We start from the raw sequence: 72089 nt of genomic DNA on the forward strand, positions 1-72089 counted from the left end.
CACAGCTTTAACCTCTGACTACAGGGGGTTGCAATTTAAAAGACATCTGGTAACGGACGATTTTGCAAGGTAGACAATTTAAAGACATCTGGTAACTGATGATTTTTCAAAGCCAGAAGTCCATTACATACATTCAAATGAGCTTGGAAAAAAAAAAAAAAAAAAGCACAGGCACATCTGGTGTCATGAACGAGAGCTCGGAAAAATCCCCCTTCTCTGTTTGCAGTGTTGCTGGTTTTGCCAGCAGTGAAAAGCAGCACAGAGCTGAGGTTGGAGGGGCAGGATGGGCAGGTGCCCTCCTGGGCTGAGCACTCTGGAGCTGCACTTTGGATCCAGCAGGTCCACGGCTTGGTCCTCAACCCATCCTTCCTCTCAGAGCCAGGTCAGCAGTCTTGGCCACCTTTCCTCATCCTGAATATCACCTTTCTTCTCCCACCCATGGAATTATTTACCTCTTTCCCATAGAAGAAAAATGTTCAGATTCAACCCCGAGTCAAAAGATCCTCGTTTGGCCCCGGATGTGTTGAAAGCGTGGGTCACACACCAGAGCTGGAGCACAGAAAACCTGGCTGTGTAAGTACCAGGGAATTCTGCCAAAAAGACCAGGGATTTTGTCTGTAGTCAGCCCTTGGAGAATGCTTTCTTTGACTAAAAAATAAAAAAAAAAATAAAAACTATATAGAAAAACTCCATCTCTTGCAAGCTTATGAAAGCATGGCCATGTGCCACGGAGGCTAATGGGCTCCCCAGCAATGTCCCCCATCATAATTCAAATGGCAGGGGCAGACTCTAAGAAGTTCCTCACCCTCTCTTCCCTCTCTCTCTTTTTTTTTTGTTTTTGTTTTTGGTTTTTTTTGTTTTGTTTTGTTTGTTTTAAATAAAGCCATTAGACCCTTGAAAAAGCAGCCATTCCAAATTGTGGAAAGAGTTTTCCAAACAGCAGCTGCTGAGGGTGCTGAGCAGCCCCCCACAGAACCCGAAGGAGGGTTTTCCGCAGAGTTTTCCATGTTCTCCCCTGCACAGAAGAAAAGACTGAGAGGGAAAAACTCTCTGCCTTTGGAAAGGGAAAAAGTTCTGGTCCAGTCTCAACTGAACAAGGTGTGAGCTCCATCTTCCTCCCCAAAGGGGATAAACTGAAAATGCCAATCCCCTCAAACTTGACCAGAAGTTTTTCACATCCCACCAGGCCCATGCTGGCAGACATTCCCCCAGCACCATTCAGAGAGCTGCTCTGAGCACTCTGGAGTGCAAAAGTGACATCGGTCTTTGCTTCTTCACAGGGACAAACCTTTCAGGCTGAAAATCCCCTTTCCCTCTCACAGTCCATTGCATCACCTGACCAAAAACTTCACCCACATCAAGGCACTGTGAGTTGTCCCCTGAACAGGCTTTGCCAGGAGAATGACCTGAAGCCCCATCACCAGGGTCTATTTTTCCTCTGTTGTGTTTAATGGGAATTCTCTGGCTCGAGCGAGGGGAGGCTCAGCCCTGAGTTTCTCATCCATCACTGTTCTCCAGGGTTCATCCTATCTGCAGATTTTCCTGAAGCCAGGCTGGCTTCATTCCAACGAGTGAGAACGAGCTCCCTGCACTTCCATCGCCCCCCTTATCACTCCCTGCCTTAAACAAGTTTGACCTTTCGTTTGGTTTGAACTTTGGGCAGCACTAAAACACTTGTTCTGGCAGATGAGGTCAGTCCCTCGGCTTTCTGCTGTGTGTAATGGGGCAGTTCATGCTGCCCTGGTTTTAAATCATGGCATATTCCCAGCTGTGAGGACAGGGAAAGAAACAAAGCTCACCAGAGGTTGTCCCCTGACATCAGGCTGGGCCAGGCTTGTGAGCACAGTTTCAGCTTCCAGCTGCTGCCTCATGGTTACTTCTGGTTGCACACTTCGCAAGGAAAAAGAAACCTCCTAAATAGTATAGAAAAAGGTCCTATCTCTGTGCTCCTCTCCTCTCCATCAGCCCCTCCTGACTTCCTGAAGCTATCCATGCAAAATCCCTGAAAATGCCTCCTGCAAAGGATTGTTGTGTCACCGCTGACCTTGGGCAGAGGTTTTTAATAACCAACAATGACAAACAAAACCTCGGGAGTAAAACGTTTCCATGGCATTTAAAATTGACTTGGAAGGGAAGATATTTTGTCCAAACACATAAATATTCCTCAAGCTGTCACAGGCCAGAATCTGTAACATCACGCTGCATGTCAGATTGGAAAGGAAGAAAAACCCAACTGGAAATGGATTACAAAGAGCAAGTTGAAAGAAATGCAAAAAAACCAACCACACGGGGAAAACCACACTGGAGCAAGCCCAAATCTTTTCATCACCGTAGAAGCATTTTATGTTAACGTGAAGAGGAATTTATTCTTTTATTAATGCAGGATTTTTTTTTTCTCTCTGCCATCTCTGCAGGACTCAACACAGACAAATAAAAGCCCTGTCAGTGACTTCATTGCTCTCAGTTTTATAGAAAGGGGTTGGACACACACTAATGGGCACTTCTTTGTGGCAAACAGGAGTTAATAATGGGCATTTTTTTTTCCTTGCTTGCAGAAGAATGCCGGTGAATTTAACAGATTTTATAATGTTTGCTTATTTGCAGTTACGGTTGTAAAAATTACAAGAGGAAATCTTAGCTGTAACAGGGAAATTTATAGAAAAAACCCAAACACTGAGAAAGATTTTCTTCAGAGGGTGGTCCTCACAAGCCTCCCCTGTGTTGGTCATGGCTGTGATCCCTCGGATTGTTGGGACATACCCAGAGGGAAAGACCCTGTATATCATCACTTTAGTGTGGCCACCACTTAAGTAGGTGGGTCGATGCATCCTCTGTCTTAGTCTCCAGATTGATTTTCAGGTGTGGTAAATTCCAGTCAAAGCGCACGGAAATCTGGAATATGCTCATCACAGCATTCCGCTTCAGCAGTACAACCCTGGGGCTAATTTCCTAATGACGGATTTCCTCTATTGCCCCAAAGCTCTGCAGCTGCCATATTCCTTTACTTCCTGCCGGCTCTAGTGAAGAATCTGCCGGGTTACTTACCCAAAACACCATTTTTTTCAGGGAAATATGGCTGAACCTCAGGTCTGAGGGGTCTGATGGTCAGGGTGCACCGGCGGGGTCACAGCAGTGCTCTCTGCTCAGGGTATCCCAAAGCACTTCCAGGAAGGAGACAGCCCTGCCACGCTGACTGCATGGGATACAAAGGGAGGGAGGGAGGGAGGCAGGAGAGCAAGAACGTCACTTTTCAGAGCTCATCATTCAACACTCACACACAGAAAATCCCCTGGAGCCCTGCAAGGGCCTGAACATCCGCCAGCAGGGAGAGGAGAAAACAAACAATACTTTTTAAATTTAATTAAAAAAAAAAAAAAAAGCTCACAAATATGAGCGCCCATAAATTATACATAGCAACATTCTGTCCTTCCCAACCCGCTCACGTTTGAAAAGTTAAATAAAGCAAGTTATCTTGTAAAATATTAATTGAAGTAAGCAGTATATTGGGTCCCATGAATCACTTTGAGTTCAATATTTGCAGTGTCGCCATGGTGAGGAGCTGCACCTAACGACAGTGCTTTAGTTATAAAGACCAGTGAGCTCAGCCATTGCTACTGGCCTCCCAGACTATAAACCTGTCAGCTGGACTAGGACAGCTCAGAGAACACAAAATGAGCCTTCAAAATCAGCATCACTGTTTGAGGTTAATCCATGGCCCGTGCCAGCTGTAAAAGTGAAGGTTAAGAACACTGAAATATCTACAACAGGAAAGAATTGACCGCTGAACACACATGAACTGAGATAAAATCGAAGTGAAGATGAGGCCTTTCACAGAAACCCGAGCCAGTGAATTAATGGGATAGAATATGAAGTGTGAAAGCTTTTATGAGCACAAGAACAAGGGAAAAAAAGTCATTTGGAAGCTCACTACTGTGCCCTCTCCAAAGATTTTATACAGCCCAGTTTCAAGGCTCCAGGTCACTGGGGAAAGTCTCCCCAGATTATATTTCTTGGGAGGGGCTCTGCAGAATGTGCTCCTACAGCCCCACAGATCCAGTGGCTGCTTACAAGTATCCAGTGCCCTATGAAATCTGTATCCCATGCCTAACAAAAATGTAATAATAGCTGTAATTCTAGTAAATTTGGATCCAAGTACAAGGTGGGTGTAGGTTTCCAAACGGGAGTGGACATGGGGAGCTGACCCACTCACACACAGCCTCTGCCACCCGGTAGCCAAAGCGTTTTGTACAAAGTGCCTCATGTGGCCACTCAGACACTGAGTGTTGTATATTAAATCAGTCACAAAAAGAACAAATCGGAACTGTCGAGCACAACATCTGCCAAGGCTGTTGTTTTATCGGGTTGGCTCCCCAGGGCTGCTTCTGGGGAGATGTTTTTGGTCCCTTCCCATGCTCTGTGGTGAGATGGAGCCATTCCCTGGCACTCTGCGTCTGCCCAGACGAACCACGAGGCAAAGCAAACCTGATCCCTCCTCCTCCCCTGCTCCCAGCCCGGTGATTATCTCAGATCATCGGTGTTTTGGATGACCGAATAAACAGGATTATGCTCTCCCAGTGCCTGTTAAATCACAACTGTATGGCGATCCTATTAGTGGATGGCAACGGTGTGGGTATAGCCAAGCAGGAGATTAGCTTGTACTTGCTCTGTGGAGCTGAAAACAGCACCGGGAAATTTTTAATCTCCATGAAGGGGACACTAGAGCTCACAGAAAGAAAATCAAATTCATCTTTATTATCCTTTCCAGCCTAGCTGGAAAAAAAAAAAAAAAAAAAAAAGAAATTTCCCAATTGACAAAGTCATAGCCTCCTTTCCGTGATGTAGCAGCGAATTTGGGATGCCAATGAAAAAAAAACATCTTACATGCACAGCCTTTTTTCATCCCAACTGATCCCAGGATGCTTTACAAGTGCTGCATGCAAATGGCACGTGGGATTAGCAGCACTTTGCAGTGGTCTGCCTCTGTTCCCACTGAGGTTAGAGGGAATAGAAGTGGGACTTGCTGTTGAGTAAAATGTGAACCAGGCTGGAAAGCAGCCAGGACACTGAGATCAAGACTTGCATTCATTTGGAAGCTGCTGGCACAATGGCCCTATTGATCAGGACTTTGGGTTTAGGTCTTGTCCAAAACAATGCAGCAACCTACAGCGGGGCATGAAATGATGCTATTTTAAACCTGTTGGTAATTCATCATTATTTATTTTTCAAGCCCTCAAAGACAAAAATATTGAAAGAACAAGCAACAGGGGAAATACCCATATCTAAATTAAAATCTCCTTACATAAACTATCCAGATTTTAACACGGCAGCATGCAGGCAAAGCCAGCCAGCTCCCAACCCTCTCATATACATGCACACAGAAAAATAAACTCCTTCCAAAGAAACTTTGAAGAGCATAATTAAGCATGAAAGTTACCATATATTAAATTATACATCTAGTAAAAAAGAGTCATTAGCCCAACAAATGGGCTGTTAATGATTTCAGGTTTGCCTAAGGCCACGAGCTAATAAACTAGTGATTAACCAGCATTTCTGGGCTGCTGCTGCTGAAAGCTGCAGCCTGGTGTCACAGCACTCGCCCAGGGCTTGAGAACTGCAGAAAAACCAAAACCAAATTAAAAACCGCACTGGATCTGGGCCATGGAAACTGCCAAAGTTTCAGAGGCTGCTCTGAGGCACCGTGAGCTCCATCCCTCATCCGGATTCCTCACTTCCACCATCCACTGGGATGGCAAAACTTGGGACTTCCCGAGCCCAAGTGGCACCAAGGGAAATTCTCCACGATGTGTCCCAGCACAGCCCAGGGCCAGGAGAGCCTCCCTGTCACTGCCAGTGGAACACCTCCCTGCTGCTCCTCACCTTGTCCACCTCTCTCCTCTGAGGCCACACTGGGGTGACCCTGGCAGTCAATTGTATGGAAAGCAACCCCACAAGAGTGTGTTGGGCAGCTTCCTGCAGACTTAGCAACTGGTAATAAAATAAAAAAAACAAAAAAACCCCCAGTCCATTTGGTCAGCCAGCTCTCCTCAAAGCACCTGTACTGACTTTCCTCCTCACAGTTTGAAGAGCTGAGGATGTGGGAACCAAAACCTGCACAAAATTGTCCTTTCCAAGGCTGGGACCAGCAGGAGCAGGGAGGAGGGTGCCCACTCACTGGTGGCACAAGACCTGACAGAGGTGTTACTTGCACTGGGCAATTGCTTTGAAATGAAGACCTCCATGCAAGCAAGGGGACATTTGTCAACAAAATCTCAGACAAATAAAACACTTTTTCACCAACACACAGTGCACCGGGTAACATTGCAAGCCCAAAGAGCAAAATAAATGAAACACTTTTCAAAGGATGGAATTACTCAGCAGTTTGAAGCAGAGAAAGGAAGCACTATCCATAAATTGAAGAAAGAAGTTGTTCATCCCTCAACCACCATCCTCAGCAGGCTCAAAGCCCGTGGCAAAACTCCCACTGGCTGCAGTTACCAACAGAGCAAGGCCCATGTACGGACTTTGGATATAAGTATTTCTGAAACTATTTACCAAATATTGCAAGAAATTCACAAACATCTTCTCATTTTCTACTTTTCTTTCAGCGACACATACAGCACAACCTCAGACATGCTGAACTGTTTTTTGAAATCTACATGGCCGTGTCATGTAAGTCATATAAATTTGACCTGATTTTTCATATACAGGCTGCATTTTTTTTTCTTACTATCCCTACAAAAAGAATATAGATGGATTTCAGCAGCAGTTGCGTCGACTTCAGATTAAATATAGCAGTTATTGACTTTCCCTGAAATTCAGACACTTCTGAAAATAAGCTTTTTGGCACCCACTAAGGAACACACTGAACATCTCCTTCAGTTACAAGCCCTCCAAATAAAAAATACTTATGAAATTACATTTATCTCTAAGAATTTGATCTGAGATCTTATTAAACTGTCCTTGTAAATATTCAGGGCTGGTCCAGCTCTTGCTGAAGACAGAAGATTTTCAGTGCAATCTGCATGAGCATCCCAGTGTACAAGTGCACAAGGTAGTAATTAAATTTAAAAAAATTAATCATTCCTTTTAACAGCCTCACCTTTCCTTGCAGGGTTGTACAACTGAGGTCATTTACAGAGCACCTCCACAAGATCTGAGCTCTAAACTTCCCCAGCACACAAAGCCCTGCCCTTCGGCCATAGTCCTTAATATTTAAAATGACCTTTCCAAATTTGTTTTGTTTTTAATAGATTAAAAAGTCCTTCCCACTGAAGTGGATAGATTTTCCAGTGAGCTCCAGCACTTAACCCTGCAGCATTTTGCTATTTCAAGATTAGGGCACGGGTTTCAAAATTCGTCCTGAACAACAAATATCTGCATGAAGTTATGATGACGTTGTACTGAGACTCAGAGTCATCCTGGAATAGAAAACAATCCAAGCAACAATATTTGGCTCTGGATAGAAAATTTCCCAGAAGTTCAGGAGTAATTGCCTCCTTTCTGTTGAAGTTGCAAGTAATTCTGTCTGGGCTCCTGTGCATGGTTCCTGAGGCCAACATGCTGTACAGTGTGTCAAAATTAAATATACCATCGTGAATCATTTATATTATACCTTTCCCAATTATTTTAGTTCTAAAGATGGAGGGTCCTAGTCCTGAAACAGTTTTACCTTCTGTACAAACAGACTTCATGAGTTCCCCAGCATTCACCTTCGCAAGGAGCTACAACAGATTCTCATTATTTGTTATTGAAACCAGTTTGGTTTGCTATGAAAAAAAAAGTCCAGCTGGAGTGTTTTATTACCACAGCTGACCACAAGATGGAAATCCTTTTCCATAAGATGTCTCCTCATTAGGAAAAGTACTAATGAGGAAAAAAAAAAAAAAAAAAACAACAAAAAAACAGCCTCTTTCCAGGAAAATGTTTTAGAGGAAGCAAAGGAGGATCCTCATCCCATCAGCAGTCTGTTTTGGAGGCTTCACCAATTTTAACTTGATTAAACCCAAGGCTTTTCGTGGGAAGTTTTCCCTTTCCCAGGAAGGGCAGTTCCACTCAGAAATCACTCTGAAGGAAACCCCTCTGGAAACTGCACCAGCAGCTCAGACACACCAGGCACAGGAAAGCACCAGGGGAGTGTTCACTGTCACATTTGGAAATGCGAAGGATAAAGTAAACTCTTCCCTCATACCATTACAGGTTATTTTTAGAGTTAAAAAGCCCTCTGAGGAACGGCTCCAGCCACCTAAAGCCTGGGATGGCAGAACTCAGGGAGCTCAGAGGGGCTTTTTATCCAGCCTGCTGCACTGCTCCCTGCACAGCCAAAACCACTGGCCTGGGATCGAAACGCTAAATGTCGTTTATTTTTGCGATTGCTTATTTACAAAAATGCGCAGAGGCTTGCGCTGGGATGGCACCGGGCACAAACAGAACTGAAAGGCCATTCCTGTCCCCAGGGGCAGGGGAAGGGTTAGGGAAGATGGCAGAGGGGGGAGATGTGCCCATTTCCCACCTCCGAAGGACCTTGTGCAGCTCCGGAGGGCGGCGATGCTGCCGGGACCCTCCCGTGCATCCAGCCAGGCTCACCCCAACTCCTTCGGAACAAACTTCCAGCAGCCAAGAGATGAAAGAGGAGCTCCCATGATTTTCATTATCTGATCGTGTTTTCCACTCTAAATCTAATTGAGGTAGCAAGCGGGGAGCTGCACTTGGAGACAGACAAGACATTTGCATCTGTTTTGCTGATTACAGGAGTTGCACATTTTACTCTAAACATCAGCGGGTTGCAACTGCTATCCAAATGATACGGAAATTGCTACTTTATACTGAAATGTCCCTTAAGCAACAAAGCAAAAGAGTAGCACAGAGCTTTGGGTTTTATCTTTTCTTTTCACTTTAAGTGTTTTATTAAAACTCTTTGATGGCTCAGGAACAACACCTGTATCTTTGAACATTTTATTTGTACCAAGCTGCAGAATATTTGAAGCCTTTTGTGCAACTATTATGACAACAATTTTCAACTAAAATGTCATACTTTATCTGAGACACCGAATTAACTTTATTTCCACAAGACTTCTTCCTCAGAAAAACATACATACCCAGGCTATATAGATAACAATTCAAGGTAATGAAGTATCACCAATTTATGATTATTTTCAGATTCAGATGAATCTTATCAGCTGGATGCCTTCATGGAGCCTGTCTTGTTCCCACATATCCAAGAAATATTTTTCATATGGTCAAACTCACTCAAGATTGAATCCTATTTTTTTCTAGGAGTATTTAATAGAGTTACTGCATATAAGAACAAGACCACAGCGGGGATTTTTCCCACTGAAGCTCTCATAAGTAAAACCAGTTGCATTCCAGCAGTTTTGAGGATTGATCTTTTAATCCCTGCCCAGCTCGGCACCTTTTTATGCAATCCTGAAACAGCAGCCTTTCAGTGAATTTTAATGACAAACTTCACTGTGGGCAAAAGAGGTAAGGGACATATAAAGACACATAATTAGACTCCCCCAAATCAATTTCTTTTACAGAACACTGATTAAAAACCTTGTACACGTTTTGAAAATCAGTGCAAGTTATTGATATGGCAGAGAAACATGAGCAAACATGTTTCACTGGCTTCTGATGTACCTTAGGGGGACCTACCCAAAAATGATTTCAAGGGGAATATCATCCCTGTCCTCTCTCAGCAGGGCTATCCTGAATCTGAAGAGAAAAGTAAAAGTACATTACAAACAAAATTATTTTTTAAAAAGCCAATGCAGACACATTGACAGAATTAATTTGTAAAGCAGTCTGTCTAAAAAGACTGACTCACACTTCAATTCTAATGTCAAAGATTTGAGGCTTTGGGGTGCTGAAACGTGGGAAATTCCCAACTCTCGATCAAATCAGATACATTGCTATTCTTGACATTAATTGTTTTAGAAAGTAAAACACTGAACTCAGTCTGTGGGATTTGTGTTCCATAAGCATCTAGCACAGATCTGGTGAGTAACTTTCAGCTCTTCATGAGCAGGTTCAGAAGAGAGAGGCAAACAGAATGAGCAAACACAGCAACTCCTTTTTTCAGGAACAAGTTTCAGTGCATCACCCCCAACAGACAGCCCTGCCCGATTCCAAAAGTGCCTACACCATCCAGGGGCACAAATCCTGCTCTTAACCACACGCCCCTGCAATCTCACTACCTTTAGTGATTGTTTTGTTGTTTTTTTTTATTCTCACAACTGTAAAAACAACAGCATTATTTCAAAACATTCACGCTGCATTCATCACCAAACCCACCACAACATATCCACACAGGAGCTCTGATAACCGCACACTTTTGGTTTTCTGAGTGCCATTATGAACGGTTATGAATATTTATGCCCATTTCCATGATGTGCCCCCTGGTTTGCACAGGGCACAGGTTGTTTCGGCAGCTGAAACATTTCATTAGCGTCTGACAGCTGCTGAAAAGAGCTCGTTGGGAACAAATAGGTGGTGCCGGGCATTGTGGAGCCGGCAGGTGATCACGGCATCGTTGGGAGCTGCACCTTCCTTGGCAGCTGCACGGCCAAGGAGGGCTCTTCACGCGCTGCTCAGCCCCGCCTGCTGCAGGGGAGATTTAATTATCACCACCACATAATAGAAGAGCTGACAGGAGCAGACAGTGGGCAAGCACGGGGCACGGCTGGCAGTAATTACACTCCAAACCGGGGCACAGGCTCGGGCTGGAGCAGCAGGCTCCCAGTAGCATCCCCGCACACAGCATCTGTTCAAAAACTCAGAAACAGGGCAGCAGAACGTGACTGGCAGAGGATGCTTGGGGTGCATGTGCTCAGGGAGGAGGAAACCGGGATTTTCACAAGAAAAATCTGGGAGCAGAGAGAAGATACCCGGCACACGGGGCATGGATAGATACCGAGAGGGGCCAAGGAGGAAAATATTCCTTGGCCTTCAAGCTACCAACATCTTCGGCTCCGTGGATTTGATTCTCAGGGAGGGAGAGCCAACAAATTGTAATTGCGCTCATTACAACTGCAATCACAAGAGGAAGAGGGGGATGAACCTCGTGCCCTGGGTGGGCAAGGTCCATGATTTTCCACCCCAAGTGGGCAGCCATGGGAAGGTGAACAAAGTTCTACTCACGTTTAGCCCCTCCAGGTGGAGCAAGTTGCACACAGGGCAAGAGAAAGACGCTGCTGGATTTTTGTTCAAGTCGTGGCATATTGCTTTGTCAAAAAACAAAACAAAAGCATGTGTTGGGATGGTCAAGTGTAACAGGATAGAGGTACAGCACAAGACAGCCCTTCTGAGGTGCTGGAAATGCTGCTCTTCATAGGCCACTAATGAACACAATGATTCCACTCAAGGCAAGTACATAAGTTGTTTCAAAAACAATTATGTAAAAGTAGGAAATGTCAACATGCACATTACTTCCTTTCAAACCATTTTCTTGGCAACCAACCCATTCTACCTCAATCTTTCTTCCAAAGGAGAATTAATGTTCATCTTCATCCGCTTAACATTTGTGGAAGCTCTGAAATGACTTTACCTACGCAGCATCACCTTCCTTGTCTTGCTGTCGCTTTCACCGCACCTGTATTGGTTTTTTACTTCTAACTCTGTGTGAATAATTACCATTGGAAACACACTTATATACCAGTTTTCAGGAAAAAAAAAAAAAAAAAAAAAGGCCACACTCAACAGCAACGTAAATTTGGGTTGTAAATTGCCACACAGCACAATCACATTATAAACAACGCTGCCCATGTCCAGCTCCACTGCCTTTGATGCCCAGCCAGAATTAGATCTTTTCAACATTTTCTTGTAACGGATAAATTACAAAGCAAACCGAGCGTGCTCCAGTGAGGGGGCCTTGATGGGAACACCTTGAGTGTCCAGGTGCCAGGGTTTCTTTGTTAGATGTTGAAAAAACCCTTCAAATATTGCAGCCTCTGGAGACATATAAAGACTCAGAATCTGTGGTTTTAGTAAAAAACATCATTCCTGGATGAAGTCCACCTGAGGAGAGAATCACACCTTTTGATTTTGCCTGGGCTCACAAGGAGGGATGGCACAAGAGGTGACTGTGGGTGTGAATTGTGTGTTGGGAGGTATTTTCAGTGTCACATCACCAGCTGGGAGGAAGGAGATGCCCCTGGGGGTAATCCCTGGGTGAATCCTGAGGTCAGGCCACGGAGCAGCTGCTGGCCCTGCCTTTGGAAGAACATTTCCAGGTGCTGAGGGAGCCAGGAAAGGGCAAGGCATCCCCAGGCGAGGAGCTGTGGGAAGGGAGCTGGACCCTGTGGGAGCAGCAGGACCTGTGGAGGCTCTGCTCCACCTCCTCACAGCCCCTCAGCTTCTCCTGGGCACGAGGGAATCTGGCCTTGCTCTCCCAGCAGAGTTTTTCCCATGTTCTCTGTACATGCTTACTATTATAAGCCCAATCATGGTGAATGTTTGTGCAAATCATCAGCTCTGAATCTTCTTGGTACTTTATACATCTTCGCTACTATTCTTGATTTCACTTGTGTTTTTGGAACTATTACCCCACTTTCCTGGAAGCAGATGCACAATTCACAAGCCAGGAAGCCAATGAGAACAGCAAACACTTATGCCTAAAATCATCAGTGAAGGACTGGACCCTGTTATCCAGTCCCAGGGCTCACAAAATGCTCACTGCTGCATGTTTGTGCAATGTATTTTTTAAAGCAGGCACTGTTTGAAATATGCACAATTAATATTAACAAAGATCCGCCGTTCTCAGTGCGGGTGGCTGGAACAAGTGCTGCCTTCTGTCTGCTGTGCAGTGACCTTTCGATGTATTTTTAGGCACTGTCCTATAAGTAATGTGTCTTGCACAAATTACTTCTGCCCAGATATGAAGCAACATTAACCAGGGGGAGGGAGAGGGCAACACGGCGGGGAATTTGTGTTTTCTAAAATTGGGAAAACCAGAAAGGCACCAGGTTTTATAAGAGGATTTTTAAACTGGATTTTACAGGGTCATGGGCTGTGGATAAAGGCATTCACAGTGGCCTGAAGTGTAGTGTGATCCTCCCGTTTTTGAGTAAAGAACACTGCAGCAATCAGTTCCTTGCAAGATAAACAGAATTAATAAATTCAATTATATATTTAATTAGAAGTGCTTGTGTCTCCCAGGGAGGGCAAAGATTAATTTAGGTAACTACTCAAAATTTTCAATCTTCATAACTTTCAGCTAAAAACTGAAATTAGAAGAAATCTGTGTGGGAAAAGCTACTGTTGGAAGTGACTGCTCTCTCAGCCACAGGAAAAATCAAAGTGCACTATGTTCTGTGTGAGCACAGTAATGTAGGAATATATATCAATAATGGAAAGGTCTAGGAAATTACATGAAAGATTAGGACAATGTAAGGTCGAAGAAAACAAAATAAGCTGTATTTAGCTGCCAGCTAAAAAAAAAATTGGTTTGTCCGTGTGGTTACCTCAAAGAGAAGAAACGAATGTACCTGTTCCTACCCACTAACAATTAGAAAAATCAGGTTCAAAGATTAATCCCCAGTATCTGAAGGAAGAAACATGATCTAAGTTGGCTTTTTAATTATCTACCCAAGATTTCTGGAAGAAAAAAAGTGGGGGGAAAATAAAACTCAATATAGAACTGCCTCTGATGCAGAGAAAAAACCCAGGGTGTGATTGCATAAAGGATCACTTACTTTAGGTGACACTGTCAGACAATTTTCTTCCCTGGGACATCACCATTAGGTTTCCCATGAAGCTCATTTCTTTAAAACTCACCCACAAAGACCCCATGGCAACAAAATGACTTGGTTTAACTGACACCAAACTAGGAAGAAAAAAAAAAAAGATCCCATTAAATCAGATTGAGAGGTGCAATCTGTAGCAGTCTTTCATTTAAGGCTTGGATAATAAATTCCTCTGGTGTAATGGTGCCACCAGCAGATAATAGTTAGAACTGGGTTTAGTTGTAAAACCTACACGGATACAAATTTCTCTGTGGAGGTTATTTAAGCTTCCAGGAACATATCCTTTTATATTTTAAAAACAATATTTTGCTAAGAACATGGAGCTAAAAATTTGCTTTAAATGTGATCTATCAGTAGATAAAACTTTGGATTCATAATCCTCAGTGCAAGTTCCTCTATGATTTATAAAGATGGAGTGTTTGGGACAGCGTGGGGCTTTTTCCCACAGTAAAAACTGGTGATTTTTCTTGCCCAAACAACTGACAAACATCGGAGCAGTAACAGCAACATTAAACTGTGAGAACTGGATGACTGGAACTCCGCAGTTTTTGTCTGTATGAACACTGACCTGATAAACACGGAATATCTGAGTGGAGGAACTCTTTTTGTCCACAGAGGCCCAGGATTCATCGCTTCTGTTGCAGAGGGAGGATTGAGAGGACTTGTTCCTCCAACCACTGCAGAGTTGACTTTCCCAACATTATTGTCACCTTTTTACCTACAGCACCTTCATTATGTTTAAAATTATCACTTCTCATTCATATTTACTTAGAGGGTTTAGGAATTTGGAATATAATTACAATGAGAAAAGTCCCTGCCATGCAGGTGTGGATTTCCTTGCAGCCAGGGAACTGGGAGTTAAAATACGGTGGCAGCAACGTCCTCAAACTAAACTCAACTGCTCTAGGAGTTATCCCAGACTGAAATATAAAGAGGGCAATATGAGAAGCACATCAGTTCTCAGCAAGATCATTTAACACAAGCCTTCCAGCGGCTGACTTACAGATTTGGGGTACGAGGCTGTTTGTAGGAGACACACAAATTCTGCAATCCTTTACAGCCACAGCCCCTCCCTGTGTTGCTCTCAGATTTAATGGAGCTGATCTGGAGCACTCCTGGCTGCCCTGCAGGGCCCCCAGTGCTCAAACCCACAGCTGAAAGTCACTGTCCCCCGTTGTGCGCTCACACTATTGCACCTGCATATTTTATTTCTCACACAAAAGGTCAAAAGCTTGCCAGCAGGCTGCCTGCCTCCTCAGACACATAATGCGTGCAGAAAAATAACTCCAAGGAGCTGCTTGCTGTAATTTCCTGCAATTTAAGACTATTTATTTTTAAAACTTTTGCTGCCAACCTTCCCATCTGACTGTCACCCTCTTGCTGAATTTCACCATCAGAACGTAGTAATTTATTAGAGATCAAATCCAACCGGTTATTTGACTGTCTAGGTTTTAAATGCTACTCAGGCTTCTTAGGCTTTTTTAGCTCTGAATCCTTCGGGCTCTCTATAATTAATGTTCCTTCAGCAGAGGCAGTGAGGGGCTGGCTGTGCACAGCCCCTGTTAACCCTTTGCTGAGACCACCACAACCCCAAACGATCCACTCCATTTTTTCTACTTCTGGCATTTGGGAATTCATCTTTCCCAGGAGTGGGATGAGTAGAGCCACCCTCTGCCCACATGATCAGAAACTGGTCTGCGCTTGCAAATGTTAATTAACAGATTTGGGGGGGGGGGGTCACGCCCACACAATATGGCATTTGGGGAGGGACTGGAACTTCCACAAAGCTTTTGTGGCAGCTGAAGGGATTTGAGATGAGAGGAGGGGGATGATCAAGTGAAAGGCCTGGTATCTGCAGTGTCAGGTGTGTGTACAGTGGCTGCGGTGGTGGGGCAGCACAAAAGGTGGGTGTGAGAGCCAGCAATTAAATAATAAGCCAGCAATTAAAAAATAAGCCAGAAATGGAGCCACTTTCTGTGGAAAGGGACCTGGGGGCCAAAAGGCTCAATATGAGTGAGTAGGGAGCTGCTGTGGCAGAGAGCCAACAGGATGCTGGGCTGCTCCAACAAGGGCATCACCAGCAGAGATAAAATCATCATCCCACTCAATCCAGCACTTGTCAGGCCTCACCTGGAATACTGGGGTCACTTTTGGTCCCTGCTATGCAAAAAAAAAAAGATGTGGAAAGGCTGGAGATAGGCCAGAGAAGGATGACAAAGATGATTAAAGAACTGGGAAGACTTCCTGTGAGGAAAAGTTGAGAGATCTGGGGTTGTTCAGCCTTGAGAGAAGGCGGCTTAGGGAGACCTCCTCACCCCGTTCCAGGCTACAAAGAAGATGGAAATTCCCTTTTCACAGGGAATATCTTTTACAGAAAAATCTCCCCAGGGTCTCCCCAGTGCTGGAGACTTTTAAGATTCAGCTGGACTGGATGCTGGGCCATCCTCTCAAGGCTGTGATTTTGCCTAGAAAGGTTCAGTCATTTCATCCCTGAGGCCCTTTCCAACCTGGTATTCTATGGCTCTATGAAAAATATTTATGAGTAAATATTGAATTTATTCCTACATTGAAAGATAATCTCCTGTGCTCTTTAGGTCAATATTAGCATAGCCCAGAGAGGTCAAATAGCAGATATTTGGCAACAAGTAAAAACCACTGCACAGAGAAAGGAGGTTGACAGTGAACACATTTTCATTTAAATTTTAGCATCTTGTTACCATACATTTTTTCCTCCAGCTATGTGACCTACAGCCATGAATGGCAAAAAAATAAAGCCAAGAATAGGAAAACAACAATATTAATCAATATTAATCTACTCTCATATATATATATTTTTTTCCTAGTGAGTATTTCATAGTTAGGAGAGCTGAATTTGACCCCAAAACGTTCCAACAATCTCTCACAAAACAAATTCACAGAAAAATTACCGTATTTGATATTTACTTATTAGAAATTACAACTGCCATTGGAATTCTGAAGGGGCTGCCCCAAGACAGCCTTGTCCTTTTCTGGGTGGGCTATTTAAGGCAGTATCCTTGACTGAACTTCCAGCATTTTAGCTAATTTGACCATGTTTGTCTTCCACCCAAAGCACTCCCAGCAAAAATAGCTGCCAGAGCTCCTGTGCAGTAGTTGAGTCAAGAACGCTGGTTTTTGCAGTTCTCTTCTGCTGTATTTTAAGAAGATTTTTTTTTTCCCAAGTCCCTTATCAAATAGCTTTTAGTAGTGACAGATATGTTTGGTGTAAGCCTGTTGGTTTCCCACGAGCAAGAGCTTCGGGGGGACTTTCAAGAGCATATTTGAATTATAGACACTGATTGAATCATGTGTAAATACCAAGATCTCTGGGAGGCACAAAATACTGCTTTCTGTTTAGATGAATAAATGGAAAAAGGCATAAACCAAATGACCATAGCATCAGATTATGGTTGTTACTGAACTAACGTAAAAACGTAAAATTCTCTTCTGAGCCACGCGTTTGTTATTGCAAAGGAATTTCCACCAAAGAAAGCAATTTTACAGACTGCGTGCATATTCTGCTGGGCTAAGTGGAGTCTGAAGCCTATAAACAATTTGCACTAATCTAATTATAAATGTACTAATCTGTGTTGGCACAAGACCAGGCTACTACCTACTTATTTCATAATAGTAAAGACAAGTTTAAATTAATACTTGCATGAGAGGTATATGAGGCAAAACCATTATGCCTCTGACAGCACAGCTTTCATCAGTGAGGAAAATCCCAGCAATTTCCCTGAATGAAAAAGAAACCTGACTGGATAAATTGTAACAGGAGAGCAAAGCTTTGTAGTTATCCCTACGCTGGGGTGTAGTTTGGAGACGGCTCTTCCCTGTCACACTTGCTTGGAGTTGATACAGAAAAATCCAGGAAGGAGGAAATACCAGCAGATTAAAACCCACTAAAGCAGCTTCCAGAAAATGTTCTTCTGCCCCTGCCTTGGTGATGGGTGTGGGTCCAAAGGAACATGCCTGAGCATGCAAACCAGCCCCAGAGAGCATCAGAGAGGAACCAGCCTTTGTTCAGAGCAAAGGCCGGGTTACCCCTGCACTTCTTCATTCTGTCAGCTCCTGTAACCACAGAAAACAGACACAGGGCACACAGAGCCCGAGAGGGGAATGAAAAGGCTGCTCATGACCAGGCTCCTGCAATGCTGGGCGCTCACTCACCTTCCCCACCAGCGGTTGGGTAATCGCGATCCTTTGTGGAGCTTTGACACAAAACAAACGCGGCAACTTCTCGCAAAAACAAACATTTTGCTTCCCATCCCTTGGGCCTCCCTGGTAAAAGAAAAATTCCCCTATGGGCAAAGAAACAGCCTAGTAAAGTAGGAAGTGTTTTGTGTTACACACAACATTCAAACAGTTTGAGGTAAAAAAAAAAAAGCACAATCTGATTGTTGTATTTGAGGTAGTTCCTGCCTTTTCAATTCCTCCTCACTGAGCAGAACCTCTATTGAATATTTCTTATTCTTCATGTAATAAAGTCCTAAGTGCTAAGGACTGACCGATTGACTGATGGATAATGGTGTTATTTCCCTAGTTTCATTCAGCAATGCAACCACAAAGCTTTTGGATTTCTGGGCCTTGTGAAGGGGTGGGAAAAAAGCCTAATTTTGTGGCAGGGCTGCTGCTTGTGTCCTGTTACTGCTCCCTCTCCAACAGAAAAGGTTTTGGTATTAAATTGTGATGAAGTCACTGGACAAACTCAAGAAAAATTAATCAATCACTGTAAGAAAAAGATGCACTTTCAAGTTAAATATTATGAATTATGTGTACTCATTCATGCTGCTTATTGGTATTTGTTGTGAAGTAACAACAGCTTGTGTATTCATCAAAGGGTTTAACACTAAATGGTAATTTTATGTTAAAATCACAATTACTTCCCTGTTTCAGAATGCAACTATTTCCTATTCACCTGCCAACAGGACAAAGCATAGTTGGATTGAGGGGGGAAAAAAAAAATGCAAACAGCTTTCTTCATTTATGTCGCATGAAGGAACTTCTTTGATTTAAGGCATAGGATGAAGTTCACTGCCAAGTATAGATTTACCAACAGTCACTGCCTGATGCTCTGCGAGAGGAGCTGCATCCTCAGGGTGCAATTACAGCAATTATCTGGATGGATCTTCTCATCAGCGACCTTTGACTCATCCCCTATGAACTGTCAGTCTTCATCACCAGATGGGGAAAGCAGTTTTATTGTTTCCAGCCATCAGCTGCTCCTGAGAGGGAGGAACCCCCCGAAGCACAACCCGGCTGCCCAAACTGCAGAGGGGCAGCCCTGGCAGGAGCTGCAGCTCCCTCCTGGCAGGATGGCACAGCAGCGCCCTGCACACTCCTGGAGCATCCCTCGCAGGCATTGCGAGGAAAACAGAAAAAAATCACTTTGTATCCAAAGTACGGGCGCATCGCCTAAGGTTAAAAGGTGGGGTTTGTCGGTTGTGCATCACTTTTTGGAAGTTTGTCCCAAAAGAAGACACAGCTGTCTCACTTTGCATTTAACTAGAATGAATTCACTATCTATCCGAATTTCCTATAAACTTACACCTCTGCAAAGATGGAGCGCAGTCTTACCTTAACACTATTATGACATTTATTATCCCACAAATTTTACTGAAGCAAAACTGCAAGAGTTATGTCAGAGGGCATGGCCTGGAGGGAACAGCTCATGTAAAATTAAACTATTTCAATTCACAGTCAGTAAAGCTAAATGATGAAAGGATAAACAACTCCCTTCAAGCAGCAGGAGATTTAAAATGGGATTGGCAAATACCAACTATAAACAGCTTTACAACTTTCACTTTGCAGTGGAACAGCTGATCAGTTCCCATAACAGAACAAAAAATCACCTTTGCCATAAAGGGACTTCAGCTAAGTTCTCTCCGCTTACAGCTCTTCCAGAAAAAGGATGTCAGTTCCAGGCTTAATTATAATCACCATTAGCTGCTACCATTTAATTAGTTGGTAATAAAAGCTAGTCTCTTTCCTATCAAAGCAATCAGCAGTGTCACTCCTTTGCATTCCGCCCATTAGCTGAAATGTTGTTATGTGGACAGGGCAGGGATAAAACCAATAATAGTTCAATCTGCGGGGGGAAAAAAAACAAAAACCAAACCAACAAACAAAAAACAAACAAACAAACAAAAAAACAACCCCAAAAGCTAAAAATAAAATAATTTAGAGAGGCAACTCAAACAGTCAGCTACCAAAGGAGATAGAAACTCAATTCTTCATTGTCGAGTGCCAATTCAAAGTGAAAACAGATTGAACCAAAACTGTCCAAAAATGCTTTCCCATTTTGTAATGCTCACACCCCTAACGCCAGACAGAGCCCAGCTGTTTCTGCGACTGACTTCAAACAATAGCTGGGCTGTTTAAAAGTTTAAAAGCTGTTTAAAACAGGGAATGATGTTTGCCTGAAGACATACTGTATTCATGCAAATTGCTTTCAAATGCACATCCAGTTTCCTAAGCAAAACAAAACCGAGATATTAAAAACTGAGTGGAAGTTACTTCTAGAGCCATACAAAACCTGTCAGCCACAATCCAGTCACCCATTAGGGGCTGCACGGAGTGCACTTGCATTCAGGGAGAAACACAGCAAAAGGGGCCTCTGTTTGAACCAAAGGAAAATGTTTTTAACTCCACTCTTCCTACTTTAGAAAGGCCTTAGGGCTATGGGGTCTGTGTCGCCTTTTTGGACCTTCCAATTACCACCAGATGAAACTCTGTGTTTGCTCCTTCGTGCCCGTGGCTGTTAGTCATGCTGCCACAGTGCCTTCCTATCAGCTTAAGCACTGACCTTTAAGAAGTTACAAATGTTATTTCAGCTTTAATATTCTGATTTTAATGTCTCTGGAAGTGATTAACTGCACTAGCTTTATGTCTTTAGGTGCTTGCCTATTTGCTCACCACCTTCTGCTAATGTAACTTAATCATCACACGCTGCAGCACCCCAGGTTTCTATTTCTGGTTCAGTGAGATTGAAGTAGCAATAAGCAGAGCACACTGTACCATCAGTGGGTTTCATTGCTCCTGGAAGCAAGAGGATTAAACCAGAGATTCATTTTGTTCTGTCGTCTTTCTCATCGGTACAATGGAGACAACACAGCTATGGCTGAGAGACAGAGAGGCTTCCTCACAACAACAATTACACTCCCATCTGTTAATTTTTTTGTCAGTTATCTTTGCGGTATAGTTGTGAGGTTGTTAAATAACCAAATTGGTGTAACTAACAAAAAAGTAATCATGGCAAAGATCTCCAGGAATGTGCCGACAGACAGCAGACATGTTTCCCTGATCCAGACTCAGCAGTCAGCAAAAAGAAAAAGATTTGAAAGACAGGAAAGAGACTAGTTTGGATACAAAGGACAGGATGGCAGGAACGTTAAGATGACAATTCAAGAAAATTTCTTGGAACAGTCACAAAAATGGAAATCAGCTGGAAATCCACCATTTCCTTGTACGCTGTACAAGAATAATACTTAGACAGTGAGTAAAGACCATCTCATGGTAAAATGTTACATCACACCATGAGAAGTCCCAGTCCTTGTGGTGATGCTGACTCTGCACCATTTCCACATTGTTGTGTCAACACTTAACTTGGAGAAGGTATAAAAGAAATCTACTGGATTTGACAAGCTCCTCCTTTATCAAAGGGCCAGGTCACTTCTTATGGCCTGTGTGCCCACTTCACCTCACCTTAAAGGACTTTTAAAAATTTCCCTAACAAATGTGTTGCTTGTTAAAAGCCCTAACATCTATTTAAGTAAAGATTTCTTAGATAAGCTGCTTAAATTATCAACAAACAATAACTTGCTTGATATGTTAAAAAGACTTATCAGCAACAGAAAATACATTAACGTGCCCTAGTGCAGGCTCCCTGCACCTGCCTGGCACAGGTGCCACTGGCCTCACCTTCCATGGAGCCAACTCAGCCAAAGGGAAAACAAACACAGCAAAGGCACAGCAGGGCAGAAGATGTGTCACAGTCCATGGACGTGGAGGGACCAGCTGAGCCTCTGCCATCCCCACCGGGAGAAAATTCCCATTCCAGGCCCGAGGCAGCCCCATCCCACCCCACCCCATCCCAGCTGGGCTTCAGCAGAAGGCAAGGCAGCAGTGCGCTCCCCATCGTCTCTCCTGGCTGGGGTGACGACACTCTGCAGTGACATTAGGACTTAGGAACCTGCTAAGGGAAAGAGCGAGCTCTCTTTACATCGCCTGGACACGGCCAAAGCGATGGAGGGACGGGCCGAGGGAAACTGAGGCAGCGATTCCAGCACCTCGGAGCGGCTTCCCTGGAGCTCCCGGGCGGCGGCCCCGTGCTGCCACCTGCGGGCAGCGCCGGGAATGACCGATCCCGCCACCGGGAATGACCGATCCCGGCACCGGGAGTGACCGATCCAGGATCCAACACCGGGAATGACCGATCCCGACACCGGGAATGACCGATCCCGGATCCAACACCGGGAATGACCGATCCCGGCACCGGGAGTGACCGATCCCGGATCCAACACCGGGAATGACCGATCCCGGCACCGGGAGTGACCGATCCCGGCACCGGGAGTGACCGATCCCGGATCCAACACCGGGAATGACCGATCCCGGCACCGGGAGTGACCGATCCCGGATCCAACACCGGGAATGACCGATCCCGGCACCGGGAATGACCGATCCCGGATCCAACACCGGGAATGACCGATCCTGGATCCAACACCGGGAATGACCGATCCCGGCACCGGGAGTGACCGATCCTGGATCCAACACCGGGAGTGACCGATCCTGGATCCAACACCGGGAATGACCGATCCCGGATCCAACACCTGGAGTGACCGATCCCGGCACCAGGAATGACCATGGTCAGGAATGACCCCTCCCGGACCAGCAGTGCCCCTGAACCCCTGCAGGAGTTCCTGCAGGAACACCAGAGCCAACTTCCAGTCTCGGCTCCTTCTTCTCATCCCCTTGGCAGAGTCCAGGATTCTTTTGAGGTCAATTCGTCCAGATTTCAGGATGCAATTCATTCTAATTGACACATCACTTCCACAACGTCACGTCACATTTTAGCAACATTGAAGCGACTCTTGTGTCAAGTCTGTTTTATTACGCAGTCTAAATAGTAAAAAATGTATCCAAAGCCCTGGTTTTACTCCTTCCCTGCTTTTTTATCTGCTGGGTCTCTGCAAAACTGTATTTCCTCGCACATTAACTATTTAAAGCATAGACAATTTCAGCTTGCAGAGGAAACTCAGAATGCAAGTTTCCTCTTCTTACCCAAATAACTGAATTATCTCAGAACACTGTTACATAATGCTACAGAACACACCAGTATTATCTGGTTTAGACATGAATAATTCCTGTGTATTTAACAACTCCTCCACAATTAGTAAATTAAAATATTTTAAATTTGGCATCTGTTCAGAATATGTATTGCTTTAAAAGATATTAATACATATCTGCTGGTCTAAAATATGTGAGTAATATGATGAAATTAAATTACTTTCATAAAATATGAATCAGAATAGTGATGCAAATATTTGCATTTGCATAGTTATGCAAATTCTTAATCATGAAGAACAATCACTGCTGCTAAAAAGCATAAGGCCACTAGGAATGGCTCCTGAGGAGGTCAAAGCACTCTTTCTTGATTCCCAAAATGACACATTTATAGCTTCTAACTACTGAAATAATAATTTGAAAGTTCAGAGATAAAAATATCTTTTATTACTACATTCACATTCCACTCTATGTAGTCTGATTTTTAGAAGTCAGCATGGAATGAGTCAGCTTTGTTATTAACAATTCAAATGAACAATATATATTCAGCAAATTGATCAAGGAATTTAAACAACTTCTAAAATTAATTTTGACAGAGCAATCTGCTGCTTAGAATTTATAACACAAATGGAAACAGCACAACAAGAATAAAGTTAACAATATTATTTAAGCAATTATCATGAACAAAAGTATTAAGTCCTGTCACCGGTAAGAACAAATGAACTTACTGAAATTTTACCAGCGTGAAAACAGACACAGAGTCATCAATATGACACTTTTATAAACACTGAAGTGACAGCTCTGGAATGGGTGGACAAAACCAAGGAGGAATCTCAATGAATTCAAGGCCTCTGACTTCTCAGGGTTTGCTACAAAACTGAAGGAGGTTTCTGGGACTAAAGTGGTAATTCCTGTTCTTGTGCTTGACTGAGATGACTGATGAAGGTCTTGGTGAGGCCTTTGGTGTGCTCTCTATAAACGGGATTATTTTCTATAAGACTGCAATTATCTCCTGCTAATACCAACATCCTCCCTCACCTGCTCACCGTGAGCAGGGAGGTGCTGGGGACACTGTGTGATGGTTAAAGCTCCTGGCACTGCTGTGAATTAAAGAAGTTATCCTAGAACAGGCATGTAGACATGCTACCAAGTACAGGATAAGGATGCTATGTTAATAAACTAACTGGCCAAAATGTAAAGCTTCATTTTTAACAGGTCATTCAAAGCAAAAAAAAGTTAAAAGCTGCAGTTGCCTGCAGCTCACCTGGGGTGCACAGCACAGGAATTCTCTGTCCCTGACTACATCAGCAGAACCGGCAACCGCAGCCTGCCCAGTGTGCAAACCCAAACCATCTCATACTGGTCAAATTCCACACCATTAAACACAAACGTTAATCTTGAAATTGGGATGAGGTTTTGGCATTTCAATTAAATTTAGTGGTTACATGACCTAATATTATTAATATTTGTTAGTTATGCTGGTGCTTATTTATAATCAAATGTAACATTAGAATAGCAACATTAAAGATGAATATTTTAAAAGTATTTAAGATTTTATAAGGAGGCTTCCAAGTGTTGATTATAAATGACAAAAGTAAATGTGAATAGTGCATAAATGACAATTGTGACCACTGTAATGAATCATAAAAATTAATAGTTCTTATCGTAATGACTCTAGTAATTATTAAGAGTTAAACCCAGTCGTTCTTATAACCTAAGGAAAGTTAGAGAATTGTATTTGACAGTAAATTTTTTTTTTCTGATTTTTAAGTATACTATAAATACGAACTTTCCTAAATAACACAGTTGTCCTTTATTGAAGAGCTAATTAAAATCAAAGTCGTGGGTGTGGTTTGGATCTGGTGCTAAAATGGAAGATCACAAACTTACATGGCAACACTTGCAAGGCTGGTTAAAGGAGGGATAAAGAAAACAGATCCCACCTGCATTCAAAAAAGAGTCAGCTTAAGGTCACAGAAGGTTTTACATTCCCAGATTATGGGCTCCTCCACGCTTCTCTGCCACCCTGTTCCTGCTTCATTCTTGTCATGCAGTTCTGTCTGTCCAGCTAACTGAGCTGAGAAAAACTTAGACAAAAGAACAGTTTCTAATTACCAGTAGTATGAGGCATAAAACCCGGTGCTTTTCCACAAAATTGTATCATGCATCTTCTTGCATCATAAATTCGATTACAAACCAAAGTCTTTGCAGGAAGGAGATTTAGTAAATGTACCTGGTACAAAAAAATCATTGCCTTTTGTGTGCTCGCCTCAGCAAAGTATAAACACTGAAATTCAGGCAGCTCTCAGTGATGCTGAGGGATAAATTTGCCCAGATCAGTCTGCAATTCTGTGAGTAAAGCTGGGAAAAAACAAATGCAAGGTGGAACAACCCATCCATTCTTCCACACATGACTGAAATCAGCTGCTTTTCCCCATGCTGTTATTACATGTATGTAATAAACCAGGTGAAAGCTGCCTCTAACTCTCACACTTTGCAACGGTATTTAGGCTACACAGCAGAAACTGCAGCAAGAAGAAACATGAGCATAGAAGGGCTTCAACAGCTTCCAACCAGCATCTTTTCTACCCTTCTAACTGGAGGCATCTCCACACTTTGAACTGCTCAGTTACAGCTACTGAGAACAAGGAATTCCAGTCTCCTTGTGGACTATTTGTCCATCATGTTGAGGATCCATTTAATGAGTTGCTTCTGTTCTGTGCTCCTGAGGAGTTGCTGTTTCTGTCCCATCTAAAACAGGAACAATCTCACTGGCACAATATTCATTTTTTAAAATAGAGTCACCTTGGAATGATTTCAGGGCAACTTAAAAAAAAAAAAAAATGGGGATGATTAACTAGACAGACAAGTAAATATTTCAATAAATTTAACAAGTATGCAATTTCATTTAGTGGAGAAAATGCTGCCAATATGTAACTACAGCACATCTTTTATCTTGCACTTTACTTGGGGAATGAATATATATCTTCTGTTGAATATTACATTACAGGCCATGTTTCTGAGTTTGGTATTCTCATCAGGGGAAAACTAAGCATTTTTTAACTGGAAATTTAATTATCATATGCATCCTTTTTCTTTTTTAATTATTAGCAACAGCAAATCACTTACAGCCCAAGTCTCACAAGTCATCATCTGCAAAGCCACACTGAGAATCCCACAGGCCCCTTCACGTTGTGCAAGAAGTGGACAGTGATATATAAATCTTGCAAATGTCAGTTTTGGGGGAAAACCTTCTGGAACAGCACAGAAATTTCTAGGTTTTGTGAGAGTCAATTAATGAACTGAATATTTGCATGAACAACATCTGAAGATACATTATCAGAGCTCTAAAAAATCAAGCTTTCAGATGAAGGTATTTACAAGATACCAAAAAGAAATTGTTTGCATGTAGGAAAACATTAATAAAAAGCAAAATCTAATTACTGCAAGAACATAAACACTGCAGCTGTAACACTTCTCTCTAACCATACCATTACAGCCTCACCAGTGAAAACAGAAGTGTCAATGCTAATGTAAACTCAGCTGCTGATATATATTCATTAGATTCAGAAAAGCTCCAGCATTTCTTCTCCTCCTCACCACGTCAAGTTTTCTCTCAGTGCAGATACAATCTGATACAGCAGAAGGTGAGCTTTAGGGACACCAAGGCCTAAGGTGTATCTCCATTCTTGTCTCTCACTCCACAAAAATCATCTGAAAGCTTTGCCATAAAGGGAGTTTAGGAACTCGACTGCAGGAGCAGGGAACAGCCCAGGATGGCACCTGTGCAGTGACCCAGCTCACATGACAAGGATTTCTGACACACAGTAAAGCCTATTCTGAAGTATTCTTCCATTATTAGCTTCACTGTGAAACAGCAATTAAGCAGCAGGGAAGATTCACTGCCTTAGCCTTTTAGTCTTGATTCTAATTTACATGATTAAATTCTAACTTAGTCACTGATTACCTTCTGGCTTAGCACGCTTTGGGTTCTCATGGATTTTATTTTTGCCTTTGCTTCTTTTTCTGGGTGTAGCAGTTTTTGCCCTCACCAATCCACAATTTTCAGCATGCTTACACATATTACTCTGTTAGCATAATGAAGAACAAAAATATCAATCAAATATTAATCTATGTAAGCAACTTAACACACAAAAAGCAAATATGGTTCTGACAGACCAATTCCGCAACACTGAGTGGAAGACTGACTTAGTTAACGACCTCCATAAAACTTCAGAAGAATTTCCAGAATATATATTAAAATTCTGCTTTAACAGAACATTGCCATTTGGTGGGTATAAAATAAAATTTATCATTTCCTGATTCCTGGATAAGCAATAAAGTTTTACATATAAAATCTGTATGTGGGGAAAGGGTCACATTTACTTTAAAGTGTGCACAGTTAACCCAAAATGAGAATATGTTCTCGTTGCATGTGGTTTTGAAGTGAACAATAATTTCTTACTTTCCTTGCAGAACTGGTCCTACCTACCCTAAAAGTACTCTTTAAAATCAATTTTTCAGTTCAGACTGAATTTATTCTGCATCACCACTGAAAATCACATTTCAGGCTGAAATACTACATTTTGATCTTTATCACAACATCCCTGAAAGTGATTGCAGTTACTTTATACTTCTAAGCAGTCCGTGCACAAAAGATTTACCAAGAAGATAGACTCATCCTCCCAGCATTTCAATTTCACTGTTTATTTGTGAAGGATTTACCCTGGAAATAAGCACCACTACACTATTTTAGTTGGACTGCAGTCACAAAAGCTTTTATTTTCTTCAGGTAAATATAACCCCAAAGCCAACTGTGCCTTACAACACCACCACCAGGGTAAGCAGCATTTTCCCAGGGAACTGAAATACCTGGCTACATGTGCAGCTGCACTGAGCACATCTGAATTTCTTCTCATTCCTGTGAGTCTTCCCGTGCTGAAGGAAAGCGTAGCGCTCGTGGAAAGCCACCTCACAGTCCCTGCACTTCACTGCCTCTTCCATGAAGGAATGCAGATTCTTCAGGTGGACACCTGGACAGATATTCAAAACAACTCGTTTTAACGGCAAGGTTTTTATTTTCACTGTTTTGAACAAGAGCTGGGATGTCTATAGCCCCGAGTAACGCAAATCTGGTAGAGGAAAACACAAAAGAACCTTCAGTGCTCTCTGCAGTTGGGGTAAAATGGACAAATTAGTTTAAGATTAAACAAAAGCTGCAGCAAGATGTTGTAACTTCCCAAAAAAAATCAGGCAGTTTTAAGCATGAATCTTACTGATTTCAGTGGAAATCGTTTGACAAATCAAATACCTCGAAAAAATCCAGTTTTAATACAGCACTTTCATGTATTTCTGGAAACTTAAAATTCTATCTAGGTTTTGTTGTCACTGGTCAGCTCTACTGCTGCCAACACTTCTTCTGAAAAAACAAAAGGTCACAGTGCCAGAGGTATCAAGAAAATAATAATATTAATAAAAAAACCTAAATATTTGCTGCTTTGCATTATTAGCAAATTAAAACACCAACCACAAGATGTCAGCACATCTCCTTGCAGGAGGAACTTACCTGTAGAACTACAAATGCATTTTATTTAAAATACTCTGTGAGAGTATGAAGTCAGCTATAACATATTTGGTGAAATTTAGTGAAGATTAGAGATTTCCCCTCGACTTATCTCTACATTTCATTTTCAGTCTTTTCCTTTAAACTCACCCAAATCATGTTTTCGGGAGAGGAGAGTACTGCAATGTGGACATTGGTGTTTTGGCGCATTTTCTCCATGCTTCTGTAACATATGGATTTTCATGGTTCCACTTTGAGTGAATCTGGCATGGCAAACGTAGCATTCAAAACGTTTTTCACCTATTAAAAAGAAATTAAAATAACATATGCTTAGAAAATCTACTTATTTGATATAAATTCCAATTCCCATACAATTCAACATCCATGTTCTAACAGCAACAGTTTCCACATCAACCAAAAGTTAATGCTAGTTGACAGTGCACAAAAGGCCAAACAATTCTCCAGAAGTTTACATAACTGATTGCAACACAAAATCTTGACTTTCCTGAGTCCACAAGTCAAACTGCTGAAGCATAAAGACATTCATATAATTCTAAACTAGGAATCAGGAATTGTTTTAATTATCATCCATTCTTCCTTGAACAATTCATGCACAAAAATGCAGAATTATCTTCAAATATGCAAGGAGAGAAAGTCAACAGCAGTAGAACATCATGATAAGAGTGACACACCACCAGCCATTGATAATGGTGAGAAGGGAAAATAGGAAATTATTTTCTTGCCTTTCTTTCCCAAAAAGCCACATCAGGTGTGACCATCATTAAAAATTAAATCAACACTGGCAACTGGCACAGCTTTGAACCAACTCCAGACTGGTTCTGTGGAAGAAGTCCCTGCCAGTCGTGGGTAACACTCTTGAACCCTTCCAGTTGGACTCTTGTGGTTGACTCTCATAAAAAAATAATACAGTTTAATTGCACCAAACTGTCTCAAGATATGAACCAATGCATGACAAGTGGGGATATTTGGAAAATTTGATTCAAACCACGCTGTCACACTCTGATTCAACCTAAAACATTAATCAGAGCACAAATTACATATCATAATTGAGCCAAATTAAACCCTGAAATATAGATTGATACCCACTGCCCCTGAGATGACTTGCACGTTACAGAGCTATGACAAGAACACACAGCTTTCAATATCAAAGCAATTTAATTCTTTGTTGACCGATTTAGTTGCTGGCAATCTGGGGTCACAACAATATCCATGTTCTGAACAGATATTTAAAAATCTCTCACAGACACCTCTCCATGTAAAATCAACCAATTGAGAAATAAAAGTGACAACTTGACCCACAGAAAATGAAATCTTTTTCTAACATAAAAGAAGCTTAGGAGGAACAGCAAGACTAACTACTAGCACTGCTGGGCTTCCCACTGCCAAGTCCAGAACACTGAAAGAGAACATGTTTTTACTCCAAATCACAAATTTTAAAAGGGCACATTTTGAGGCTGAAATGAGATCACTCTAACCCTATGAATATTAAGGAGCTGAGGCCCTGGACTCGATGATTACCCCAGAATCCTACCAGTGTGAGTTAACATGTGCCTTTTCAGTTTGTAGGCATCTTTGCTGGCATAGCTGCACAGGTGACAGGGGCAGGGCCGCTCTCCCGTGTGCGAGTGAACGTGGCGCCTCATCTTGCTGGCCTCGGAGAGAAACGAGAGATTTTCTAAAGTAACATCCACATTAAGAGATGGGTTTAATTAAAATATAAGCAATTTTACATACTACACCTACTGCAATTTAAAACATGGCATCCATCCCAGATTTAGCACTCACATTCATGTTTTTTCCCCGCACAATCAGTCTGTTGTGGTTTCAGGATACTTCTGCACTGTTTCCCCAGGTCATCTTACTTCCATATTTAGTGTCCACATCAGCAAAAGAGGAAATTTTATAATAAGAACAAAAAAGATAATATTTAGAAAAGAGGATACCTACTACTGTCAGGCTACTTGGACAACCAAACATAAAATTCTCTGAAAAACACTCAGGAAAATAAATGAAGGACTAAACCCATTATCCAGAGTCTATTCACCTTCAAGTCCCAATGAAGCATCTTAGTTACAAAGTTTAATTCAATTCTATTTTTTTAAGGCTGTTTTTCTGATATGTTCTACATAAATATTGTAGGTACATGATTATGAGTTATCAAATGTTCAGTTCCTCCATTTGTAAACACAATTAATGAATTCATTGCTAGTATCCTTCAAATCTACATGACTATTTACATAAATAAAATTAAACATGACTGCCAACCTTTGTTACACAAAAGTCAAATAATTTGCATGGCAGTACTGGAGGGCTCCTTCAGCTTTCCTCATTCAGGTAAAGCTTACAGGAATGAGAGTTCTGTACCAGCAGTGAATGCTGAATAGCTCCTTAGTGAAACAAGGGAAAGAACAGGGTGATTTAGTATCAGCTGTCAGGGTTTTTAAAGATGCGAGCTATCAAAAATCTAATTATTAAGATAAGGTGTGTGGAGTAAAGTTCAGGATTGCTTACAGCTTTAGATCTGGACACAGCACAAATTCAGGTATTGAACATCCACTAAACTGTGACAGTGATTCAATCACAGGTGCATTTCTGAAAGCCTGTGCACCCAATGCCATTGCAATTTCCAAGAGCACCCTTAAGCAGACTCTAAAGTATTTTGTTCTTGATGAAGCAAATTCTAGTCCTGGGAAAAAAAAGCCCAAACATCATCAAGTATATAAACACAATACATGAACTTCTTTTTAGACATTAGCTGGTATTGTCCCATAGTATTTGAAATGTAGCATAGATGAGGACCAAGAATGTTTTTGTAGGACCAAAATCACACAAACACATTGTCCAGCAGCAATTTTAGCATAACAAAAGAGGAAAAAGCTCCTAAAATGCAACTCATTGAACCCCCCTAAATAATTGTATGAGTGTTAATTTGGAGTAATACATTTGCAAATATCACATGGACAAAGTAAGGGTTCCAGAAATTCAGGTTATTCATTCCTTCTTTGTAGGATGATGGGGATGAAAAGATATGCACACAAATGAAATGAAATGAAAAGAAATGAAGTTGTAGCGATCAGCCACCTTGCAGTAACACTACAGCAACATAACAGATAAACACAATCCATCAGTGTGTCCAAGGCCATCAGCAGAGCCTGGATTCTCATGCTTACAAATCTGGGGAAAATTGTATGCACATAAAAATCTTGGCACGTGAAAACCTTCACACCCTCCCAAAAGGTTCAGTAAGGCTGTACTTACTTCTACACTGGAGTATTCACAAATTGTGCACTTGAAAGGCTTCTCCAAAGTGTGTTTGTACCTCCTGTGTCGTGAAAGCGCCCCTGGGGTCACAAAGGCTGTGTCACACTCACTGCACTTGTGGGGTTTGTTCCCTGCAACAAGACACCATGAGACTTTTATTTAACACCACAGCACTGTGATTTGTCTGCCTTAAAACAACATGCAGAATTTTTTAATAGAACCTTTTCTGATATTCTGATTTTTTTTACATACAATAAATCATAGAATGATTTAGGTTGGAAGAGACTTTAAATCTCATTTTGTTCCACCCCCTGCCATGGGCAGGGACATCTTCCACTATCCCAGGTTGCTCCAAGCCCTGGTCAACCTGGCCTTGGACACTTCCAGGGATGGGGCAACCACAGCTTCTCTGGGCACCCTGTGCCAGTGCCTCACCACCCTCACAGTAAAGAATTTCTTCCATATATATGCACACAATAAGTTTATTATAAACACAATTTATCACTTCGCTTCATATGTTTATACAGCAAAAGGAAAACACCACAGAAAATTCTATTCTGCATGTAGGAATGAAGCACAGCTGAAGTCACTGGTCAGCTGACAAGAATTGTTAGAACGGTACTTGACAAAATAAACAAACACACACACACAGAGTTCCTAACTACAGTCCATGTCTTTACAGTGTGAAAGGCCACAGAAAATCAGAGGAATTTCTGGGCATAAAATGATCACAGAACACAGCTCTAAGGCAAAGCCCCGTGCCTGTTCATTCAGTTTTGAAGACAATGTGTAACATGAAGTATTTCCAAGCATTAGGTACCTGTATGTGCATTGACATGGTTGTGCAGCAGAGTCGCTGTACGGGACGCCTTCGGGCAGAGGCGACACGTGACGTTTCTCATCCAAATGGGTTTTCAAATGATGCTTCAGACTTGATAACTTGACTGAGGTGAATGTGCAGAAAAAACAGGTGAAACATTATTTTTCTTTTGTTGGAACAAATACACATTTACACTGTACGTGCCACAAAATAATGACTTTACCTTTTCAAAAAACGGTACTGATTTCTAAAGAGTCCTTCTAGTCTGGGTGAAACTACTTCAAACTTCTGGATCAAAGGATTCATTAAGACTTCAGTGATTTGCCCTCAAAAATTGTGTTATTTGTTAGTGATACAGTTTAGAATCTAATCCCAGCAAACCTAACTCCTACCCTTGCTCTCACCTCCAAGCCAGGATGAGACTTCCTCTCTCAATACCATCATAAAGACTTACAACCTGTGCAACAAACTTCTTGATAACAACTGTGTAATTAGCACTAAGTAAATTTATGCAAAGATTTGGAAATGGCAGGTTAAGCTATTCCCAGCTTTCTGGTGCTGCTGAATCTGTAAAGTGCATGTAAAAAAATCATGATGTAAAAGACCCTTTAAAATTTCTGGTTGAATTTGAGGGGGAAAAAAATGAGTTCTTTAGAGAAGTCATAGAATAAAGTTCAGGGCACAAGAGCAATGAATTTCTTTTGAGAGTAACAAGTTAAGATTAAATGTGCAACACTTTCAGTTATGAAGAAGATTTGAAACTGTGAAATGGCAAATACGTCATATTTGAAGAGTCTTTCCAGAACAGTTGTCTCAGCTCCCAAGTGTGCTCTCTGTAATGATTTTCATGCTGAGACCAAAATGCATTTCATACAACGCTTTATACCACACAGAGATGTGCAGATAACACTTCACTTCAGTAACAGCAAACAAAACCACTTTATTGTCATTTATTCATTGTGGATTCATGCCCACACAAAGGAACATTGTTAGCTTTGTTAAAGCTGCTCAAATGTGCTTCCTATAAAGGCTGTAACTGAAGCAGGGGACATTAACAATTTGTACAGTATCCATAGAGAACCTCAGCCAAGATACCTTAACTTCCAGATAAAACACACACATTTACAGACTCAACATCATTGATGTCATCCAATTTTTACAGTACACACACAGTTTCTAGGGAAACAGATGCTTCTCTGCACTCTTCTGAGTCAGTCCTTAACTTCTGTAACATATTTTTACGTTTCACATCTTAAATCAGCCATTTTCTGTTACTGTTATTTAGGTTCTGGGAAAGGTTTTGCTGACAGGTATTGATTAATAATTGCCCACCACCCTCTGCTGGCAACGTGGAATCACTCTAAGCTCAATCATAAACCCTCAAACAATCATATTTTGAAGCTGAATGAGTGAATCAAGACACTAAATAAATTACTAGGTTTATTCAAAGGCACTTATACAATATTAACTTTGAAATCTCCCTGGAGGTTTCAAATACCACACACTGTTCAAAAGACCATTAATTTCTAAATGCCATCCAAAATGTCTCTCCTGAACACCAGGCAGATGACATCAGTCTGAACAAGATCTTCCAGCACTTAGGGCTGAAGGTATTATTTCTTTTCCCAAATTTCCACAGAATGTTAAGACTTAACCTAATCGACACTTAACAATTACTACTGTGAGTATTTAATGTAAAAACTTCAACCTCAGTTCAAAATCTCACTTAACATGCCTTACCTAAAAGTTAACTACAAAGATTATTATTTTTACCTTTTCCCTGATGTGGAGAATGAGCCTCAGATTTTAGATTCTTGAGATTTCTTACAACTGTTTGTTCCGATGCAGTTGGATATTCCTACTCTTTACTTCCATTGAGCAAGTCTGACAAACCATCACCGCCTTTGCAGCTCTGACTCTTTGTTTCCCCAACAGTGGAAAAAACTTCCTTTCCTTCTCCCTCTTCAGATGGGCTCAGTTCCTGGATGTTATTTTCAAATGCAATGGCATCGTTATCTCTGTCAATCTATGTTAAAAAAGAATATGTTTTACAACTTTCTCAATTAAAGGCAGCCGCTAGTGGCAAATCAACTGAGCAGTCAACAAAATGCAAGCCACCAATTCGTTCTGATTCTCAGTCTTACAAGTGATGGACAGAACTGCAACAAAAAAATTTGCATTTTGCATAAAGCAGCCTAACCAGTAGGTTACAATTAAACATGAATAATTGCTAAAATAATTGCTAAATTACCCCTCTTCAAAATTTTATATAAAATTCCAGAGCATCATTTTAAGATTGCAGCACTGAGAACATAGAAACCCGTATCTTTATTTTTTAAACTGAAGACCTGAAATTTCATTTCAGTATGTTTACCTTTTAAAGGAAAGTGAGAAGTATGCTCTGTTTTTAAACAAATTTAGGATATCTGGAGGCTAATTGTAGTGCTTTCCTTGTCATAAAGCAATTAACCAGGTTGTGATACTTGCATTAGCTAGACTCAAATATGGCAATATGACGTACCTCAGAAATTATCTAGTGATGGATGAACTTTACAAGAAAAAAAGTAATATTTTATTGTAAAACCAATATAATAGCTAGCACAGAACAAAACAGCAGTGTCTGCATGTCCTTTTTAATAAAATTTATTTCAGATGGGACTGTATTACATATACAGCTTTAACAACGACTGTAGGATTGAACTAATTGAATTAAGGAGAAAAAGGGAAATTCTGTAATGCCACATAAGAGATTGAGGCTATCAAACCAGATAGCACCAAACTGCTGAACTAAATTAAAAACTCGTCTGAATTTCAACAGTTAAAATACCATCTTGATATCATCTTGATAATCTGCGTCTCTTCCAACTCAGAATATTCTCTGAATCTAAAAAGTCTAAACTTCCAGTTTATCCTTTTAAAAATGAGATGAAATTATAAAAAGATGTACAGGGGACTGGATACTTAAGCCAAACAAGTTTGAATAAATAACACTAATGTTTAGGTCAGAACCAAATCAGTGTGATGGTAGAAGCTAGCAGGAAACACGTCTCTAATTTCACCTCATCCAGAACTTGTACCTCCATCAGTAGCGTGTCTGGTGGTTTCTCTGTCGCCTTGCTTTCCGCATTCTTTTCTTGCCCTTTTTCCTGCAAAATATGGACCTGCGCCACCTCCAAGTCATAGAACACGTCGATGACGTCCCACAGGGTGAGGGCCATGCCCGGAGCGAGCGGAGCTCCACAGCGGACTCAGCCCCGGCAGCGGCACTGGGCCCGCCACGTCCTGCTCCCTCCACACACCCGAGGGCAGGCAGGGCGCTGCGGGTTCCCTGCACGTCCTGCTCCCTCCACACACCCGAGGGCAGGCAGGGCGCTGCGGGTTCCCTGCACGTCCCGCTCCCTCCACACCCCGAGGGCCGGCAGGGCCCTGCGGGCTCCCTGCACGTCCTGCTCCCTCCACACACCCGAGGGCAGGCAGGGCGCTGCGGGTTCCCTGCACGTCCTGCTCCCTCCACACACCCGAGGGCAGGCAGGGCCCTGCGGGCTCCCTGCACGTCCTGCTCCCTCCACACCCCGAGGGCAGGCAGGGCCCTGCGGGCTCCCTGCACGTCCTGCTCCCTCCACACACCCGAGGGCAGGCAGGGCGCTGCGGGTTCCCTGCACGTCCTGCTGCCTCCACACACCCGAGGGCAGGAGGTCAAGCTCAGCGTTCTCCACCCTCCTCAGGAGACAGGGCCCGCTCTGTCGGACGCACGTCCCGTCCACGCTGCGGTGTCCAGCTCTGCTCCTTCTCCTCCGCTCGGGTCAGCCCGGCGTCGCCACGCTTTCCGCCGCCGGCCTTGGTTTTCCTGCAGCCCTCAGGCCCCGCACGCTGCCGAGCGATCCTGTCCGACGTTAAACACGAGGGCAAACCACGGCCGCTCAGGAGCAGCCCCGGCCCTGCCTCGCCGCGCAGCCCCGAGCCCCCGCACGCCGCCCGGCCCCTCAGCGCTCCTCGCCCGGGGCTCCCCCGGCCCAAGGCCCCTCACGGCCACCGCGGGCGGCTCTCCTGGGCTCTTGGGCCGGGGCCATTGTGCCCGGGCTGCCCCTCGAGGGGAGGCGGCAGGGAAAAGGGGTTCAGCGCCTGCCGTGCACCTCGGCCTGGCCTCCCTGGGCCTCCCTGCACCGCTCCCTCAGCAGCGGCTGGAGTGGGAGCTCACTCGTGGGTAGCAGCTTTTGGGGAACAGCTGCTTCTCACCTGTTAACTCCCTACAAAACACAAAGCCCCGAACCTGCAGAGGTTTCCTGCCCAATGCACCGGCTGCCCGCTGCTCCTTGGTCCCCACTCACGGCAAATCCTGTCAGAGCAGCTGCCGTTTCCTCACCCCCTGAGCGAAGACGAAGGTCTCTCGGCCTTAATTGTAGGCCCTTAACCTTCTGCTCCCACTTGGCTGGAGACCACGGGGCTGAGCTCCGTTGGTTTTTCCACTTGGGAAATATCTGAAGCACTCGCCATGTTTCGGTGACGGAAAGCCTCCAGCCGGGAGCCCTGCGCTGGAGTGGCGCTGAAGGGCCGCCTGATGCTGCAGCCACAGAAGTGTTGTACAAAATTGGCTCAAGTGGCTTTGCAGAGGCGGTGGAGCGATGTGTAAGCATCATTTCACTTGTACCCTAGGCCAGGATTGGTTATTCGGTGAGAACAAGTTGAAAGACTTCTCCAAAGGCATTGTGAAAATGCCTTTGAGGTAAACTTGGCACAGTTTGAGTGACTTAACATTTAATCTTGTGTACCCTTCTAGACTAGTAATTTCCAGCCATCAAACATTTTATAAAACCCACTTATTTTGAATACTCTATTATATGCCAGTGCAGAGGATAGATTTGGAGCTTTACCTCTAAATATTAGCTCGGTGCATTGCAGGGTACAGTACACTGCACAGGGACTGCAGCCCAGTGTGGTCTTGATCCTGTTAAACTGAATTACTGAACACTAATCAAAGCCCCAAACCAAGTGGTGGCTTTCCTTGTCTGTGGAAATGACCCAGTACAACTGGCGTTTGTGAAATATCTGTAGCACAAACAGCAGCCCACACCACTGGCCTTGGAGCAGTATCCTCAGATGAGGTGGGGTTATTGGACCTCATCCCCAGAGACATCAACTGAAAATACCAAAAACACCCTTGACAACAAACACTCCTATCCGCAGTTCTGTAAAATCTTGAATGCAAAAATAATACAGCATGTTTACATTTAACAACTGCAGGTTAGTCATAACTGTTCTGCTGCTTGGAATCAACACAAATTCAAAGCAATTATTTAAGGCTGAATATCTATTCCAGCAATTTAGTCCTGATATTTTGGTTCGACACCACATTATTCATCATTCACGAATCCATGGGCTCTCAAAACTAAAGAACAGGATGCAGAGTACACAATATATTCACATAATTAGGCTGCCAGTAACTGTGGCCAGAGATTTTACTTCTTACACATTTCTAAATCTTTTCAAGTTGCTCTATATACTGTGCAATTATGATAGTTGAAGGGCACTGTAGGAAAAAAGTTTTTATAATAATACACCATCCTTTAGGTCATTTTAATGAGATTTTCTGCACTTCAACAGTCATCAAATTCTAAGAGCTGTCCTGCCTTGCACTTCTGCATTATTAATACCAGCACCATCCGTGCAGGTACAGTAAAGGTCTGTCATTATTTCTGTTATTAACCGATATTTCCAAGGATTTATAGCTCAAATGCAGAATACCCCTTCAGTTCATTTTTTGCTGAACTTAAAGGAACCACTTGGATCAGCAATCTACGAATTCAACCAGCTTCTGAGTAGGTTTTGACACACTAGAGGTTAACAGCTCCATAATGGCCATTATGGTGTGTTGTGTGTACAGTCTCTAGTTACTGCTGCTGCTGCATTGTCTATCTCTAGCTGCAATCAAGCTCCTACCCACTCCTCTGGGAGTCTGGTTCTTTCTAACACATCAACAGCCTGCATGAAAAGTCTATCACGAAAAGAATAGAGAGCTGTTTTATGTTTTAAGTCATAATTATACTTTAGAGGGTAAACGTTCAAAGTGAATTATTGTTTGTCAGGAGTATTTCGTAAGGAGCATAAGGAGTTTAATGTAGGCACATTTTCTTGTCCTAAAGTAATGTTACATAAAGAAACAAAATTCAGCTACAAAATTGCAGATAAATTGCTGATAAGAATCTACCAGTGCATGAAAGTGAATACACGGACAAGTAAAATCCTCGATCAGCAGAGTTTCCTTGACTGCACTAAGGAAACACAGCAAACTTTGTTCTGATCTGCACTTTTCTACCCAAGTATAAACAGTGCAGATGGTTTTTTAAAGAAGTAAAATACTGGGTTATTTGTTCAGATTGTCATTCTTAAATCTGAATAATGTCTTTTATAATATTTAAGATGTTTAATGTGTGTTAGGTAGAGCTGAATTTTTTAAAAGCTCCTTTACCCTATACATAAAGCATGTTTGACCTTGAATGTAGTTTAAGGTTTGCTTCCCTTACTGTGTTTCAGAAACTGACTTTGGATGACTGCAGAGGCTGTTTATCCAAACTCTCTGGTGATGCTTTGCACCTCCATCACAGGTTCTAAACTGCAGTCCTCCAGTGCCAATGGAAGGATTGCCATCAATTTAACAGGGCTTGGAATTAGGCCCAGAACAGATAACTATGTGAAGCAGTGACAGTGGGATTTATTTACACATTTTTGACCTGTCCACAAACTGTGGAGTAAATCAGGAATGCTGCAGTGCACTTGAAAGAGAAAAAGAGAACAAAGCATAGAACCCCAAAACAAATAGGTTCAAATTTAACCTCCAGTGCTCATACTTGCTTCATTTATGACACTCCCCCTTGTAACTGAAACTTCCATTCTTCTCCAGAACATGACTCCTGTTAGTCTAGGAGAAAACTCAGTCTTTGTTGTGACTTATTTTGACAGCTTTAATATAATTTCCCACCTGGCATCTGGAAAGTTTTCCATTTTCACTTTCCACCAATGTCTCACTTTTGTTTCCAAGTATGTGTCGCGTTCACACCGCACCTGTCAGCGGTGTGTGTGCCTTAGCACCAGGCTGCAAACACGCACGCCTTTTCCCTTTGCTCCTACCCCAGGGACAATCACTACCTTCAGCACCTCTTTTGCAGTGAGATATTGCCCCTCTCAATAATGACAGCACCAGATAACCTCCTTCACACCATCACCTGCTTCAGAGAAAGCAGAGATACTTTTGCGATCTTCTAATTCTTCTGGCTCCTTTAAACATCTCTCAGGTCTTGAAGCTGTCGTTAAATGGTTGGAGTCTTTTTGCTGTATTTTCCAGTGCTCCTTGTTCCTTTGGTGTCCCACTTTCATAAATATGAAGCATTTCTTCAGAGAACACCAAAAACCTTAATTAAAAAAATAAAAAGAAAGCGCGTCAGCTAATGAGTGAGATAAAAAGTTATGTTCTTTTTGATGATGTTCTAAGCAACTGAATCTTGCAGATTCTGAATTAAGTCAGTGCTGGCCTGGAATATTCTCAGGAGAAAATATACAGTTTGATCACTTGGAAAGAATATTATTAATTTTTTATTTTATTCCCCCAGACCTCTGGTTCGGAGATGGAAGCTATAGTTTATTTTAGCAGACATCACCTAGGGATTCAGATCTGACTTGGATTTCTTGCCCCAAAGAACACAATTCTCTGCTCCCTATTGCTACAGTCTTAAAAAAACTAGTCAGACCTCAGACTCAGCAACATCAGAACATACAGTCCTACTTGTTTCCTTGCTGAATCCCTGAAGCAGAGAGAAGATGGGAGCACAGCAAAGCAAAGCCAGATGGAAATCATGCTGGAGGGTATTGATTGACTAGTGTCTAGGCAGGCTATAAATTACCACTTCTCATGCAAAGAGGAGGGTGAGCAGAGCCGCAGAGCTGTCTCGGGGCACAGTGCTTGGACTGTGCTGTTCATGCAGGATCAGCTAAATTCGGGTTATGCCTAAGGCACAGGGAAAGCCAGGCTTTGCTTTCTCTCCAATGCTCATCTTGACTTTGAGGAGACAAATCATCTCTTTACATATGAGTAATTCCTGCAGCAGAACAAAAGCAACTCCTATTAAATTAAAAGACTTAATGCTTTCAAGTGTTGTCTATGCTCTTAAAATCCTGCTCCATACTGTAAATGATTATAATTATGTAGCATGACAAAAAAAACCAAGACCTAATAGAGTACAGATGTGGGATATACAAAAGGGGAAGTATTTAACATAAGCTTATTGAAGCTGAAAGTACCAGGGATGATTGATTGCTTAGACACAAGTCAGGGAAGTGGTCTAAAAATTATTAACCATAATTACAATTTGTCTATTAACTGTTTCATCTAACATTATGATATATTTAGAAACAATCCTGCCATCCACTAATACACAACTTGCTGCTTGTGGCAAACAGCCGAGCTGCGTGCCTGGGTCTGTTTGGAGGAAGGATGTTTATTGAGAAGCATGTCAGTTTTCCATTTCAAAGGACATTAGTGTGGTTATACAGTTAACTACACCTCAGTGACTTCCACTGTTTTTACAGAATACTCTTTAATCCAACAGATAGCAAAGCAAGTTTTTAATACAACTCCCCTTAGTTTGTTATTACAGGTTTCTGTTGCTGTTTTTGCAAGGGTCGAAGAGTTAAAAGTTTAAAAGGCAGAAAGTCTTCCTCTTGTTTTGACTAAACTGGGGGAAACGTGCTGGAGCTGTGCAGAATTTGATTGCCAAACACAGAGAGAAAATACACAGTGAGAAAAGTAAAGGTTTAACCCAGCTGATGTAAGAAACAAACTCCAAGGATGCCCATGTTTCCTTCTTTTATCACATTGTTAATCTTTAATCAGGAAAACAGTTCTGAGAACAGCTCTTTGTGCACAGCTGAACAGACACCTAAACTGGGAAGTTAATAGGATCACTGAAGAATGAGACTATTAAATGATTGTCCTAATAAATCTGTGAGTGTGATTTACAAACCCAGAGGAGTTCAAATTCTGCTTCCACGTAGACGTGCAGCAAGTACACGTTAAACCTTGCAAAATCAGCAGTAAGAAGGTGGTTGATGGGTTCAGAAGAGCAATGGGTTCCTGTGCACTTTTTTTCCAGCTAAGATAACAAATCCTCTTGGGCGTTAAAATTTCTAAGGAGTCCAAATCAACTTCTTAATTCAAAAATCTAAAGAAATCAAGAAAATTTAAGGGAATATTTAACAACTTATATATTAATGCCACTACACTGAACAGCAGGTGGTGTAGTCCGTGATATTTATCAGCAGAAATACCTTAAATCTGAGTTTTCTGCACTGCTGCGATGTTGGACCATTACTTAAAGTCCACAATCAGACAGCCCCATGCCTCTACATCAGGAACTGGTAATGGAAATGTGGTATAGCAGGCTCAGTTGTACATCTTTTCTGCTCCTGTAAGAAGAAACAAAGTCAATCTTATAGTCCTCGTAATCTTAAATATCAAGATGAGGCAGTGTCTAGAAAGCAGATGAGAAAACCTGGGTGACACGTTTTATGAATCACAATTATTACACCGTTCAGAGCTGCCTCTGCAAACTGCAAGTCTCTTGGTCTGTCATTCATACCCATCTTTTGTTTAAGATCTTCTGGGGAGGGCACATTTATGCTTCACCCAAAATAAAAAGGTACTTAATGCCATTTAGAGCAAATACCTGAACTCTACAAGGTTAGGAAGTGCTTGGGGTTTTTTTATTTTATTTGCAGAATGCAAGTTGGTTGCTGTTCATTTGTACATAGTGGTTTAAGCACACACATAAGAAGCTTCTCTTTACATAAACAGGATTCATTTGCATATATATCATCCTGAACCAGTAAATTTGGAGACAGTTGCAGATGGTCAGTCAAAGATGCACGTATAGCAGTCAGAATTCTATCTTCCTAAAAGCATAAGAAAAAACCCCATGATTTCAGATCCAGTTGAACTCCTGATCTCTTTACTGAGTGTTGTTTGTAGAGATAATTATAATGGTGGCATTTGTCTGGTAGGAACCACTTACACTGACCAAACAAAAGTGCCTTTACATTGAAAAAATCCCATTGTGGTCCACTGATGTTGCCTTATTCCTGTTAGAATGGTGCTAAACAGAAGTGTACAGTATATAGGATTTCACCTGACCTGTTAACACTTACATAAGAGTTTTCCAGTAAACAGAGGATTCGTTACAGGGATTGTTGGTTTTTGTGCAATGTTGATTTTCCTCCAGCTGCCAGGTTCAAGAACCAAAAGGTATGTAGTGCTTGACATAGGCACATTTGCCTTCTGACCTTTAGATGTAGCTTGGCTTTCATTCCTGCATAATCAGCTTTTCTATCCTGTTGTTTGGCTTTTGGTGTTATAAAATGCTTGAAATATTAATCAAAGCTGTTTTCCTGGGGAAAAAGTATAGAACAAATCTCACTTGAAACAGAAGACACAGTTCAGCCCAAGTTGCTGGTTTTGTGTTGCTATTGAAGGAGGAAACAGTTTATAGTAAATGCTTTTCATTTCAAGTAAGAACTTACTATTTGCATTACAGTAACTAAGAGAGAACCCAGCAGGGACTGTCTGTGGCACAGACAAAAATGAGAAGAGATAATGATCATGTCTAATTAGGTTTTAAGCTCCTCTAGCTGGGAACTACCAACCAAACTAGGAGAATTCAGAAGAACAGGGAGAAACTGGCATTATCACCTCCCAGCCCCCTTCCTAGGAGATGATAAAAGGCTCAGGGATGTAGTTACATGTCCAAAGTCAGATGGGAAATCCACAGCAGAGGAAGAAACAGAACCTAAACCTTCAGAATCTGCCCGTACTCTTACTGGTTAAAGCCATCCTTCTTCAAAGGAGTTGGCTCAAGAAGGATGTACAGAACTATGGCCAGTGGGTCACTCTGCATGTAACAAGGGACTGAAATGTTGAGGGAGAACAAAGGTTCATGGGAGGATTTAAAGAAAAGAGAAAAAACCCATTGCACAGGTACAGCTGTAATCCTGAAAGGACAACTGCCAGCACAGTGCTGCTAGCAGGCAAAGCATTGCGGAGAAATAATGAACAGCAGGCAAGAGGAAGGAGCAAGGGGAGCCAGGGTTGTCTCAGCCTAGGAAAAAAAAAAAATTTAGACTATAAAAGGTGCTTCCCTGTCTTTTCTTTAGGTCTGAAGAGGTGAGGTCTCTGTGAAAGAGCACAGTTAGCAGAACACCAGTCATCCACAGGAAGCCAGAAACTCTTGAAACAAGAGGTGCTTGAACTCATGTGCAAGGATTTGTCTGCTCCCTACCCAAGTAGGAAGCAGGAAGTCCTTGACGGCTGCAAACACACACTTCTGTGGTAAAGAGATTTCAGTCCAGCAAGGGTAACCATTTTTATCTGCAAACTGGATTTGGAGCCATCTGGGCTTTTTGTGACTGAGCAGAGCAGATGCTGAAAGGTAAAGGGAAACACAAACCTTTTGCTGACTGTTTTTCACTCTGCTTAGTATGGCTTGTCCCCTTCTCTCCTGGCTGTGGTTCTGCTGTTCATCGAGCAAAAAAACCCAAACTGCAGTAACCATGCAAAAATCATAATTCTGTTGTGGCTAGGGTAAAGTCAGTCAAAGTCTTGGTGGGATGAAACTCTCCGCATGACTGAGACCTCCTGCAGCAGATGAAAAGAGCTCCCAAGCTAACAGAATGACACATACCTGGCCACTGGTCAGGTACCAGTGGTTACAGAGCCCACTGCTCACATATTCACACTGATCCTTGACAGGGTTGGTTTTTGTTTAAAAAAAGAGACAGTATTCCTTTAGGGAAGAGTCCCCAGATTAGAGTCACAGCTCAAAAAATGGTTCCAGAGGAGTGACTGCTTATCAAAGTTAAAATTGCATGTCTCAATCCCATCTCTAGAGCTGAGCCTGTAAAAGTGAGCTTAAAAATAAAGTAATAATCATATCAATAATAACTGGTTTATCTGCCAAAGCAGAACAACAAGCAAGAAACCAGTGTGCTCATGGTGTAATGTCAGCCCTGGCATGTGCTGTGGCACAACCAGGACGTTCCCTAAAATATAGCTCAGGATTAAGCACTTGAGCTGATACTAAACTAAGCATCAAAGGCTGGTGACTTTGTTTAGAGACCCTAAACATGCACCAGTGCATCTTCCTGGCTGCTGAAATTTGCTTCCATTTGTTTTGAGAAATGTCTGTTGTCAAGCTGAAAACGCCGGACAGGCTAATGGAAGTTCAGTCTAATCGTGATAAGTCTGGCCGTTTTTCCCCGCTCTTCCCGCATCAGAACAAGCCACTTCGCTTTGAACACGGGCCAAAAAAATTACATCGCCTTTTGTAGGGATCCACAAACATCGTATTTTACAATCTGCCCAACCCGACTGGGATTTCCAACCCAGGAAAGGAGGTAAGAAGGTAAGAAGGAGGTAAAGCACCGTGCCCTGGGTTTGCTGCTCCCTGATGTGGGCAGTCACAGAGACTCAGCCTCCGGGCTCAGTCTCACGGTTCACGCAGCACACGTGGAGAGAGGAGTGTGCAGCACATGTGGCAGGGCCCCCAGACCTGCAGATGGGTTCAGTGCTGAAGAGCTGCCCGCAAGGAGCGGGGCTGTGAGGCGGAAATACCGCACGGGGCCGCGCACGGTCTGGAACGAGCGCTTGGCTCGCTCACAGACTCTTTTGCAACTGCAGGCAATTTGCACGGTTCACGTTTTCTTTTGGAAGTTGAGAGAACGATCCCTGCCCTGCCCTCTGTGAGCTTGCAAGGGCTGCCCTTGGATCTGGGCTCTGTGGCACCCAGTCCAGCAGCTGTCAGAGTGTTCTCAGTGTCAGCTGAGCACAACTCCACCAGAGAAATAACAATCCCGAGGCAGTGCTCTTCCGTTAGTAGAACAGCTCAGAGAATCTTTAAAAACCCTACAATTTTATAGCAAAATACCCAAGTGACAAACTCTTTGGAGGTGACAATATGTAGGAGAATTAGCAATGGGAGGGAAGGAGAGTTTCTGAGTATTATTATATGCCATTAACAACTTTCAGATCTCACTGTGAGTGCTTTGTTGCACCTTGGTTTGTAGTGATGAGTTAAGTTTTCTAATGACACTTCTTTTGAGCATCTAAAAACCTTTGCATTTTTTGAGTTCTAGTAAGTCTGTAAAACCTGAAGTGCTCAAAAACTTCTGTTTTGAACAACCTGAATAGTGTCCATCAAAGCAAACATCCTAAACCCCCTCCTTTCAAGGCACTTGTTGAACACTATCATCTTGAAATGTCAGATTCACACATATTTAAATGATTTGACAGCTTCCAAGAAGGCACCTGATAAGCATCACATTCAAGTGTCAAGAAGCACAGAGAAAAAGTGCCAAAAAAAGTTCAATCAGAAGAAATCGTATCAGCTATTAGATGAGCATTATAATGCAGTTACTACTAAAAAAGACTTCTCATTTAAATGGAAAATAAACTTTACATACAAGACAACGATTTTTTTAAAAGGTCTTACATTTCCCCATACCACCTCCCATGTTTGCCATCCGTGAAATCTTCCAGAAACTGAATCCAGACAGCAGCACCCACCAGTACTGGGTGCACACCTCAAGACCACTGTAACTGAGCCATTGGAATTGCCACATTTGGGTTTTTTGTGTGGGAGACAGTGGGTGTTATGAGAATTCACTCTCTTCACATAGAACCTTTAATGCCTTCTGTTGGCTGTCTAAAAGCTGAATCTCTAAATGAGAAGATTCTTGAAAAAAAATCCTGGCCTTGATTTGCATATGCTCCAGTTATTTCACTGCACCAAATACTATGTGTGTTTTATATAGGGGCTTGAGGCTTACTGTGTGTTTGTGATATGCTTTGAGATCCTCTGATGGGAGGTGTTACCTAAATACAAGTAATTTGATGCTGAAGTGTCTAGAATTCCCAGTGGACATCTGTACTCGAGCCCTGCTGCCATCACAAATGAAAAACATTTGGAATCCTTAATGTGATTTTTAATGGACATATGTTCATAACACAGTGCCACCAATTTGGCATATTTAGTGTCTTCTCAAGAGAAGCCCACAGTTTGTATAGCAAGATTGTGGGAGGTTAGGATTGCAGTGTTAGAAAATTTGCACAACACCTGCCTGACTGTAATTTAATTGGCAGAAATTAATGCTCTGGGTTTGGGAATTTTTCTCCTCCTCTCAGAACCTAGAGACACAAGGACTGAGTCTGCTGTATTACACTGTTGTATGTAAGCTTTTATTCTGATTTTACTTGTGCTGCACTATGATAATTTCCGGGCCTACTCTCTTCCTGACAACTGAGCATTGCTGGCTTACTCTCAGTTATTTCTAGGTACACTGACTTACCTGGCCAGCAAAAAGCACTCAGAATTTTTGTACTTCTTTGAAAAAGGGGTCTGCTTAGTATTACCAGATATTATGCTCCATTTTATTTTTAACGAAGGTACTTTGTGACGTGTTTTAAAAGGAAAATACTTCTGATGAGCTCCACCAGCAACACAGTATATGCACTCCGTAGACAAACACCAGCTTTGTCATTATTAAATTAGTTTTGGATTTTATCTTTGCTTACATCACAGCCCTATCTGGAGCAGTCTTTAGCACCTCTTATCCTACCAGATTTTTGTTTTCCTTTTCAGGAATGTTTGGCCTTGCTAAGCATCAAGGACAGCCCCTCTTACCTCACTGTTTTCTTCCCTTATTTACAAAACATAATAAAAGGCTTTGCAGGGGAGATAGAGGGTACGGTCCCAGGGGTGTTCCTGCAGTGGGAGAGTCAGCTCTGCAGTATTTTAGGCTTGCAAGGTGGGAAGGTGAGCTGCAATCCTGATGCCTACTGCTCTGCCAGCCTGGCTTTTTGGGGGTTGCAAGTCACTGCTGACTGCCCCAACAAGAACCTTGCTGGGAACATCCAACTGCCTCACAAACCTGAGCAACAGCCGGGTTGTGAACACCCTTTATACAAGATAAGTCAATTTTGTTGCTTTATAGAACTCCCTGAAACTTAGCTGGGAATCCCAGATTTCCTGTTCTGCAAACTACCAATAACAACCATGGTAAAAGCCCCATCAATACAGAAAAGTCACAAGTTGGCACAAAGGCATCTCCTTATCCAGGCTCCAGATGGGGTATAAATAGAGTGAGAGAAATGTACTGGAATACTTCAGTCTTCACACCCCCAGACTACATGGACAGACTGACATAAAGACCACCTCTTTATGGTCACAATGATCTAAAATGAAACAGGGGAAGTTAAAGGCAGGCCTGCAGAAACAGAGACAAGAGCTCAGAGCGTCCGAGATCACACTCAAGTGTCTGATATCACACTGAGATAACCCTCAGAATTATAAGAGTAGTAATGGCTGTTGATATCAGATACTGCCACAACTGACACAGGTACAGACTCAAGCCTGTGTATGTGCAAAGCACTTCACCCACAGAACAACAGTGTGCAGTCCCAGTCCTGAGCAGTTCTGTGCTTTTACTCTGAGTACTCATTTAGGGATGGGTTAATATTTTATGACACTTCCCCCCCACAGACCTCCCAGTAAAATACAACATAATATTTGAAAGAGGAGGTTAATTATTGAGACAGTTGTCACTCTGCCTTTTCTGAGGTTGTAGCAGCAGAAAAAAACTGTTTAGCTTGCAAGAGCCTAAAACAAGCCATAAGCAAAAACTTCCTTGCCTACACTGAAGGAACCCCAACACTTAGATTTATATTGCTTGGGATTTTTTTAGAATTGCATAGACAAAAATAACAGCTGTGGGCCTTGTGTATGTCGTGGTTATTCAGGCCTGTCAGTGCTCACTGCTGAACTTTATACCCAGATCAGGCAATGTTCCCAAGGTGAGTAAACACTCCTTGGACAAGCCTCCACTTCACAGCCAACTAGTGACCATCTGCCTACAAAATGTGCCAACTGCCCTTTGCCTCCGTGCATGACCTCCGTGTTCCTGGTTTCAGAAACTCTTTGTACTCAACCTTTCCCACACGGTGAGAAGTTATGACGTTTTTGATTTCAAAGCCAAATTGGATCAAAGTTTGGTTAAACTGCTAAATTTTGTAACTGCTTCAAAACAGCAAACCCAGGGGCTAAGAACCTCCACTTTCAGCATTCATTAATCAAGGCTGTTAAATGATTACCCCGCCAGGGCTGCTTTGTTGACAACTCTGTATGATGACAATGTCAGTGGCACTGTCCCAAGACACATCCAGTGGTGATGTAAAGGACAAGCCTCCCTCACCTCAACTGGTGGGATGGACACTACCACAAAGAATATTTAAGGCAGGAGGTGCATCCTTGGAAAGCAGCAATTGCAAGAGAGCTCCACAGCAAGTGAAACGGGCTCGACTGGAAGGTCAAAACCCTCTCCGGCATCCAGCTCCACCTTGCATAGACAGTAAGTAGAACTGCCTCTATTTTTTCCATCTTAAATTAGAAGAATGGCCTCAATTTTTTCCACCTTGAAATTAGCAGTGGTCCAAATTCCCTACCTTGATTTTACATCACTGCATGCTCAAGTCCATTGCAAATTCTTTGTTGTTAGGCTTTGTGACATTGGTTAGAATGTAAAGTATGCTAACACACCTAATCTATTTGATTTTAGATTGTGGTATTTTTACAGCCACCTACAAGATCCACAACAGCTTCAACAATGCCCCCACAGCTGAAAGCCGAGATGAACGTCATGCCCAAGGTTGTCCAGGGGGACTTGGAGAGTCTGTCCCCAGAAGCCAGGGATTTCATCGAAACCAATGCCAAGCTGTGCCAGCCCGAGTGCATTCACATCTGTGATGGCTCGGAAGAAGAGAACAAAAAACTTCTGGACATCATGGTGGAACAAGGCATGATCAAGAAGCTGAACAAGTATGAGAACTGGTGAGTAGCCTAAATGAAGTCAAGTATCATCGCAGAATTGGAAAATTCATTTTCTATCCTGTTTACTTTAAAAAAATTCTTATGACTCTCCAATATTTGCTTTCCATGAACATTTTAGAACTTTAGCTTACATAGGTTAAATACTCAGGAAAAGCAAACTTTTTCCTCTAAAAATTAGCATAAAACATATTATTCAATTGGACTATCAACGGCACATTTCCTCTATTGATTAGTTACATCAGGGAACTGAAATAATGTCGTGAGACTTACGCAACTTGTCATTAGCAATGGCTAAATATTATTGAGCAAATCTTCTTTTGAAGAATTCTACTGTTTTAGCCAATTAGTTTATTCATCACATACTTTTTAGTGGCATTCAAATAGGTCTGTGGGTGTTCAAATATTATTCAGTACAGGCATTATTCATATCGTGCCGATGAGCTTTGACTCTAATGTATTCTGCAAATACTTTTTTCAAATATTTCATCATTTCTCCCAACTAACTGAACATGAAAAGAGAATATTAACAACAAGTGCATACTCGAGAATTACGTGCCAACCACGAGATCTTCATGGGAGAAATCTGCAAAGACTTTTGAATAACTAAGTGCAGGAATTTGGCAATCTGTTTGCAGACTATTTGGGAGAGAAAAGGGCAAGATTCACCAGATAAATTATTCATTGTTAATTATATGCTTAGCTGTAGTGATGATGGTTATGACAGCCCAACTAGAACATTTTTATACTCGTGGAAAATTTCGATGCACAGAGGTGAAAATGTAAAACAATCCTCTCTATTGTAAATAGATGGCAAAAATTCCTTAGTGGGGAAAAAGAATCCCCTTTAATAAACTCCTTCACTTTTCACGATCATGCTTATACTCAGTATTTCATTTGTAGTGTCTCTAACTTAAGGGACTATGCCAATCCACTAAGCTGGATTCTGATCCCTCTGGCACTTATACCAACACTTAAACTACTTTCCTTGGCATCCACTTAGCTTGAGGCATCATTTTGTGGTCCCCATACAAAACAACTTCACACTGATGAGAATGAGAATTAAACAAGATTAACTTTTCCCTGAAAGTTAGCAACAGAGAATAAGGCTGAGATAATAAGCAAAGGAGTATTAACATGTAACAAGAATTTCCTAGGCCATATTATTTGTTATTATTACTGGAAAGCCTTAAAACAATTTGTGTGAGAGAAAGTATCTGACTGATTTTTGAAATTATCTGTTATAATGCTTTGCCACTAATTTTTGCCTTACATTGTTTTAGCAGCCTTTTGTGCTAGAGTGGTCCCAAAGAAGGGTAAAAATGCTATATTGATAATTAAAGTCTAATTTCCTGATTTTTGGTGAAATGCAGCTGGTTGGCTCTCACTGATCCAAGAGATGTGGCAAGAATTGAGAGCAAAACTGTCATCATCACTCAAGAGCAGAGAGATACCACGCCGATACCTAAAACTGGAACAAGCCAGCTGGGGCGCTGGATGTCTGAGGAAGATTTTGAGAAAGCCTTCAACACCAGGTTCCCAGGCTGCATGCAAGGTAGGCAAGAAAAAGATGATTGACACTGAACTTCCAGCATTGCTGAGACACTTACTACAGTTGCAAGTTACTGTAATCTTTAAAGATCAACTTGAGCTGAAGATTTACCTTTATACCCCCAACAGTCCCTCCACTGATTTCATGCAGATCTTTACCATAGACGCAAATACCTGGGCAAGGACAGTCCTCAGTCTCTTTCCTGCACTCTTGTTTGCCTTAAGAGTGTCAAAGTACAGAAATTTGTGTGACTTGGTTCAGGAAGTCACACAGCAACTGAGGAGCAGATTGGAAGTGAGATGAGAATGAAGGACCCCCCCCATCCACAGCAATAATTCCAGATTCAGGGATTTACACTAACAGAGAACTTGGCCTTCACCCCCCCCTTACTCCTGGCTAGACGATCTGTCTGAACTGCTGCTTTCAGCAATGAAGATAAAACTTCTTGCTACACTATTAGACAAACAGAAAGCTGCAGCTCTTTAAACATCATCAGAAGCTCTCACAAGACAAACAGCTTTTAAAGGACTGAGAAACAACCTCCATGTTAATAAAGGTTACTTCAAATGTTCCTTGTTTTGCTCTTGATCACATCTTGCTAATCCCTGTTTTCCAGGACGTACAATGTATGTCATCCCCTTCAGCATGGGGCCTATTGGGTCACCTTTGTCCAAGATTGGGATCGAGCTGACGGATTCACCCTATGTAGTGGCCAGCATGAGGATCATGACACGCATAGGAACAGATGTTTTGAAAGCCCTGGGCAATGGGGAGTTTGTAAAATGCCTTCACTCAGTCGGATGCCCTCTGCCGCTAAAAGGTAAGAGCCATTAAAAACCCCTGGAGCCATTAAAAATCCCTGGAGCTGTTAAAAACCCCTGGAAATTCCCAGGGCTGTGTTTTGGAGCTGACTGCGTGTCCTCAGTACATGGGACATCCTCACCACAGAAGACCAGGGTGGTTCTGTAACAGCGCTAGGTTCAAAACTCAGCTAAAGGAATCAAAGCTCAACGAGAGTTTGATGGAAAGGAGATTATTATCCCTAGTACTTACCAGGGATTTCCTTGAAGCATCTGGTGTGGGTCGCTGTCAGAGGCTCGATGCTGATGAAACAACAGCGTGATCAAGCATGGAAATTGCTGCATTCATGATGGGTACAACATTCTGTTCTGCAGAGCCATTAATCAACAACTGGCCGTGCAACCCGGAGCTGACGCTGATTGCTCATCTCCCGGATCGCAGGGAGATCATTTCGTTTGGCAGCGGCTACGGAGGAAACTCCTTGCTGGGGAAGAAATGCTTTGCTCTCAGAATTGCCAGCAGACTGGCCAAAGAGGAGGGCTGGCTCGCAGAGCACATGCTGGTAAGAGCTGTTAAATCTTGTGTGCTTGAGCAGCCGTTAAACCCCAAATTAGAGCCACATAAATCCATCACCCGTCTCGCCGTCAATGAAATTAGTCTCATATGGATGGTCCTGTAACTTTAGATAGGAATCTGTCATGTCCCAGGCTCGTGAGGAATAGAGAATAGCTTGCAAGGCCAAGTACTAAACATTTAAAATAGGACCTGTAACGGCATAAAACAAGCAAGATTTGGAACTTCTGAGAGTGACCTCTTGTAGGCAGATCCATGTACTTGAGCAGAACCTGAACATCATCACTGGGCCAAATTATAAAGAGGTCTATGCACTCAAAAACCTGCAAAGATCAGATTTTCTAAGGGAGTTCTGCTGTGTAACCTTTCTGACTTTTAATTTCTGCTCTCCTTTAAACATTCTACCACTGTAAAATACCACTGAAAAAAAGAATTTCAAGTGCTTAAGAGAACAGCCTTAGAAAAAATATCTGTGGTCTTTGAGAAGAGCAGAAGTGTCCCAAAGTGCTTTCCCTTCACTCCACTTGTGCAGCCAAAAGAATATTGTCTGGTTTTCTGCTGTCTTGACAGAGAAACACAGATGTATATGGTCTTTAATCAGCAAAATAAAAATAAGGGTTTATTATATACAGACCTAACATTTAAAAAAATATAAGAATTTGTTACAGATATTCTAATGGCAAGAAGAATTGACTATTTAAAAGAATTGACTTATTAAAAAAATATGGCTTGAGTTATTTGTCAATCTTATTATGTGGTGTTTCTTGTGTGGGAACAAATGTGCATTTTTATCATTTCCACTCAATGGGAGACAATCTCCAAAATGAAAAGTACAAGAAAAAAACCTGTGTTTAACAGTTGCATTAATTTTTCAATAGATCCTGGGAATTACCAATCCAGAAGGTAAAAAGAAGTACTTTGCTGCAGCATTCCCTAGTGCATGTGGAAAAACTAACTTGGCCATGATGAACCCAAGCCTGCCAGGATGGAAAATTGAGTGCGTGGGTGACGATATTGCCTGGATGAAATTTGATGAACAAGGTATGGAAATTAAATTGGAACGTTTTGCAGGTTGCTGTAGGTGCAGTAAGACATGCTACAAACTTCTGGATAGAATTAAATCCGTATGCTTTACTTATATTTTGTCATTTAACTTCCAGGCAACTTAAGGGCAATCAATCCTGAAAATGGCTTCTTTGGTGTCGCCCCTGGGACTTCAGTCAAAACAAACCCCAATGCTATTAAAACCATATTCAAGAACACCATCTTCACCAACGTGGCAGAAACCAGCGATGGGGGTGTTTACTGGGAAGGCATTGATGAACCCCTGCCAGCTGGAATAACAGTGACCTCATGGAAGAACAAGGATTGGACCCCGGACAACGGTACCTGACCCACACCATGGCCCTCTCTTGGCTTTCTTTGAAATTAATGGATAAATTTAAATTAATTCTGCCTTCTTACTGTGTTCTGTGCAGGAGAACCTTGTGCTCACCCCAACTCCAGGTTCTGCTCCCCAGCCAGGCAGTGCCCCATCATGGATCCTGCGTGGGAATCTCCCGAAGGCGTTCCCATCGAAGGGATCATTTTTGGAGGCCGCAGACCAGCTGGTAAGAGATGCAGCAGCCACGTTTCCAGGCTGAAATGCTGGCCACGGAAGGGTTGACACACAGCTGGGCATAGACACAGGTTTTGCTTTCACAGCTGCAAAAGCAAGGAAATAACCACGTTAGTCCAATTTCTCTGTGTTAGCCTTTGGCACACACGCTTCCAGCCACTGGTGTTTCAGTGTCTGAGTTGTTTGATGTTAACACAAAACAGGTAATAATAATAAAGGGCTGGAGGGAGATCAGGACCCACTAACATGGGTAGTAGACACATAGGAAATCGCTGTATTGGTCTCAATTTGCCTGTAGTTTAAGTAGTTCAGTTAGCAAATGGTTGGAGAAATGAATCTGGTTTAGATATTTTAAAGAAAAGGAAGTAAACTAAATTTTTCTGCTAAAGGTCACCTAAAGTTGGAAAAGAAATAGAAGTAATGCTAGGTCTGAGTCTAATATGACCGCAGGACCAGATTCTCTTTCCCCCAAAATCTGCTGGAGATTCTGATGCCCCAGATATCTCCCACTGGATGTGTTCAGCAATCAGTAGCCAGTTTTGAAAACACTCATTTAAACTTTTTTGCTGTAAGAGGGCAGGAAATGAACTGATTCTGATTTTTTTTTTTTAAATAAAAGGGGAAAATTAGAATAACATTATCCAGTGACATGCATTCAGCACTGTCTCAGATAGCAAAACCTGCCATAAAAATGTTTCTGGACCTCTAATTACTGAAGTGATTTTGTTCTTTATAGGTGTCCCTCTTGTGTATGAGGCCTTTAACTGGAAGCATGGAGTATTTGTAGGAGCAGCCATGAGGTCTGAAGCAACAGCAGCTGCTGAGCACAAAGGTAAATCAAAATTTAATCTGCCTACCTGTATTAAAAGCAGGCCCCTCTGGACTGCCTGCCCTCTCCTTCCCCCTGCTCTTTCACATTTCAGTCTTGGCAGCTAATTTTGCAACCTGTGCATTTTCACAACAGAAAATATTTGTACTGGAATTAACAGCCAAATTCTCTGTAAAAGTCAAATTAAGCAAAATAATCCCTTAGGTGGCAAGCATACAGAACAGGATGCAGGCACAGGGTTGCCAGAAGCCTTGACAGGGAGTTCTTATTACAGTCTGGCATAAACAAATTTAAATTTTCTCTTCTGCTAGAGCTCAAGATAAATGCATGAATGATAGCCATCTCTTGAGGATCTTCATTTAAGCCGCTTGACCTGAGATTTAAGAAATTTAATAACAAAAATTAATTTAATTTGAACCTTTCGTGCATCAAGGATAATGCTTGTGTTGTTTCTTAAAGCTCTTTGGTTCAGAAGGGCGGTGAGGGGATCATGGGCACTAAACCCTGGGAGGATCTGAATCTCTGCTTTAGAATAAATGTGCTATTTATTCCCTTACCTTCTCCATCTGTGTTTCAAACAGGCAAAGTCATTATGCACGATCCATTTGCCATGAGGCCTTTCTTTGGCTACAACTTTGGCAAATACTTGGCCCACTGGCTGAGCATGGCCCATCGTCCAGCTGCAAAACTACCCAAGATCTTCCACGTTAACTGGTTCCGGAAAGACAGCCAAGGGAAATTCCTGTGGCCTGGCTTCGGAGAGAATTCTCGTGTGCTGGAGTGGATGTTCAACAGGATTGAGGGGAAAGCCTCTGCCAAACCAACTGCCATAGGTTACATCCCTACTGATGCTGCTTTGAACTTGAAGGGTTTAGAAGATGTCAACCTGACCGAACTGTTTGATATCTCGAAAGAGTTCTGGGAAAAGGAGGTAGAAGAAATCAAGCAATACTTTGAAGTGCAAGTTAATGCTGACCTTCCCTATGAAATAGAAAGGGAATTGCTTGCCTTAGAGATGAGGATAAAACAGCTGTGAGCTGATCAAACCCACGATTATTTATCAATTCGCACATGCTAAGACAGGGCAAACACGTTTTACCGAATCACCACTGGAAGCATAACAGCACACTGATGGGCAGGGGGTTATAATGAAAGTAGGTCATAGCTTAGTTAGGATATAGATACAGAGACATTCTAGAAATAACTCCAGACCTAATGATTTATAACTACATCGGTTGTTGTGAATAGGTGAGCAGCTGTGGGAGTGCACGTGCACGGGGTCTGAAACCCCTGCTCTGTCACTTACATGCACACGGAGCTAAGATGGGTGTAAATTATTTGCCGAGTTCTGCATATACAATCCAAACCAATCCAGCCTTCAAGTTGTAGCACATTGTTTCCATCACAGAAACCTCTGGAGTCTTAGACTCCACTGGAAAGAGGAGAGAAAATTAGATGCTGTATATATGTATTACCTAAACTTATTTCATGTCTTAAATACTTTTTAGAAAAATGAAGTTGTAACTTCTATCAGAGTGAAAGATGACTTTATATTACTAATGCATATTTAAGATATTGCTATTATATATTACTCATGTTCCTGTGATTTCCAGATGTTTTGAATGGCTTGTTCTTAAACTATAAAATAAATGTTTATACAAAATATTACCTCATTTCCAGTATTCTTGCTGTTTATAAACTGCATGCATATAAATTGAGGCTCCTGTCAGTACCACAGCACAGGGACAGATGCACATGTGGAAGTTAGATGTTGACTAGAGTTGATCAGCTACTCCTGAGCCAAGTTTAAGCCACATACTGTCTTTGCTACTTTGATTCAAGCCAAAGGAATGATCCGAAAATTATGATACCAGCTGTGAGCTGTCATCCAGATGGTGACACACTCTCCATAACTGGGCACTGTTAGTTGCTGCAGGCATTCATAAAATAAACTACCCTCTAGGAAAGCCCCATCTTAGGACCTTGCTCATTTGTTAAAGTCATAGGATTTGTCCCTGTTCCACAGTACCTTGGCTTTTGCAAGAGTAACGAGTGCAGCTGTTGAAGTAAAGACAATTTGGGAAAAAGTTTTCCAGATTTGTCGGGATGCCTAAAGCCTTAGAGCTCAATGAAAATCAGGGTAGAAACCTGTGTTGGTTTCCTTGTAGAGCCAAGACACTAAAACCAGCCTATGTTCTCCCAATTAGAGGTGTCATTTATGTGCTTCCCATGTCCCTGGCGAGTGTCCTACTTATCCAGTTTGAATGCTTGATCTCCCAAAACACATTGCAAATATTTGCTTAGCAGAAAGAAAATCACTTACATTGTGTAATAAGCCTTTTTACAGACCCTGCTTCCTTGCAGAGCAAACAGTGCCAGGACTGGTCAACAACTGCCCTTCAAAGTTTGCTAGGAGAGGTCACATAATCTGAAAAGGTTCTAACTACCCCCTGATCCCCGTGTTTAAGACTTAGCACAAACATTATCAGTTCTGAAGTGAATAATAGAGCCCGAGTCAATGCACGGGTCACACAAAGAACAGACAATGGAAAGCTGTGATGGAAGTGGAGCAGAGTGGTGTGGAGGTGATCAAAATCACATCTGCGTCTCCTATAGGGTCACCTATATGTGTTCTCTTGAGTGCGCTCCAAATTAACAGAAAATTCAAGGTGGAAGTCAGTAAATAAGTCAGAGGAAGTGAGCCAAGGAAGACTGGAATATGCACCCCCCAAGCATTCCTATCAAGTGTATTAAAAAGTTTCTAATAAAATAATTCTACAAATAGCTGATGAAAAGCCTGGGTCACTCAAAACTGCCGTGACAGTTCTGGACTGGTGTTTGGATACGTCTAAGGATGAACAAGGAGAGCTGAGAAAATCTGTCAGGGTGATAACAGAGAGTTATGGCCAGTTACAGCCTCAGGGTTTCTTATGGGCCTCGGGAGAGGATCCCAGCCCTGAGCCCTGCAAACGTTCCAGGCACAGCTTGAAATGCTGCCCAGGAGATGTACAGAAGCCTGGGGCTTTCCAGAGCTCCCTGAGCACTGCAGTGTGCTGCTCTGCCTTCCCAAACACAACCAGGCTCCAACGAGTGTTCCAAAGAAACGACTCCTACTTCCTGCCAGAGGAATCTGTGCCAGGGGCCCAGGCCCAGCAGGCATATGGACATGGGAAAACCAAGTGACACTTCTCCCATAAAGTGCTGCTCCGTGAGGAGATATAGATACCATCACTGAGGTCTTACAGCACACACCCAGCTCTAGCAACATTGGTGTTGTCAAGTGCTAACTCCCTCGAGAGCAGCTCACAGCCCAAAACACTGGCTTTCATGTTCTGACTAAACCCCTGCTTTCTCCTCCTCACCCCAAGAAATCAGGGAATTTTCCTTCCTTTGACCACCATTGCCCTCAGGTTCTGCTCTGGGTGTTTTTTCTACGTAACACAACACAACTCATGGACAGTGCCTATCACGAGCTCCTCTGGCAAAAGATATTGAAACCATTTGTGGTTCTCCCACTGCACACATTTTAACCACATGCACCTTTTCAAACACTGCTCAGAGACGCAGATCATTCCGGAAACCAGAAAATGGGGGGGAAAACCTGCTGTACTGTTAAGAATGAGAACAAGAAAACGAGTTTTTTGCGTGAGTCATTCAACAGCTCCTTTGTATGCAAATATATCCTCAGCCCATCAGCATCTATGGGGAGTACAATTTACATTTTGAATGATCAAAATGTTTAGTATTGGCAGAGAAAATGTTTAAAAAGAGAGAAGGCGGTGGTTTAAAATTTAGAAACTTAGTCAACTGTGCCAGATTATGATCTCAACTCTTCTCCCTCCAACAAATACTATGCTCCATAAAAACAAAATGCTTTTAAATTGAAATTTGGAAGTTCCCCTGATTTTCAAAAGAAAGAGGGGAAGGCAACAAATGCAATAAATTTCAACAAATTAGTAGAGAAATATAAAACTTGGCCTATTAAATGCTATTCAGAGAAGGGAAGCACAGGCAAGACTAACACATGAAGTGTACAGAGCCATAACATTTGCAACAGCTGTGTTATGAAATGCACTTGGTATTCTGGGAAGTGAGAAACAAAATACTTTGTTAGAACACTTGTGGATGTACCGGTGGCTCAGAAGAAGAGAGACAAAATTAAGATCACAGTTTAACCGTTAATGCTCTTGAGGATACGATCTCTGGTACTTTGTGCCATGATTCCCGGGACAAGAGCACTGTGATGGATGCACCACATCCAGGGAAGGTTGTGCTCAACTACCTTAAATTTAGCATAGTTCCTCGGGCAAAAAGTCTGGCCTCGGTGCCAAGTGCTCCTGTTAGCACAGATAAATCCAGAGCTCAGACCTAGACCTTGGCCCAATCCTTGCACAGGTTGAGAAACCTCCAAGCCCGCTGCCATCTTTTGGACTCATTTCTCGTGTTTAAGGTCAAGTTCTGACTGTGTTTTGTCTTGTTCCTTCAAATCCCCTTCTCAGATGTCAGTCTCAGCAGTAATTAGCTTGAGTATATAAGATATCCATGCACCTGGATTCTGTCAACATCATGAAGGTTAAACCAAATAAATAAATAAACCTGAAAAGCAGCGTCCAGCTTACTGCACAACTCGTGTTGGAAAATAGTGAAACCCAACTTCAAACCTTTCACAATTCTGGGATGCTATTTTCAGGAAAAGAAGCGAAATTCAGAGAAATGGCATTCGTGCTCTGGGAAATGCTGTTTTCCAAAAACCTTGGCTACCATAGTAACATGATTTATTCCATACTTGCGGCAGTATAGTCAGTCAGCTCCCCAACTGAAAGACAATTATTGTAACTAGAGATGTACCTGGCTGGAAGACTGTGGGAACGCTGCTGTGGATGGCAAAGCAGAGCACTCTAAACTCCAGATCAGTAATTGTTAGTGTTGATCGTGGAAGACATTTCTGGCAGAGGTTTAACCTCAGCAGTACAAAAGGGCACGTTGGTCAAATGAGTGTTGGCAAATCCCCCTCACTGAGATTCCAAACCACGTCCTGCCCCATCTGTGTGTCCTTATGCAGAACAGCTAGGTGGGGAAAATGAGAAAGAAAAAAAAAAACCCAAACCCTAATTGCTATTGTATTCCTTTACTGCATTCTGCAGCCACCATGGATTTGTTGGCTGCAAAACTTTACCAGAGAAGGATTTTTGTGAGCAAATTGCAGAGATCCACATATATTAATATGCAAAATTCAGGCTGCGTTCTGATCCTTGCAAACAAAAACATGGTTATGGTGCCTTTGCTGTAAGAGGCCACGCAAAGGATCTCTGAGTTGTCCCTAATCAGTGTGGAGGGCTTTGTTCTGCCTTTGATGCCATCGGTGACAATCACCTTGAAATTTGTTTTGTTCCTCGTCGCACTGGTGCTTCTTGCCATGCCTTTTCTCCAGTGCAAATTGACCAGACATGGGTTCTGAGATGATTCTGCCTTCAGCTTTCCTTCAAGCTGATAAGCTGCAAGCAGAACTTTTTCTAATACACATCCCACAAATGTTCTTTGTGTCTTCTCTGGAAATGTCAGATGCTGGCCACTGGAAAAAGGAAAACATCTGGTTTAATCCTCCCGAAGGAACATATCAAAGTTTTTGTTCTGTTTTTTTTTTTAATGCAGCCTCAAGGCCTTTTTTTCAGCTAAAAAATCCCTTTGTAAACTGCTGCGTTTCATTTTTGTTGGTTTTGTTCTTTTCCTGAACCAAGAATGTAGTTTTTGTTCCTTTTCTTGTAAAGCATCACAAGGCCATTTCCCAGGTTGAGATGGCCAAGGAACAGTCCCTCCCAGAAACTTGATCCTGATAAACAGCTGCTCTCCAGCACAAACCAAGCTCATCCTCCACGGAAAATAGCTCCTAGGCTCACAATAAATAGATCTTACCCCTGCTGTGTATAGATTTGTGGGCTTTAAACTCAACTGATGGTCTGAACTTGTCATCCTTCCCATCTCATCAGAAATCCTAGAAAGGCCTGTCACCATGGTGGAGGCTGGCACAGCAACAGCACAAATGCCAGCTCTGAACGTGAATAGAACAACAAAACCTCGTTTTACCCACTGGAAACCATCACTATATTTATCTGTGTCTTCCTGAACAGATGAGAAACTTCCCATGGTGTTCTGGAGCTCCAGATCCTGAGAGCAGCTATGAATAGCAGCTTTAAATTTATCCAAGGTTGGAAAGAGACCGAAGCCTAAAGCTACAAGATGATGGCAGTTCAGCTGGCTGGGAAGCCAGCAGAGCCTTGCAAGGGGCATGGAGATAAATTCCCACCCACGGGGTGAACGACATCACCATCCATGTCCAGTAATGCTACAGAAGTGGGGTGACTTTGAATGACGTGGAATCATGAGGGGTGCAACTCTTCCAGGAGTTATTCCTGCTGGCAGGAGCCAAAAAGGTGGTGAGACCCATGGGAAGCTTCTGCCTTGACCGTCACCGAGCACCCTGACTCCCCTGTTCCTTTTCTTATAGCTCATTCAGGTCTGCCCAGGCTAAGGTAAGTGTGCCTGGACTTTTGTTCCACCTCAGTCCCTGGACTGCCTTAAATGACAACCTCATGGAAAGCCACACAGTCAGGGCAGTGGAGATGGACAGCTGGATTTGGTGGTGGACAAAAGAATCTGCACAAAAAAAAACCCCCAAAACCAGCAAAACCCCCACATTCAGCCTGGTTTTGCCTCTCAAAGTGATACTATCAACAGTAATGTCAAGAGGTAACCCATAGGGGGGAAAAAAAGCTATAAATCAGCTATAAATTTAAAGTAGGACATGAGCTGGGAGAGGGAGAGGGAGGCTGTTTGGGAGCTGTGGGTTGTCTGGTGGTCTTAGAGTACAAAAACAATAGCCTTCTGACACTAATAAGTAGAAGCAAGCCTTGGATTCCGTGGCATTTTCTTGGTCTTTATTCTATAAAGACAGAAATCTGGCTCTACTTCATCATAGTTATCTACATTCAGGCACCCCTCCACCCTTGAAGGAGATTAGTAGTGATAATGCATCTGGTACCTGCCCCAGCAATAACAGATCTATGTGGAGAAGATTACAAGAAATTGTTTGGACTTCTGCCCAGTCCTAGAAGTCCCACCAACCATTTCCAAAAGTCCCATCAGTTTTTACGGCTTGTCTCTCGAGAAGGCTGCAGAAACCTACATGAGGGAGAGACTTTAAAAAGATTTTTGCAGACATTTATTTCTGGCCAAATTATGATTGCTTGGAGGAAAAAGAAGCCACCATACAAATCTTGTTAGAGACTTCAGCAGGAACTCACAAACCCATGCAGAACCAAGATAAGCTAAAAAAAGCAATTGCATCCAGGAAGGAAAGACAGACCAGCCAGCCAAATGCAACTCTTAATTCCAACCCGTGACAGACCCCTGGGGCAGCTCCAAAGCCACTTAGCACAAGTGTGGAGCTGGGCCAGGAGGAGTCGCTGGCACCAGAAGAGCAGCTCTGGCAAGTCCCCGCTGCAAGTTGGTGATTTTGCTGAGGGGGACAGACTCAGACAGGCTCGGCACCCTCAGGACCACTCCCCACCCCCAAAACCCCCCAAGCTGACAGCTCCAGGGACACTGTGACCCCTGAGCTCCCTGCACTTGTAGGAAGGCAGAGGAACAGCACATCTGTCAACAGCACAAAAACACGCCGGGAGCGCGGCTTGGCAGGAGCCTGGATCAGCCGTCTGCAGTCCAAGGTCTAAAGGGCAATCTGCCTTCCAAGGCTCCTGCAGCTCCAAGGAACTGTGTCCTGGAGCAAATGTCCGTGACTGGGCAGCCCAAAGGCCCCCTGCACATGCCCTGCAAGCACCGTGCCCGCTTCGTGCTACACGGGAGGTGAATTTCCCAGGGAACCCAGGGGGTAAAACAACACACAGAGCAACTCGAGAGGCTAAAGGTTAATCCCTGTGCTCCTCAGACCCCTCCAGTGGGCCTCCGTGGGTGGATTGCTCTGCCAGCATGGCACACCAGCACGGAATTACCAGGCACTGGGAATATTCACTGCAGCAAGGACTGGAAAGTGCTTTCTTTTCAGGGACACAGTGCACAGAGCTGCCGGGAAGGTGACTGGACTGATTAGTCTTGTGCAGGGCTGTGGGACTGCTGACAACTGCCTGGCCTGGGGGTCCCCCAAGCAGCTCTGCTCAGTGCTGTAGGAGGAAGGTAAAGGAGGGGGAGCAGATGGTTTCTAGCAATGACAGCTACAAAACTCCCTGCAGGCTGTGTCACACTGCTGCTCTATCTCCAAACAAGCAGCTCTCACATACAGCTACCCCCTTAGACAGTGGAAGCTGGGAGCTTCTTCTGTTCCAGTTGCTGGAGAGCATCTCCCAGTCTCCTGGTCCGGGTGAGGGTGTTTGCTGGATGCTGCAGGCACAGCAGGAAGACCCTGCTCCCAGGACATTTACAACAGTGACAGTTTTTTTTTGAACCATGAATTTGAACAGAAATCATGTTGCACCCTAAATGTCACTGTCAGGCAGAAGGGGAGCAATGAATCTCCAGGGATATTCCCAACGTCATGATTTTAAAGCATAAAATGTATATACGCTGGAAGAACCCCTACAGCTGTGGCTGCCTTGGTGGAGCCGTTAACAAATGCAGTTTAACACGCCCAAGTGCAGCCAGCCCTGTCTGGGGGCTGCCAGGTCTTTCTCCCATCCTTCTCCCCCCATTGCTCTGCTTATTGTTTGCTTCATTGTTAATCCCACCTAATTTAAAAATAGGAAATTGATTTCTTATGTATCCATTACAAACCAAATCATTTCTTTATTACAGCGAGGATCGTATTTCATAAGCAAGTCATGGAAAATTAAAACCATGCCTGTTGCTTTGATGAAATAATGGAGAAAAGTGCTGGAGGGGAAGGCACAGACAGCTGGGGGCTGTCATGCAACCAGTGGTGCAAGTTAACTCTTTGCTCTCCTCCAGGGCTCCCAACACTGCCTGTTCTCCTCCCCCAGGCTTCTGGTGATAAATGCTAAGCACTTCCTTATCCTTGAACCTCCAAAGCACCTCAGAGAAGGAATGCAGCCCCTCTGAACAAAGTGGGCCAGTGGTTGTGGAGGTTCTGTTGTTAACAGAAGGTTTGCAGCCTGCCTGTGCGCAGAACCAGATCCCTCTCAGTATTGACACTCCTGAAATTCAGGGTTTGTTGCTGTTGCACGGTGTGCAAAACACAGGGACAAACAGCAGGCACACTCAGCCCAGGAGTCCTTGCAGCAGAAATATTTCCAGGCCTTGGGCATATTAGACTGTTGTGCTGTGCTGCTGGGAAGGGGGACTGGGACTGAAAGAGCCACAGCTGCCTGGAGAGGTCTCAGCGTCCATTGCACACAGGTTATGTCAGTACAGCAGGCACCACATCAACAACAAGTTAGCAGCGTACTCTGGCTTAGGGGGGGATTATAAATTAAAACAAAATCCATTGTGTGCATTGCTGAGGATTTATGGACTGTCCTGTGAACCTCCCTGTGGAGCAGACAGGACATGGGTCCTCTGAAGAGTAATCCAGATAAGTGCTACAGCCCGAGGACATTGCAACATCCGACCCAAAGTTCATTGGCTACTTCATTAACGTGTTGATCTCCAGGAATTACAGCCAAAAACACCCTCTGCAATTTCCCCATCAGAAGCAGAAAGAACACTGAGCTATCACTGCGGAATTCTTTTCAGAATGTATCATCTGTAGATGTCTCCATATAAAAATGCCATTTCTGAGGACAAAGAATAAGCAGAACTGTCACAACAGACCACAGTCAGGCTCCATGAGAGTGAAGGGTAACAGAAGAGATTGTTTTAGAGCAGTAATTCATGTCTAGCCTGTCCAACTCTGAGCATGTAACTACTTGGTTTCATGTCTTCGGGGTAAGAGTCTCCCATTTGGAAAAAAAGACCCTATTTCACAGTATCTTGCAAGCCTGTCTTGCTCTCAAAGCATGCCATAGAATCACTCAGGTTGGACAAGACCTCTGAGATCACTGAGTCCCCATGGCTCAGGGACTAGCTGTCCTTCCTGGAAGTCAGGGCCAGAGAGATCACCACCCTAAAGTAATTCTTACACCAGGTAAGAGGACTGGAAACCCTCACCTGATCCTGCTCTAGCTCTGGGAGGAGCCCAGCCAGCCACCAGCAGGTATTTGCCAGTCCACTGCAAAGAGCTTGCTTACAACTGAGCCGAGGGAAGTCCTTTAAAACTCTTTATGGTCCCTTTGTGCTGGTGATTCTCAGAAGAGAAAAACAAGTTTTGTAACTCAGTGGAAGTGAAGGAAATGAACTCTTTCCAGGAACATCCTGCAGTGGCCCTGCGGCCCCCACCTCCCTCCAAAGGGCTTCTTTGCAGCTGTGTCACTGGGACATACCATGCCCCTTTCCACCAGTTTCTGTACTGGCTGCTGCTATGTTCAACCAACTCACTTATGCAACAAACAGCTCAAGAAATATCGGTATAAACTACTGTAAGTTCTGTCCAAGCAGCTCCAAGATCAGCTAAAAGGGCCAAAACTCTCAGCCTCTGCAAAGTTCTCCTACGTGAGAGGTATTTCAGTTTCCTCCTAGGGGGTATTGGGTTTTAATAATTACCAAGTACACGACAGAATTATTTTCATGAAGTTTCTTCTTTGGTCTTACCGTGTGTGACCCGAACTAAATACTCATTAGAACTCCTGGAGGATAATGTCAAAGTGATATGTGAAAAGTCACCAAAAAAAATTGAGAAATTCAGGAACGTTCATTTGCACTTGCACAGCAGAGCCGACTCACCAGGCTGATATTTTAATGGGACCACTGGATGTTTTCATTAGCTGCATTTGCCACAATGACAGCAACAATAACTCCCAGACAGAAGTCGAGACAAGACACAGTAATTGGGTCAAACCTTCGGGATAGAGCTGTCATCACAGACATAAATGTAAGTTACTCTCTCACTGCCCAACCTCTGCAAGACGTGCTGTTCACTGCATTGTCTAAACATGATAAAGAAGGGGAAGAAATGAGGGTCATTCTGCCTTTTGCTGTTCTTCACAATTACCCCGTGTTTAATTGATCTTGATTAATTATTTAAGGTAAACGGAGCTTTCCTGACCTAATGGCAACATGTAAACTGATTAACTTTACAAAGCCGGCAAAATGATCTGCACAGGGAGATCAGCTCCTGTAATCCATTATTTAGGCCAGGTTATCCCGTGTCAGGCCCAAGGATGTGCTGCAAGACAAAAGGCAAGATCGAGGAGGTGTGATGGGGACGAGGGCCAGACTCCCCCAGGCCTTGGCTGCAGTGGGAAGGGAGGAGGAACAGGAATATGAGGAAGAGGAGAAGCTGCCCTGAGCTCTGGGAGCTCATGGTGCCTCCTGGGACTGCACCCATGTGGGCTGGGGGGAGGGAGAAGAGGAAGACAACCCCTCTCCAGGTGGGATGAGGGCTCTGGGAGCACGTGGGAGCTCGAGGGAGGTGGCAGAGCAGTGACAGGCAGGTTTGAGCAGCCCAGCAGGACCCAGTTGGGCTCCCAGAGCCAGCACTGCAGCCTGCAGAGCCCAGCCCCAGGGGCAAATGCAACCTGGCCCGCTGCCTGGCTCGATTCTGGCAGCCCTGGCTGTAACATCACCACGGGTTACAGGGCAAAAAACATTTATTTTGTGTAGATAATGCCTACCTTAGCTGAAAATCAATCCCAGATAAAAGCTTTCCAAGAGATCCTGCTTGGATTTGCGTGTGAACGTTGCAATGGGAGCAGCAGTGCCCTACCCGGGCTGATAAGCAATCTGGGGGGCATCGATTCCTTGTATAACTTAGTAAATTATGCATTTTGGAAGAAAGTGATTTGTTTGGAGATCTACAGTGTCCCCCTTCCCTCCTGGCCAGTCACTAAGGCAGGTACACAGATAAATGAGAAGAAAACACTCCTCACCACTTTGGCTTCAGGGCAGAAGCAGATAAGGCTGATAAGGCAGCAAGTGAAATTCACCTCCAGGCTCCCATGCAAATAAATACCTACTTGGGCAGAGGCTGCTCAGCTGCAGCAGAAATTCTGCTCTGGTTGTTTGAAATAGCAGCACCCCCAGGCACAAACAGAGCCATAACCTCCCTCCTCCATCAAAAGCTCCTTGTCCAGACAACAAATGCTCAAAGCAGGTGAGACAGGGCAGCTGGGAAGGAAAAGAGGTGCCCGGAGTTCTGCTTGGAGGCACGGGGACAGGACCCAAGCCAGGCCCACCGCCCCAGGGAAGCAGCCTCCCCCCAGGCTGGCTCTGTGCAAGGCTGAGGATGCTGTTAGTTCACAAAACACAGAGGCAGGAGAGACGTGGGCACCACAAGCCAGTCCCAGGCCAGCACCACCACTGAGGTCCCCATCCCTGCAGGCTGAAGGTGACAACTCCCATCAGAACTGTCCCCTGCTGCTGCCACCGGCCAGGAGGAAAAGCACAGATGAACATCTTCAGCCTGCAGGATGGACTAAACTCTGACAGCTGTGCACAGAAACCCCCAAATCCTTCAGCCACTGAGAACTTCCTCAATGATCTGGTTGTGCCACCAAAGGTTTTGACACCATCTCCCTCCTTTTTAAACAGAGATTCATGAAGTCTCATAAGCCATATTTAAAAAAAAAAAAAAAAGAAAAAGAAAAAAAAAAAAAAAGGAGGCTTTCTGCCAAATTCCTGATACTTCAAATTTTTGGGGTTTTTTCTCCCACCCCAGTTTCTTTTACATCTCATCAGCTCCTTCCCCATATTTATTTCTATTTGGTTTTCTACCTCTGGGAGCAGAGCAAGCCATCAAACCTGGATTAAACATGCCACAAAAGAATTCAAGCCTTGACATGGCCAAAATATTGGTTTCCAATGAAACAAAACAAAAGACCAGGGTGAAGTAACTATTTCAGCAGCTTGTGCAGCCGTGTAAATAGATGTTGCCAAGGGAGACTGGAGAGAGATAAAGATCCACCATCCCTCCAGAGCTCACAGAGGAAATGTTCAGATCCAAACTCCATTTCCCAGCAGCATTCACCAGTCCAGCTTCAGCCAAAATGGTGGATAAGCCACATTTTTAAAAAATAAACGTTTCAAAAAAGGACAGCACAGTTCAGGCTTCCCAGCTGGGCACCAGGAAGGCATTTCCTCTCAGGGCAGGTTTCATTTCCGAGCCGTGGGACATCTGCAGTCTCCTACCTGTGAGGAAGGGGCCGAGCAGACCTCAGGGCTGACCCGAGACAGGAGTGTTTGTTTTTTATGGAAATATGTATTTCTTTGGGAAAATATGTGTCTCATTGGCAACCCCCTGACCTACCAGGCTGCCTAAATCCAGCTGTTCCCGAGGTGGGAACAGGCAGAGGGGACTGGCAAGGCGGGAGGAGCAGAGCCCCACATCCTGTGGTGCCAGGGCTGTGCCTGGGGAGGTTCAGGGCGAACAGCAGGAAAGTTTCCCCTGGAGGCTTGGTGCAATGCAGTGACACTGCCTGAGAGGCTGAGCAGGCTCTGCCCTTGCACATGTCCAGGCCAAGACACAGCTGACCCAAAACAGCCCTGGCAACAGCTCAGAGACCAGACCAGAGCCCTCCCAAGGTCCCTCTCACCCAACACTTCCATCAACAGGATGGGAAATCAGTCCAAAAAGAGGTGAATACAAGACTGACCACAAAAATTCAACCAGCAGCTCTAAAACAAGTGACTTCATCCCTGCGGGTTAATTAACACTGAACCTGATAAAGCCTAACTACGCTTCTGTTTTAATTAAGAGAAGGAGCCCCTTGGCAGCTCCCCCCTCCGGCCCAGGGACACCCACGCCAAGCGAAAACACTGAGGAATGCAGCTCCAGCTCACCTGCTGGCGTAACGTGTTTGTTGTCCCACTGCCGGATTCCCGCTGCCCAGGCTGCACTTTGCTCCAGGAACATTTCACCTGTGTGCACGGAGCCAGCCCTGCAGGCAAGGCAAACACTCCTCTCCGAGGGCAGCGCGCACCATTTGTTAAGCAAACCCACGGACACGTCGACTTTGTTTGTGTTCAGCCTTTCCTGCAAATTGCCAGGGCAGACTGTGCCAGTTTTGCAGAAATCACAAGGCTCGTGCTGGCCTGGGGGGGCTTTGCTGTGTGAGGAGGGGGCTGCAGAGCAATCCTGCCGAGGGTGGAGGTGCAAAGCATCGCAGCAGCACCCCAGGCTCATCAGCTCCCACTGCCCCAAGAGCGAACCCAGCTGATTTTAGTGGTGGTCTGGGTTTGGAGGGGGGACAGGGAGAAGGGAAGAGGCAGAGTTGGCTCAGGATGAGCAGGGACAGGCTGCCCAGAGGAAAGATTCTTGGGAGGAAAGAAATGCAAGCACTTGTTAGTCCACACACTGAAGACACGTTGGGAAATGCTTCCTAATCCATCAGATCCTTCCCAGGATTGCTGCCTAGGGGTGGCACAGGACTTAGGGAGTGCGGCCCCAAAGGAGACCTGGCCCAAACACTGCACACGCAGCCCCGGGGGAGTTTGGTGGTGCACAGGACCCTGCAGGATTTCAGAAGGCTGCAAGGAGACCTGTGCCTCCAGCAGAGACCAAAACAGCCTCCAGGCCAGGCCAGCAACTGGGGCACAAAGTCCCTTCCCAGGAGCTGGGTGCCCGCCCAGGCAGGACAGACAGACACTGCATTAGCACAGGCTGGCTTGGGTCACTTGATCTCCACTCTGCATGAAAGCAAGCAGGATTTGGGGGTTCTGTAACTGGCTGCTTTGTTTGTTTTACAGGTATATCTTGTTTCAGGTAACCACTGAAGACAAGTTCAGTGTGGTGCCAGAAATCCCCCGTGAACACACGAGTGTGCACCCAGTCAGGATAGACCACACCGCTGGGACTTCAGTGTCCCAGGCCACAAACCTGCTTTTGGCACAGGATGCATAAGCCTAAACCTCCTTCAGAGGAGGCTGAACTCCCCCAGCCCACCAAAGAGCTGTTTCTGTGGCTCACTAAGCTGCAATGCCTTGCCCATGCATGGGAGCCCTTCTCAAATCGATGTTTAACCCCAGGAACCGCACAGGACACAGCAGAGAGGTGCCTCACCTCTGGATTCCTGGCCAAGAGTTTGATGCAAGCCTGAACAAACTTTATCTCCAAGGTGAAGTTGGCATCATCTGCACTCATTCCAGCCAGGGATCTCCTCCCACTCAGGCACCCTCCCAAGATAAAGCTGTCCCAGTTAGTACCAAGAGATCCAGTTCAGCACACGTCGTCTGATTGTTTACGTGATATGGGCCTTATCTCTTACTGTACAAACAGAGAAAGCAGGGCAAAATAACACATCTCTTTACTAAAAAGACAAACCAACCAGAAATTCCGTGCACAAAAAAAAAGAAAAGAAATTAAATCAAGATACTCTGGACTGACACCAACTGTGAAAACAGGTCTGCAGGTCAGGGTGCCCTGGGAGGGGCACTGGCTCTGTGTGTTGGAGCACTAATCCCCTCTGCAATAGAGCAGCAAAGTAATTGCTGTGCTACTGCAGGGTTGGGGGCCTCTGCTGCCCACTCAGCTGCCCCAGGCTTGGCTCTGGAGCTCAGAGAGCAGCCAGACCCTGCTGAATGGCAGCCGTGCCAATGCCACCCATCCCCAGCACTGGGGAGGAGTTCCCACAGCTCACACACCATTTCTGTGTTCACACGTTTAACAAGAAGCCCTTTTAGTTCCTGCAGACATCTTTCCCCGTGGATCTCTGAGCTGGCTTCCACAGGAAACCTTTCCAGCAGAAATATCCGGGGGGGGGGATGTAGCTTTGCTGACCCTTTTGCAGACTGGGCAGACGGGAACCACCCTCGGGGATGGCTCAAACCCTCCTGCCAGGTCAAATCCAGGCAGGAACAGAAGCCCCACAGCCCAAAGGCTGGGACTTGTGTGCGTGCACAGGAGCAGAGCACCCAGAGGGCAGGGCAGGAAGGAGTCACAGAAAATAATCGGATGAGCAAAACTTCAGCCCTGCTGGTCTCCGTCATCCTGCTCACCATCCCCACCTCCCTACAACGGGGCTTGCTCAGAGCCTCCCCAACCCCGGGCAGAGACACCCACCTCCAAACAGCAACACTCTCCATCACAGCCAGGAAAATCCCTTCCTCCTCTCCCCATGCAACTCCCAGGCCGGGCTCCTGCCCCTGCTCCTTATCACAGGGCCTGCCCACCCTCCAGGTGCCCCTCGTGTGCCATTCACCCCTCCTGCCTGGCTCTGCCCCACTCCCCCGGCTGCTGAGGACGTGAGCAGTGGGTTATCCCCACAGCAAAGGGGATGGAGAGGGGATCAAGCATCCACCCTTCCCTTGGAGATTCAGCATGTCAGAAAATGGGGGTAGTCAGGGGGTACCAACAGCCGCGGGACGTGTGGCCGTGCTCTCCCGAATCCTGCTTGGGTAACTTCAGACATCCTTACTCGAAACCGGGCTGAGCCATCCCGTGCCTCCGAGAGCCGGGCCCCTTTCCCGGGACTGCCCTGCCGAGAGGCTCCTTCGCTCGCCATCTCGTGGTGGCAGCAGGCAGCCGGCCACGGCCCGGGTCCCGCATCCCGCATCCCGCATCCCGCATCCCACATCCCGCATCCCGCATCCCGCATCCCGCATCCCGCATCCCGCATCTCGCATCCCGCATCCCGCATCCCGCATCTCGCATCCCGCATCCCGCATCTCGCATCCCGCATCCCGCATCCCGCATCCCGCATCCCGCATCCCGCATCCCGCATCCCGCATCTCGCATCTCACATCCCGCGTCCCACATTCCACATCCCGCATCCCACATCCTGCATCCCACATCCCATCTGCCCGCATCTCACATCCCACCTGCCCTCATCCCGCATCCCACATCCCACATCTCACATCTCGCATCTCACATCCCGCGTCCCACATTCCACATCCCGCATCCCACATCCCACCTGCCCTCATCCCTCATCTCACATCCCACATCCCACATCCCACCTGCCCGCATCCCACATCCCACAGCCCCTGCAGGGGCTCAGAATGCGCTAGGGGTGGGGAGGGGCTGGGCCACCCCCGCGCCACCCCCGCGCCACCATTAGCACGGGATGCTGCTCTGTCCCCCGGACTCCCCGGCTCCA

General features: G+C 43.8%; 2 protein-coding genes across 3 annotated transcripts; one reads left to right on the top strand and one right to left on the bottom strand.

Moving 5' to 3' along the window:
- Positions 1 to 25550: 25550 nt before the first annotated feature.
- Positions 25551 to 37198, bottom strand: CTCFL (CCCTC-binding factor like). The gene is given in 14 exon segments (XM_066199222.1): positions 25551 to 25564; positions 25812 to 25865; positions 27007 to 27127; positions 27912 to 28072; positions 28753 to 28902; positions 30155 to 30275; positions 31882 to 32015; positions 32705 to 32772; positions 32774 to 32828; positions 33143 to 33201; positions 34567 to 34730; positions 35782 to 35850; positions 36332 to 36385; positions 37130 to 37198. Coding segments are annotated over 14 exon segments (1293 nt in total).
- Positions 37199 to 48997: 11799 nt separating this feature from the next.
- PCK1 (phosphoenolpyruvate carboxykinase 1) lies at positions 48998 to 56669 on the top strand. Of its 2 annotated transcripts, none has more exons than XM_066198868.1 (10): positions 48998 to 49147; positions 49373 to 49626; positions 50997 to 51178; positions 51792 to 51995; positions 52351 to 52538; positions 53428 to 53590; positions 53710 to 53934; positions 54028 to 54159; positions 54904 to 54999; positions 55578 to 56669. In XM_066198868.1, exons 2-10 carry the CDS (start codon positions 49403 to 49405, stop codon positions 56030 to 56032), a joined length of 1869 nt encoding a protein of 622 aa, XP_066054965.1. In that variant the 5' UTR covers positions 48998 to 49147; positions 49373 to 49402; the 3' UTR covers positions 56033 to 56669. The 2 variants fall into 2 exon arrangements, with proteins under 2 accessions (XP_066054965.1, XP_066054964.1); XM_066198867.1 differs by having other exon boundaries at positions 48999 to 49147; positions 49355 to 49626.
- The last annotated feature ends 15420 nt before the right edge of the window (positions 56670 to 72089 follow it).

The sequence above is a fragment of the Chamaea fasciata genome, unplaced genomic scaffold (assembly GCF_029207755.1).
Source record: "Chamaea fasciata isolate MVZ Bird 193981 ecotype frontalis unplaced genomic scaffold, bChaFas1.0.hap1 SCAF_17, whole genome shotgun sequence".
NCBI classification, from domain to species: Eukaryota; Metazoa; Chordata; class Aves; order Passeriformes; family Sylviidae; genus Chamaea; species Chamaea fasciata.

Excerpts from the sequence above, each read along its gene's own strand:
- PCK1 (XM_066198868.1), top strand. The coding sequence starts at position 49,403 with ATGCCCCCACAGCTGAAAGCCGAGATGAACGTCATGCCCAAGGTTGTC. Across the intron at positions 52,539-53,427 it reads GGCTCGCAGAGCACATGCTG|ATCCTGGGAATTACCAATCC; the intron begins GTAAGAGCTGTT and ends ATTTTTCAATAG. Across the intron at positions 55,000-55,577 it reads AGCAGCTGCTGAGCACAAAG|GCAAAGTCATTATGCACGAT; the intron begins GTAAATCAAAAT and ends TGTTTCAAACAG.